The 62,132-nt window shown below is 32.4% G+C and overlaps 1 protein-coding gene across 1 annotated transcript; it reads left to right on the top strand.

Annotated features, from left to right (window-relative positions):
• Nucleotides 1-3,509: 3,509 nt before the first annotated feature.
• On the top strand, nt 3,510-54,808 carry LOC143064411 (von Willebrand factor D and EGF domain-containing protein-like). The gene is made up of 22 exons (XM_076237226.1): nt 3,510-3,638; nt 5,657-5,825; nt 9,986-10,213; nt 16,312-16,421; nt 27,782-28,033; nt 31,908-32,111; nt 36,767-36,928; nt 39,055-39,120; nt 40,634-40,914; nt 41,104-41,190; nt 41,814-42,197; nt 42,792-42,941; nt 43,389-43,601; nt 45,150-45,361; nt 46,575-46,971; nt 48,523-48,672; nt 49,504-49,690; nt 50,654-50,838; nt 51,702-51,953; nt 52,462-52,501; nt 53,510-53,618; nt 54,414-54,808. Exons 1-22 carry the CDS (start codon nt 3,560-3,562, stop codon nt 54,604-54,606), a joined length of 4,110 nt encoding a protein of 1,369 aa, XP_076093341.1. The 5' UTR covers nt 3,510-3,559; the 3' UTR covers nt 54,607-54,808.
• The last annotated feature ends 7,324 nt before the right edge of the window (nt 54,809-62,132 follow it).

The raw sequence follows: 62,132 nt of genomic DNA, 5'->3' as shown, positions 1-62,132 counted from the left end.
GTTGGCCAGGTCACTGGACACATTTTTTAAACTAGATACCCCAATGATAATTGTGGCCAAGTTTGGTTAAATTTGGCCCAGTAGTTTCAGAGGAGAAGATTTTTGTATAAGTTAACGACGACGGACGACAGACGCCAAGTGATGAGAAAAGCTCACTTGGCCCTATGGGCCAGGTGTCCTAAAAACACAAAAATACGCACAGTTAAGCTTAATTTTACCCTACCTTAATAACATAGACTGTACTAAAAGAGATCCGAATTAGTTTTGACGTGTATATCGTATACCCAGTGGTGTTGATACCTGTATATAGATGCTAAGGTGTGAAGAATATATAATTTCGATATCAAAATCGTTTCTTTTGTCAGAGATTCTGGTACTGAGATGCTCGCGTATGTCAAATTCGAGGTTTAAGTCTAAAACTGAGGTTGAGGAAGCCATGTCTGATGTTTGATTATTTTCTAGTCCTGGAGGATATATTATGTAAGCTAATAAAAAAAAATTAAAAAATGTTTGTATTTTTCATGGAAAGAACATCATCAATATGTCAGAATGTAAATTTAAATGATCTTGCTACTTTGACCTTTTTGTATGTTGACAAGTGTCTAAAGGAACTCCGATACATATGGAAATAGTAAGAGATCAAAAGAAGAGACGTCGAGTTCGTTCCAATAGGAATGTTGACAATTTGTTGTAAAAGGTAACCTCCAAATTCAATAAATATGTTTTCAATAAAAAAACTCATCACTTGTTCCTCAGTGTAGCATGTTTTACCTTTGTGTTTACTTTGAAGAAATCATGCCATATGGCTTTAGAAAGCAATAAATGTATAGCCAATGCTATAGTTTTTATGTAGATGATTTCTTTTAAGATTTTCTAATTTCATATTTGGAAACGAAGCCATGAAAGTAAAATAGCACACGAGTAAAATTTATGCCATTGTGCTTATGAAAGATTGTTGAATTGGGGATTTTTTTTTATGTGTCATTTTCATGAATAGGGTATTTAGTTTGTTCGTATTGCTCTTTCTCGTGTATACTCAAGACATATATCTGGCTTACTGGTGAAACCTCCATTTTAAATGTTGCAAACTTTTAATTCTAGTTTAACTTCTACTTTAAAAATATAAATTATCATACGAGGAATCAAGATAAAAAGTACAAAACAGAGACTCATACTCTGTTTTATCTGCTTGATTGCTGTTTGAAATTGGCAATTATACCACACCTTCATATCTATATATTTTCATCATTTTTAGAATCTTTTTTGCTACAGTCTATGTTATTAAGGTAGGGTAAAACTGAGTTTAACTGTGTGTATTGTTGTGTTTTTGTTTTTGTTGTGTGTATTGCTGTGTGTTTATTTTTCTACATTAGCTAGAGGTATAGGGGAGGGTTGAGATCTCCAAAACATGTTTAACCATTTTTGCGCCTATCCCTAGTCAGGAGCCTCTGGCCTTTGTTAGTCATGTAGGATTTTTAATTTTAGTTTCTTGTGTATAATTCGTAGTTTAGTATGACGTCTATTATGGCGTACTGTACTTTTGACGACATTGAAAAAATCAATGTATAGGTATTGATATGTTAATTAGTCCTTTAAATTAAATCTCATCATGTCAACTGTAAATTTGAATAGTATATTGTAAACCACCTTGATTATAATCGTACTGGAATGTCCCCATTTATATATTTATATTTATAATTATAAATAAGTTAAAGCAGAACTTCCTTGTTTGTTCTCGCCATGTTGAAGCCATGTTAAACATTGTATATATCGAATTGCTTTGTCCTGCAATTCTCTTACTAACACGTTTAACGATTGGGTGTTCATATCGTAAAAAATAATGGTTTTAATATCATTTGTAAAACGTAAAACTCGAAAAATACTGCTATTGAAAATATGATCCCATTAAAGTGTGATTTATAATACACATATCAGTATTTACGAAATATGTGTTTTTGCATATATTTGCATAACTGCGTATCAAATTAGTTTTGTATGCAGTATTTTTTATCTACCAAAAAATATTTTATTAATTTTGACATGTGAATTGAATATCATTGTACTAATTTTTATTAAATCCTACTTTGGGAAATAATAAAAAGAATTTAGGTTGTAAAATAAAATTATTTGTATTAGGGTATTGTGCTGATCATTTGAATAAACTCATCATAGATACCAGGACTAATTTTTTATATACGCCAGACGCGCGTTTCGTCTACAAAAGACTCATCAGTGACGCTCGAATCCAAAAAAGTTAAAAAGGCCAAATAAAATACGAAGTTGAAGAGCATTGAGTACCAAAATTCCTAAATGTTTTGCCAAATACAGCTAAGGTAATCTATGCCTGGGGTAGAAAAGCCTTAGTATTTCAAAAATTCAAAATTTGTTAACAGTTAATTTATAAATATAACAATATCAATGATAATTCATGTCAGCACAAACAGTGCTGACTACTGGGCTTGTGATACCCTCGGGGAAATAAATATCCACCAGCAGTGGCATCGACCCAGTGGTTGTAAATAAACTCATCATAGATACCAGGACTAAATTTTATATGTACGCCAGACGCGCGTTTCGTCTACAAAAGACTCATCAGTGACGCTCGAATCCAAAAAAGTTAAAAAGGCCAAATAAAATACAAAGTTGAAGAGCATTGAGTACCAAAATTCCTAAAAGTTTTGCCAAATACAGCTAAGGTAATCAAAGCTTGAGGTAGAAAAACCTTAGTATTTCAAAAATTCAAAATTAAGTAAACAGTTAATTTATAAATATAACAATATCAATGATAATTCATGTCAGCACAAAAGACTCATCAGTGACGCTCGAATCCAAAAAAGTTAAAAAGGCCAAATAAAATACGAAGTTGAAGAGCATTGTGTACCAAAATTCCTAAAAGTTGAATATTTATGTTTCCAATGTTTTTAAATATGATTTTAAGATTTTAATGGAATAAATCATTTTGTTTATATTCGTTGTATTTTCATTCCAGGTACTATCCTGGCATATTTTGTAATGATAATGCATCGTGTCTGAAACTTTTAGCGATTATATATTTTCACTACATTTATTTGTTTTCTAAATTAATCATTCTAAATACTGTTGGTATATGTGGGTTATTTTTATATAAAGTTCATATTTGGAACACCAGTATTTGGCAGTATAACGCATTCTTTTGTGTTTTAATTTTGTCTATTTATTTTTTTTAATTTGATAATTTTACAGCATAATTTTGCAAGTCATTTTGTTGTTGTTTCTAATTGTAAAGAAGTTAAATGGAATGATTTTTATTACTGATTATTTAATCTGTAATCAATTGTTAATTGTTCTAAGAACACATATTGCATTATTGTGTTTGTAGATTGTGAATATATTTATTTACAAAATGTATAGGTTTAAGACACAAGTTTATGTTAATAACATGTATGTATACAATTCATTAAATTCTTTTGATCTATATTGGTACTTTAATTGTCATCGTACTGAAAATTTCCAAATTTTCATTTAAAAGTGTCTAGTTACAATAGAACTTCCTGGTTACCCATTATGACACGGTGTAGAGATGGAAAATGTTGGTTGTGTCAATTGGCTTTATCCTACGATCATTTTGCTATTTCGTTTAACAACTGTGTTTTCAAACGGTAGGAAAAAGTTTTCTTTTTGTAATTGAAATAATTATTTTTGAACCTACAGCTAAAATACCATATTTAAAATCATGTTCAAACAGACGGTCAATAGGAAAATGTTTCAAAAAACTAAGATTTTATGATTTTAAACAGTTTAATTTAGATGAAAAATCGATAAAGATATATAATACATATATTTACACAATTTCTAACACAATTCTATATAATATTATTGTAAGGGTTAGAAAATATATCAAAAAACACCATTACAAACTTAATTCAATTTTGTTTTATACATTTCCATCACTTTTTGTGGCATTAATACATTCGTGTGACGCAGGGTTTCTATTGGAATAGAGTTCTACTGTGCGTATTGGTGTGTGTGTTAGTTTATCTTTACATTGGCTAGAGGTTATGAGGAGGGTTGAGATCTCACCAAACACATTAAACCACGCCGCATTTTGGGGCTTTTCAAAAGTCACAAGCAACTGGTGTTTGTTAGCCTTGTATGTGTTTTTTTTTTTATTTCGAACATTTATATGTTTTGGAGTTAAGCGTCACGTCCATTTTTATTGAACTAGTACACATTTTGTTCAGGGGCTTACTTAAAGCTCGGCTCCAGTGCATGTATTGAAGACCCATTGAAAGACTTCGGCTGCTTTCTGCTCCTTGATCGGGTTGTTGTCTTTTTGACACATTCTCTATTTCCATTCTCAATTTTATCTTTAGGTGTTCGTTGTTATTCTATGGGTTGAAATGTACTATTATACTATTGGTTATGCATTTCTCTGTCCTCAGTGTTCTTGCATTAATTTGAACGATATTCCTGTCACGTAATGTTGTCATTAAATGGTACTTTTAACATTGCCATATAAGCGGGAAGTTTGGTAACCTATACAACAACTGCTATATTCTACACTTGGGGCAGGACATGCTATGAAAAGGGGGGGTTGAACCTGGTTTTATGACTAACCTAACTTCCGTTTCTACGTATTTCGGTGTTTGTTTTTTGTAGCAATTCAGAATGTATGTTGTTCAGTTCTTTCTTCATATATTTGATGTGTTTCCCTCAGTTTTGGTTTGTGACCCGTATTGTTTCTATTAAATACACTACTATTACCTTTATTTATTGTTAATTATGACAATAAATAAAGTATGAATGCAACTTCACCTTCGACTTTACATGAAGTTTAATATATGATGCTTTTGAAAAAAAATACCACATATTCCCCTTTTTTGTATTTTATTTTATCATAAATAAATTTAATGTTAGGTAATACATGAATATATAATTATGACAAAATCATCATTATGTATATTATAATATGTATATAGTTTTTTAAATGATCTTGATTTTTACCGTACTTGAAATATTTCTACCTATACTTTAAAATAATTGGAGACATCACAACATCCTGGTGTATTATGTCTATTTCGGTATATTACAGCAATGGAAAAAATGTCTTATGTGAATAGATTTGTGCAACACAGTCAGAATTTTACTTCATCAAAATAATCTTCCCATTACGCCAGTTATTTTTTTTAGCAATCGTAAAAATGATAGCCATTGTATGGATTGCGACCTGCCAATTTTGCTCTTAATATGTGATAAATTTATTCACATAGCACCATCAAATATAAAAAGGTACACTCAACTTCTCTTTTTGAAGAAATTATTGCCCATTTTTCTAGATTTTTCAAACTATCGCCCGGGAAGGGGGCCAGGCATGCAAATTAAAAACGATCAATCTTTTATCTGTCGGTGTAATATCTGTCTATGATTTAAAATTGAAATATATCTCGAAATTCACCCGATACAACGTGTAAGTTCCATCCAGAAATTTCAGGATTTACCTTCATATTTAGGAGGAATCACATTATATTAAAATCACCTATATTGACCTTTTTTATCACCTTTATTTATCACACTTTATCATACTTTTGCATTAGGTGTAGAGGAAAATAAAATTTGGATTAATCTAGTTTTTTTCTTCTGCGTGCTTCAAATTTGTAACAAATATCATTACTTGTAGAACCTATAATGGCTGTTGCCAAAGTTAAAGAAGTTCATATTGTTGATTTGAACAACGAAGATGACATTATCATGCTTGCTGATAACTTGCCATGGGCCTATATGATCGATTACCATAAAGCAAGCGGCTTCATTTATTGGACTGATACTACAGCCAATACTATCTCAAGGTAGGTATATAACCGATGAAAACACAAATGTTAGAACACATCTATGAACATAGACAAACACAATGTTAAGAAATAGTTCAGAAGTTTAGTATGCGTAAACGAGTCATTTGTGAACAATTGCTCTATTCCATTTTCGATAAGAGTTAATGTAATTGAATGTAAGTGATAAATAATTTCCTGCATACGATATAAAAAGTAAAATTACAAAAATACTGTATTCAGAGGAAAATCCAATCGGAAAGTCCCTAATCACATGGCAAAATCAAATGACAAAACACATCAAAAACGAATAAACAAGAACTGTCACATTCCTGATTAATATAGAAAATTGTGGATTAAACCTGGTTTTATAGCGCTAAACCTCTCACTTTATTGACAGTCTCATCAACTTTCGTTATATTTACAATGATGCGTGAACTAAAATGACATAATAAATAAAATAGTGAAAAATATGGGTACAGCAGTCATCATCGTGTAACAATTTTAAAAGGAACAATTTTACACAACACAAAACATCCATCTACAAACACATTCATTGCTTCGCGTGTCTGACGTCAGAAAATTTTATACGTCACATATTTTTGTCGGTCAATGTTTATACCAACACTTTTCACATGGGCAATGTTAGCAAACAGGATAAAAAAATCAAAAGTATGTAAGAATTAATTTCAGAAAAAGACCGAGATTTAAAATAGTCCAAATGTTACTATAGAATTTATAAGAATCCACAAATAAGATAGAGAACTAGAGGCTCTCAAGAGCCTGTATCGCTCACCTGACTCTACTTGGGTTTTTGAAATCAAATAAAAAAAGAGATAAATTTTGGCTACAAAATTACAAAAATTGGTCAGCACCTCATAAGGAACATTTATGTTATACAGGGTTTCATTCCATTCAGTTGTTCTCTTAAAGAAGAAATTTGAATGTGTTTCCAATAGGGTCCTATGTTAAACTAAGTCCCCTACTGGCGGCCATCTTGGATGATGGATCGGCTACAAAGTAACAACACTTGGTCAGCACCTCATCAGGAATATTCATGCCATGTTTGGTTTCATTCGATTCAGTAGTTCTCTAAAAGAAGTCATTTGTATGCCTTTCCCAAAGGGTCCTATGTTAAACTAAGTCCCCCGCTGACGCCCATCTTGGATGATGGATCGGCTACAAAGTAATAACACTTGGTCAGCACCTCATAAGGAATAATCATTCCATGTTTGGTTTCATTCCTTTCATTGGTTCTCTAAAAGAAGTCATTTGTATGCATTTCCCATAGGGTCCTATGTTAAACTAAGTCCCCCGCTGACGGCCATCTTAGATGAAGGATCGGCTACAAAGTAACAACACTTGGTCAGCACCTCATAAGGAATATTCATGCCATGTTTAGTTTCATTCCATTCATTGGTTCTCTAAAAGAAGTCATTTGTATGCATTTCCCATAGTGTCCTATGTTAAACTAAGTCCCCCGCTGACGGCCATCTTGGATGATGGATCGGATTCAAAGTAACAACACTTGATCAACACCTCATAACGAATATTCATGCCATGTTTGGTTTCATTCCATTCATTGGTTCTCTAAAAGAAGTCATTTGTATGCATTTCCCATAGTGTCCTATGTTAAACTAAGTCCCCCGCTGACAGTCATCTTGGATGATGGATCGGATAGAAAGTAACAAAACTTGGTCAGCACCTCATAAGGAACATTCATGCCATGTTTAGTTTCATTCCATTCGTTGGTTTTCTAAAAGAAGTCATTTGTATGCATTTCCCGTAGGATTCTATGTTAAATTCAGTCCCCCGCTGGCGGCCATCCTGGATGATGGATCGGCTACAAAGTAATAACACTTGGTCAGCGCCTCATAAGGAACATTCATGTCATGTTTGGTTTCATTCCTTTCATTGGTTCTCTAATAGAAGTCATTTGTATGCATTTAACAAAGGGTCCTATGTTAAACTAAGTCCCCCGCTGACGGTCATTTTGGATGATGGATTGGCTACAAAGTAACAACACTTGGTCAGCACCTCATAAGAAATATTCATGCCATGTTTGGTTTCATTCAATTCATTGGTTTTCTAAGAGAAGTCATTTCTATGCATTTCCCGTAGGATTCTATGTTAAATTAAGTCCCCCGCTGGCGGCCATCTTGGATGATGGATCGGCTACAAAGTAACAACACTTGGTTAGCACCTCATAAGGAATAATCATTCCATGTTTGGTTTCATTCCTTTCATTGGTTCTCTAAAAGAAGTCATTTGTATGCATTTCCCATAGTGTCCTATGTTAAATTAAGTCCCCCGCTGACGGCCATTTGGATGATGGATCGGCTACAAAGTAACAACACTTGGTCAGCACCTCATAAAGAATAATCATTCTATGTTTGGTTTCATTCCTTTCATTGGTTTTCTAAAAGAAGTCATTTGTATGCATTTAACAAAGGGTCCTATGTTAAACTAAGTCCCCCGCTGACGGTCATCTTGGATGATGGATCGGCTACAAAGTAACAACGCTTGGTCAGCACCTCATAAGGAATATTCATGCCATGTTTGGTTTCATTCCATTCATTGGTTCCCTCAAAGAAGTCATTTGTATGCATTTCCCATAGTGTCCTATGTTAAACTAAGTCACCCGCTGACGGCCATCTTGGATGATGGATCGGCTACAAAGTAACAAAACTTGGTCAGCACCTCATAAAGAACATTCATGTCATGTTTAGTTTCATTCCATTCATTGGTTTTCTAAAAGAAGTCATTTGTATGCATTTCCTGTAGGATTTTATGTTAAATTAAGTCCCCCGCTGGCGGCCATCTTGGATGATGGATCGGCTACAAAGTAACAACACTTGGTCAGCGCCTCATAAGGAACATTCATGACATGTTTGGTTTCATTCCATTCAATAGTTCTCTAAAAGAAGTCATTTGTACCATTTTTACATAGGGTCCTATGTTAAACTAGGTCTCCTGCTGGCGGCCATCTTGGATGATGGATCGGCTACAAAGTAACAACACTTGGTCAGCACCTCATGAGGAACATTCATGCCATGTTTGGTTTCATTCCATTTAGTGGTTCTCTAAAAGAAGTCATTTGTATGCATTTACCGTAGGGTCCAATGTTACACTAAGTTCCCCGCTGGCGGCCATCTTTGATGATGGATCGGCGAGAAAGTAACAACACTTGATTAGCACCTCATAAGGAACATTCATGTCATGTTTGGTTTCAATCCATTCATTGGTTCTCTAGAAGAATTGCAAAATGTAAAATGTTAACGAAGACGACGGACGACGGACGACGGACGCCAAGTGATGAGAAAAGCTCACTCGGCCCTTCGGGCCAGGTGAGCTAAAAATGTAAATAGCAGAATGTTCAGCTAAAACATACCCACAAATGCGTCAAATATTCCCAAAATATTCAGTTAACACCTTTAAGAAAAGAATTATTTGCCCATTATCTAGAATAATTAAATAAATAAAAATTTAAAAACTGTCAGTTAAGCAAAAATTAAAAAAAGGTTTGAAAATAGTTAAAATTTTATCTCTATGATTAATTTTCAACCATGTATGCCATGTTTGTTGGCAAGCGGGGTCATCTGTAATACCTTTACAATAGACACCCCAATGATTGTTGTTGAAAAGTTTAATTTAACTTGGTCCTTTAGATTCAGAGAAGATATTTGCAAAAACAAACGGACGAAAGACGTCAAACTCCAAGAGATGTGAAAAGCTAACTCTTCTCAGCACTTTGGCAAATTTAAAACCAACTACAAATAGTTTCTCTGCTTTACATTGTAGAATGTAATCATACTTCAAACGATACCTTTCACTCCTTCATAAAAACTTACAAATTTTGGTTTTAAACAAATGAATAAATCAAATCTTAAATCCAAAACTGAAAAAAATATGACTTTTTTTTAAAAGAAACATAAATACTTTTTCGTATTTTATATCGCAACTAAAAAGTTAAACATCCTTTTTTTTTGTTTTATCTTCTTATTTTATTTACATGATTTGCTTGTGTATTTTAATGTTTATTTAGAAGTGCAATATCCTGTTAATATGTTATGGTAAATCAAAAGCCAGTATACACAAATATGAACGTGTTCATTTTCTGCTTTCTTGATATACAATTTGTCACTGTCGACTATCACTAGTTATGATTATATTCCTTTCAGAATAAATTACCAAGAAAAAAATACCAACTCCACTGTTGAAACTGTAATACATTCTGCAAAGCATCCTTTTGGAATTGCTGTTGACAATTTAAACAGTAAAATATATTGGTCTGATTCAGTAGACAAATCTCTATCAAGATCAGAACTTAATGGTTCAAATCTAGAAGTTCTATTAAAAGATGAAAATTTTGGAAGTCTTGGAGGTATTTCCTTAGATACAGTTAACAGGTTTGTCAGTAATTATATACTTAATTATTTTAATAATTTTGATTTGGAATGCACGGTAACAATGTTATATTTCATCACTAATATAGAGCTTTACAATTGGTAAAAGATTACTTCTGAAGATACCGACTTTTTGTCTGCCTAATTACCTGGATCTTTCCATATTAACCCCATTTTTTCCTGCTGTGCGACTCTATAAAGTCGAAGGATGATCCCTAAGGGGTAGATCATAAACAAAAAGTCAAATATAAACAAATACAGGCAATCAACAAACAGCAGTCTGGCCACAGATACGAAGAAAAAGGACACTTGCAAACCGAAAACGGATTTAACTTAGGTTCTCAGGAAGGATCACCATTTCTAGCTCGACTGTTATTTCATTATCAACCTTGTTTTAATCAAAATGCCTTTGGGGATGTGTGATAAAATTATAACAGTGTCACTATAAAAATAATTAGATGTGGTATGATTGGTTATGAAACAACTTTCAACCAAAGTTCAAAGTAAGTAAATGTAAGCAATCATAATCAACCATACGGCCTTCAACAATGTGAAACACCCATACCATATAGTTGGTATTAAAGAACCCGACATGACAAATATGAAACAATTCATTTTAGAAAACAAACGCAAAAAGTCACAAAAACCATACATGACAGACAGGACAAACGACAACCACTGAACAACAGACTATTGACAGTCACATAAAGAATATGCAGGGGTTAAACAGTGGTGTAACAGCACGTCATAAGAGCAAACTATAAAAAATCGAATAAAAAACTCATCAGAACGATACGAAGAAAAACAAAAACACAGAAAGGATGTGGTAGGATATACGTGCCTATTATTAACAACAAAAATACACTTAGTACAGATCTGAGAGTAATAACAGTGACTGACAGACAGTCCTTATTCAACAAACATTAATAAACTAATCTGTCAGTACACATCCGACGTGCAATGGATTTAGTGTTAAGACGTCATGAACAAAACATAAAAATGACCTTGTGTAATGCCAAATATAGGTATCGACATATTTCAGAAGATAAGTGAATAAGTGTGCACTTTGTGTTAAATGCCTGAAATTTGATGGAAACCTTTTTTGAACCATTCTCGACAAAATAAGATAAGGAGGCAAGCTTGATTTTATCAACTTCCGGGGTTATCATCAATTTCGCGGACATGTATTTGATAACTGAATATGGTTATTTATTGCTCACAGTTGGTAGCCTTTTTCTTTTGTTATATTCCTTATAAACGTGTTTTAGGTTTTTATACATTCCGCCTTGATGTATTTTGCTATAGTCTTTTTTTGTATTCTTGTCTTTTAATTTGACGATTTACTTTGTCTATATAGTGTCTAAATGAGTTTTTTTCTTTGTAGTCATAGTTGTTTGTTTTTATAGTAATTAAGATTTTTACACAGTTGACTGCTATTCCCCAATATTTGAGATTTTTTTCCTATTATGTCTGTTTGTTTCGCTCACACATTGTTGTGATTTTAAATATCAATAATCAATATTTAATAATCAATAGTACCGGAATCACATATTTAAAGTGAAATCACAAAATACTGAACTCCCAGGAAAATTAAAAATGGAAAATTCCTAACCAAATGGCAAAATCAAATGATAAATGATGGGTCTTTTTGTTGTTGGATAAAGTCTGTGTTTTGGTGTAACATTTAAAGGAAAATTTGATATGCAATGGTTTTGATGTGTTTTAGTATGAACGAATAAAGTTAAATCCAGGTCCACGTTCACAAAGATGGCCTTGCGGGTCATGTAACAAAGCTGCCACGTGGAAACACAACGCACTTTGTTGTGATACATGTGAAGTATGGTATCATATAGATTGTCAAGGAATCAAATCTGACATGTACTCTTGTATGGACTCATCAAACATTTCTTTGGATTTCATCCAATGTGGAATGCCCAATTTCTCATCACCTCTATTTAATATGTCATCAATAGAAACAAGTAATCGATTCTCAAGTTTAGTGAACTTTCATGTGTAAGCCCTGGAGAACCAAAAGCAACTTCATCTCCGAAAAAGAGAAGTTATAAACCAGGTAGAAAAGCACCCAAACATACACCACTTAGAGAACTTAACATAAATTTTCAATCAATAAAAATCGAAAAACCCGAGCTAGAAGAGTTTTGAAACTCTGTTAAACCAAATATAATATTTCGAACTGAAACTTGGATAGATAAAGAAACACCCTCCTATGATTACTTTCCAATATCAGACTACAATGTATACAGGAAAGATCGTCGACCAAATGAAAAAATCAAAGTCATGGTGGTGTCCTTACTGCCATATCAAAAGACATCATGATGAAATCTCAGAACTACAAACAAACTGTGAGAATATATGGGCTGAAGTGAATATTGCTAACTCCAGAAAATTAATTCTTGGTTGCTACTACAGACCACCTTCAGACACAGGTTCTTCACTTGAAGAACTTAATACATCACTAAGCCGTACAAATGGGAACACAGAAGCTACTATAATCTTAGGAGGGATTTCAACATTGTTCATATAGACTGGCAAATACCATCAGTACCTCCTGGAAAGCCAGATTACAAACAACACCAAATTTTTATTGACATAATAAATGACCACTCTCTTTAGAAAATAGTAGACAAACCAACAAGAGGTGAAAGAAAACTCGATCTAATCTTAACAAATGCACCAAACATAAAAAATAAACTGGAATTAATGCCACGTATTGGGAATGCTAAATGATAATACAGCTGTAGCTGCACTAAAAAAGGATGGGTTGCTCATAACAAACACCAAAGATAAGGCGAACATCCTGAACCAGCAATTTCAAAAAAGCTTTCACTACTGAATCATCTGCAGTTCCAATACCAGTAACACAGACTTATCATCACATCCACAAATGAATGAAATTAAAATATCAGAAAAGGGCGTCAATATACTACTTCATAACAGCAATCCGAATAAAGCCACAGGCCCTGATGAACTATGTGGAAAGGTATTAAAGGAAATGAAAGAACATCCTAGTCCTATCAACATACTTATCTTTCAAAAGTCAATTAACACTCATAAAATACCTACAGACTGAAAACATGCAAATTTCTGCCCTGCATTCAAAATAGGTGACAAAAACAATGCCATAAATTACAGGCAAATTTCACTAACTTGTATACTTTGCATAATTATGGAGCATATCATAGCTAGTCAAGAAATGGAACATCTCGAAAAAACAATATTTTATGTGATTTACAACATGGTTTCCGATCAAAACGCTCTTGTGAGACACAATAACTATATTTCATACAGGACCTTGCAAAAGACAACAATAACAACATACAAACTGAAGTCGCTGTAATGGACTTTGCCAAAGCTTTTGACAAAATGCCTCACAAAAGGTTATTTTACAAGTTAAAATACTAAGGCATAGACAATAATACCTTGGAATGGATTGATGATTTTTTTAAACCAATTAAAAAAATCTTATTCCTCATTTACATAAATAAAGGCAACAGTAGTATACCGCTGTTCAAAATCATAAATCAATAGAGAAAAACAAATCCGGGTTACAAACTAACACTGAGGGAAACGTATCATAAATGATTTCCCAGAATATTTACAACACAGGACCTTAATGTTATTTGCTGATGACAGCATCATCTATAGAAACATCAAAAACATAGATGATGCATCCAAACCACAACAGTATTGAAATTCAGCAGCACAATAGGAAAAAGACTAGTTAATGTCATTTCACCCAGACAAATGCTCCATACTTAGAATTACACCAACAAAAAAATGAACCAGTCAATCATGACTACATCCTTCATGGTCACATTCTCCAAACTGAAACAGCTACAAAATATTTAGACATAACCATCCAATCTGATCTCAACTGGAATAAACACATAAATAATATAACAGCTAATGCAAATCGACAACTTAATTGTCTAAAACGTAACCTTAAAGTTTCATCCAAACAAATTAAAGAAAGGGCATACATGTCATTAAAAGAGGGACGCAAGATACCAAAGGGACAGTCAAACTCATAAATCTTAAACAAACTGACAACGCCATGGCTAAAAATGAAAAAGACAAACAAACAAACAATAGAACACATGACACAACATAGAACACTAAAGAATAAACAACACGAACCCCACCAAAAATCTAGGGGTGATCTCAGGTGCTCCGGAAGGGTAAGCAGATCCTGCTCCACATATGGCACCCGTCGTGTTGCTTATGCGATAACTAATCCGGTAAATAGTCTGATTCGGTAGGTCACATTCATGAAAGGGAAGGGGATTATAATTACGACGTAAGGAACATATCCGATATCATTTGTGAAACGGTTATTCCATAACGGTCAACCAACTCGTGATGGCGTCCGTAAAATTTACGAAGGGATGATTTCAACTTCACCATTTGGAACTCTTGGTTTAATAGCTCCCTTGTGAGCAGCAACTCTCTATCAAGAAAATCATGATAGGAAATGCAAGCACAGGAATATCGTGTCAATTGGGAGATATATACCCCGTATGCAGGTGCTGCTGGAATGTTGCTACTTAGAAATGAAAAGTTCACAATTAGAAAGCTGAAATCATCTCTTTTGTCGTAAAGTTTTGTTTTCAACCGACCCTCGTTGTCAATATCTAGATGTAAGTCAAGATATGAGGCCGACTTAACTATACCTGTAGTATCGTTTATCTCTAGCTCGATGGGATAGATGCGTTCCACATAGTCACCAATATTTGAATTATTTAGTGAAAGAACATCATCTATATAGCGGAAAGTAGAGTTAAAGGACATATCTAACTTCTTATCTTTCTTCCTAAGAAGTTCCTGCATGAAGTCAGCCTCATAATAATAAAGAAACAAGTCGGCAAGTAGAGGGGCACAGTTTGTTCCCATTTAAATGCCGACAGTCTGTTGAAATACACGTCCTCCGAACGAAACAAATTTGTTCTCAATCATGAAATCAAGCATTAGTTAGACATAAGCTTGAGTACAGCTCTTGCGTCTGGGATCCTCACAACAAAAACCAAATCACCCAAATTGAGATGATCCAACGAAGAGCTGCTCGATATACATGTAATATATATCACAATACCAGCTTGGTCTCAAATATGCTTGATCACTTACAGTGGCCTACATTAGAGATGATACGTATACAAACTAGACTAGTGGTATTCTATAAGATCATCAACACATAGCAATCTACCCTAAAAATCTTCTCGTTAAGTCAAACAGTAGAACAAGACATAAACATACCAACCACTTTAAACAAATTCAAACAAATAAAGGTTCTTACAAGTTCTCATTTTATCCACATACAATAGTACAATGGAACCTACTTCCTACATTTTTCTTTTTTTTTTATGTGTTTGAGCTTTTCATTTAGCCATTTTATAAAGGACTTCCGTTTTGAACTGTCCTTGGAGTTTGTTAGTTATTATTTTGTCTATTGACTGACTGATTCTGGGTAATGCGTGTATAGCAGGTCACGCTTACTCCAACAACAACCAGGGTCTCGCTCCTTTAGAGTTTATGCAATTCACCCAAGTTTCGTTTTTGTAGTTTGTAGTTGTAACTTTTCAAAGGTCTATGAAATTCGAATTTCAATAAACTTATTTTTCTCTTTTGAATTGTTTTTATATTGTGTGAAGTTTTTATTATTATCTTCATTGTTGAAGCCCATAGTGTTACACATGGTTGCTTGCCTCCAAGACTTTTGGATTAAGGTAGATACGTATTTCGTTGACAATCATACTTGATCTCCTGAACTTTAATATTCAGTTATTAAAACAGTCAATACTAGAAGATATCGGTTTTTTTTTAATCTATCACAAATCTTATACAGACTACGCTGAATTAGGTAGTTTCACTTTTTAATTAGAAGTATAAAGACCATTTAATATTTCCCAAATTGCTTTAACGAGCGTCTATTATGTATCATGAAATAAGAAAAGAACCTTGATTGTGTGTTTTTTTTTAAATGGGTAGATTCATTGAGACTAATCTGTAAATCTGACTTTTTTACAAATACTTAAGTTTCGATATAAAACATGATATATCTTGCATTCGATTGATTATCATTTCAGTTGGATATTTTTCACAAATGAACCCGGAAACATTGAAAAATGCAAGTTAGATGGCAGTATGAGGCAGCTTATTATAACATCAGCTGATTATCCGCTCAATATAGCCCTAGGTATTGTAGTATTAAGACTAATCATGGTATAGTGTTTTAAGAAAGTAGTTAATCACAGGCCCTGATGACAAATTTAAAAACAATTTCCTTTGTATAGAAAAATTCAAATTTCAATTATATTTTATTTCTAATCAAAGCGCCCACAAGGAGCAGAACAGTCAACATTAATTACATACAAATGATTACAAGTGATTCAATATGATTAAGACACAATGTTATACAAAAAAAAACCAAACCAAAAAATATTTATTAAGACAACTAAAAGAATACAACAAGCACAGTGTTTAATAATATAAGGGGGGTAAATGGGCATTTCTATATCTATATATCATTTAAGGAAACTTTCCTATATGAGGATAAATTTTCCAATAATTCTCCGGGTTTCTGGAGTATGAAAGTATCTTCAGAGGACATTAGCCAAATAAATTGTGATTTAATATCTAAACCACTAAAATTGTTAAACCGTTGTTTTATTCCATTTAAAAAGTTGAAACGAATATTTGAAAGTTTGTGGCACTGAAGAAGAAAATGAATTTCATCCTCAACCTCAGTACCGCACAATTTACAGATACGTTCTGACACTGTCAGATTTTTGTACCTTCCCCTCTCAATCTCTAAATCGTGAGCACTGATACGGAATTTTGTTAAATAATGTCTATATCTAAAATTTTCCTGCAAAAGGTAATTTTCTAAGCAAAATCTGCTTTTAAAAAGTCTATAAGTTCTGAGCTTGTTACCATATAGTTTATTGCCTCTGAAATCATTATTAAGCTCAGTTTGCCATATTAAATAATATTTTGATTGCATCTTTTTGCATAAATAGTTTTTTAACTTCGTCTTTAAATTAAGTGCATAATTTTCATTGATGCTAAAGTATTTAAATGAAGTTTGAATACTGGTATACCAGCTCTTTTTCTGCTCATCATGTAGAGATTTTGAGAGGTTGAAAGCCTCTTTTAATAATAAGTCATCAGATTTTTTTAAACGTATATAATATTTAAACATATTTAACAAAACCTCCAAAAATAGATGTCTATATCTAAAATTTTCCTGCAAAAGGTAATTTTCTAAGCAAAATCTGCTTTTAAAAAGTCTATAAGTTCTGAGCTTGTTACCATATAGTTTATTGCCTCTGAAATCATTATTAAGCTCAGTTTGCCATATTAAATAATATTTTGATTGCATCTTTTTGCATAAATAGTTTTTTAACTTCGTCTTTAAATTAAGTGCATAATTTTCATTGATGCTAAAGTATTTAAATGAAGTTTGAATACTGGTATACCAGTATTCAAGTTTGAATACTGGTATACCAGCTCTTTTTCTGCTCATCATGTAGAGATTTTGAGAGGTTGAAAGCCTCTTTTAATAATAAGTCATCAGATTTTTTTAAACGTATATAATATTTAAACATATTTAACAAAACCTCCAAAAATAGATGTCTATATCTAAAATTTTCCTGCAAAAGGTAATTTTCTAAGCAAAATCTGCTTTTAAAAAGTCTATAAGTTCTGAGCTTGTTACCATATAGTTTATTGCCTCTGAAATCATTATTAAGCTCAGTTTGCCATATTAAATAATAGAGATTATAAAAATTTCATATTTTCAATAATCTGGTTTAATTCAATCAAATATTTGTGTGGGTGTGTGGGTGTTGCAGCCTGTAGCTCATTGCCATATTCGGCATGGCCATAGAGGGCGCTCGCAGCTTGAATCAGAATTTTGGAATTCCCGTATCAGCTTGAATTAGAATTTTGGAATTCCCGAATCGGGCACTTGTTAATTTGCTGTCGACTAGAAAGCAGGTCAACGAGGTCAGAAAACTGGGCCACCTATGACGAGCAATTTAGGCTAAAAATAGAGAAGAATCCAAATTTATCTTGGGGAAATATACACGGTGAATATTGGCTATTACACATCACATCTCCCATAGTACAAAACAGCGTGTCAGTGCAATCACAGGGTTAAAGGACAAATACACAACATCCGCTAATCTGATGATTATAAATTCCTAACTGTCAGTATTAATTATAAGCCGATTCAACTATAAATTAGTGATAACGTATAATGTAAACATAACCAGACAAGGTCGTTAAACACTTCCATTTGTTTGTTGTTAACATAACAATCCTCCCCCTTTTAATTAAGATGATCAAGATAAACAAGATTAATCTCCAGTGAATGAAAGCAATAAATTCAATTTGCACTCAATTGAACTAAATAGCTACAAGTTTTAATGTTCAATTATGAAATCCTAAACCTACAGTTATATCACTGCACTAACTTAATTAACCACAATTATTTACAGTCATATATGTTTTCAATAAGTCTCTCTCAGTCTGGTGCCTTTCTTACTCTTTATGTGCGGTGCATAACTATAGTATCATTAGCATCTTCAATTGTTCTATTTTCGGTTATTTCAGTTTGTTCGGATTCATTGTTATTTTCAGATTTTTTCGGTATCGCAAGTGAATTACATGTTGGTTAGGTTATTAATTCAGTGTAAATATCAGATATGGTAATTTCAAGTATGTTTGGTATGTTTTTATTTTCCTGCGGTATGAAGTTACGAATCTGAAAAATATGTCACTTCTAGATAAGTTACTGTTCCGAGTTTATGAACGATAGCTCCTTGTTTCCACTTGTTATTGTCTCTCTAGTCTCTTTAAGATTTGAACTCCCTACTGGATGCAAAAAGAATATTTGTTTTTACCATCTCCCCATTTTATTATTATTCTCTGTGGAGCTATTGATTTGACACATTTAGAATTGACATCAAATGGTTTAATTGAAAATGAAAAAATGGTCTACCCTACGTAACCAGGCTTTATTTAAAAAGGTTATTATAATATGGCCTTTATTGCTATAGTACGTCTGGCATGTTGCACCCTTGAATGTGGGTGCAATAATAGAACAGAACAGAAAAAGAGTGATTTAGTGGCCAAAACTCTTTGTTACGGAAAAGAGGGGTAAAGCTATATTACATGAGAACATTAGGGCAAGTGAAGTGTCTTTATACAAAACAAATGGAACTTATTTGTCACAAACTGGAAATCAGGTTTTCTTGAATAATATACAAGGGTTTGTGTAGGGGGGAGTCGGTCCTACGCACAACATAATCAACTTTTCCTTAGAGTCAATAAAGAAAATTTTGTGGAGGTGAGAACCCATGTCAGATTTGGAAGCTGACTTGGGCTCTCATGTGGCGGTCCAGGGAGACTGGTAGTGATTGGGGGATTATTTCACTCGGCCCTTGCTCTGGGCCTGACAAGTTATAAAATTTGCAGGTTTGGAAAATGTGGTTAGTGGTAACGGTGTGGTCTACAGATGGGTGACTCTGGGACCTCCTCCACCTCATCTCATAGAGGGGAGGCCTACACCTGCCAACAGGTGGGGCGCTAACTGGAGCATTGGTAATACGAGTGTTTTCCCCGGTCACTCCCCATGGTAGGTGGTGGTGTAACCGTGTTTAACTACCAGGGGTTTTATGACACTATGTCAACATAGGTCAGCTGATAGCCATTGTGTGTAGGTAATCAGTAGTCACCCTGGCGCCTCAACAAAATATCATAGAATACTCTGTAGCCAAAGTATTGCCAAAAAGTAAAAAATGTATATTCTAGTCATGAAAATGTAAATACAAGTTGGTGTAATAAAATGTATGTTTAATTCAAAGGATTGTTTTTGTATAAGTTGTTTATGAATTACAGAGGATGGAACCTCTACACAAATGAGTATAATATACAGAAAGTCTTGAGTTAGTATTTGGTATTTGTGAATTATAATTCACAACAGAAAAAGGGAGACAACTCTTGATTAAGTTTTAATATGTTTAGAAAATACGTCAACAACTCTGGATCGTTGTTTTTCATCTCATTGTTATTCGTTCAGTATTGAAATAGGGTCTTCATATATGAGTATTGCAATTAATAGAGATTATAAAAATTTCATATTTTCAATAATCTGGTTTAATTCAATCAAATATTTGTGTGGGTGTGTGGGTGTTGCAGCCTGTAGCTCATTGCCATATTCGGCATGGCCATAGAGGGCGCTCGCAGCTTGAATCAGAATTTTGGAATTCCCGTATCAGCTTGAATTAGAATTTTGGAATTCCCGAATCGGGCACTTGTTAATTTGCTGTCGACTAGAAAGCAGGTGTTACACAAATTAGTTAAACTTTTAAAACCCGCCCGCCCTCCCTATGAGAATAGTTGCTGCTGTTTTTGTTTTATATTTTCAGGCATCTGTTTGCTGTATTTGATTGGCATATTATGGTTACCAGTATCCAAGCAGGACCTTCATAGTATTGGACCAATACAGGATAATTTCGAATAAACTTGCGTTTCTATGAATTGGACATTTCTGTTATTAAGCACTTTATTAACATATTATGGACTATTGTGATTTGAGCATCCAGCATTAATTTTAGTTTTTATTAATTAACAATTATATTAATTGGAACGAAAACAAGACATTTTTAAAAAATCAATTATCTTCTTTTATCCTAAGGCGCAGAGTCAATTTTGAATGGGGGGAGGTCCAGGGAGACTGGTAGTGATTGGGGGATTATTTCACTCGGCCCTTGCTCTGGGCCTGACAAGTTATAAAATTTGCAGGTTTGGAAAATGTGGTTAGTGGTAACGGTGTGGTCTACAGATGGGTGACTCTGGGACCTCCTCCACCTCATCTCATAGAGGGGAGGCCTACACCTGCCAACAGGTGGGGCGCTAACTGGAGCATTGGTAATACGAGTGTTTTCCCCGGTCACTCCCCATGGTAGGTGGTGGTGTAACCGTGTTTAACTACCAGGGGTTTTATGACACTATGTCAACATAGGTCAGCTGATAGCCATTGTGTGTAGGTAATCAGTAGTCACCCTGGCGCCTCAACAAAATATCATAGAATACTCTGTAGCCAAAGTATTGCCAAAAAGTAAAAAATGTATATTCTAGTCATGAAAATGTAAATACAAGTTGGTGTAATAAAATGTATGTTTAATTCAAAGGATTGTTTTTGTATAAGTTGTTTATGAATTACAGAGGATGGAACCTCTACACAAATGAGTATAATATACAGAAAGTCTTGAGTTAGTATTTGGTATTTGTGAATTATAATTCACAACAGAAAAAGGGAGACAACTCTTGATTAAGTTTTAATATGTTTAGAAAATACGTCAACAACTCTGGATCGTTGTTTTTCATCTCATTGTTATTCGTTCAGTATTGAAATAGGGTCTTCATATATGAGTATTGCAATTAATATTTTGATTGCATCTTTTTGCATAAATAGTTTTTTAACTTCGTCTTTAAATTAAGTGCATAATTTTCATTGATGCTAAAGTATTTAAATGAAGTTTGAATACTGGTATACCAGCTCTTTTTCTGCTCATCATGTAGAGATTTTGAGAGGTTGAAAGCCTCTTTTAATAATAAGTCATCAGATTTTTTTAAACGTATATAATATTTAAACATATTTAACAAAACCTCCAAAAATAGAGGATATCTGCCCAGTTCACCCATAACTGCAATATTTGTAGCTTTTTTACTTACTCCAAGTATAAATTTACAAAAGCTTAAATGAGCCTTCTCTACTGCCAGGTCTCTACATATTTTTTTGAAATAGTTATCCCCTTGAGTGTTTAGTTTGTGAAAGTTAATGTCATTCCATATTTCACTGCCATACATTAAGACGGATTTAACTGTATGGTCAAAAACATGAATGAGAGTTTTTATTTTTGGTTTATGACCTGAGAAACATTTTTTTAGTTTAAATAAGGCCTTTAACCCTTTATTATACATTTCATGTTGGGCATCTGTAAATTTGCCATTAATACTAAATTTGACACCCAAGTAGGTACAATTTTTTGTGTTCGTTAGGGGGGTATTATTTAAATGAAATTGAGTAGAAAGAAGTCTACCAGAATTGCTAAAAATCATGATTCTGGATTTAGTAATATTAACTTCCAGTCCCCAATAATTGCAATAGATCTGTAGTTTATCAAGACATTCTTGTAGCCCCTAGGAGTTTCAGAAAGCAAAATTAGATCATCTGCATACATCAGACAATTAAGTTTTGTATTATTTAGTTTAACTGGAAAGCAATCCTCATCAAATATTTCTGGAATATCATTAACAAAAATGTTGTATACAGTTACATGATTAGGGTCAATTTTCACTGACAATAAGTTTTACTATATATATCTTTAACAACATTATAAAATAGATCACTAACACCAAGTTTTCTTAATTTATAAAATAAGCCTTCATGCCAAACTTTATCAAAGGCTTTTTTGAAATCAATAAAGCAGGTATACAAATGTTTTAAACCTGTTTGAGTATATTTATCAATAAGACATTTCATGACAAACATATGATCTGAAGTACGCTTGTCTTTGCAGAAACCAATTTGCTCAGGACAAATGATATTTCTTTTAATACAAAAGTTTTCTAATCTTTTAGTAAGAATTTTTGTAAAAACTTTACTGAGACAACTAGTCACAGTTAGTCCACGATAATTTGATGGATCATCCTTTGAACCATTTTTAAATAAGGCAGTTATAAAACCATTAGCCCATATCTGAAGATAGTTTCCAGTTGAAAGTATTTTATTAAAAACATGATTTAAACTTTTAATTAGAAAACTTTGACTGTTTTTTATCATTTCATTTGAAATAATGTCTGGGCCACATGATTTTTTATTCTTTAAAGTATGAATTGCATCAGAAATTTCTTTATCTGTGATAAGGATGTCTAATTCAGTAAAAACTTTAGCATTTTCTAAATTACGTAAAAATTCTATTATATTAGGAGAAGGAGTTACTGGTTTTTTGTTAAGATCTTTAAAGTATTCAGCCCACTCCGTGCTTGTTATATTTGATGATTTTTCTGTTTTTTGTCTAAATTTTTAAGGGATTCTAATAAAGTCCAATAACTTTTTGGGTTTTTCTCACGCAAATTATCAAGTTGATCTATAAGATCAGCACGGAATTCTCTATATTTAGTTTTTCTTGCTTTTCTGTATTTTTTCAGTAAAGCAAAGAATGAGGATCTAATATAAGGATCTTTGTTACATTTTTTAAAAAGCTTTTCTTTATCGCATAACTGTTTTTTCATATTTATGAGGGGTAGGTCAAACCATTTTGACTGTTGACTATTCTTCACCTTAGCAGTACTATTTACCTTTTTTATAATCTTTTTCTAAATAGAAATATTAGATGCCTCATAAAGGATATTATTCAGATCTTGTATCATAATATTTGAGTCACCAGTATAATTTGTATTATTAAATGTTTTAATTTTTTCTTGAATCAATGGTGATACTAGAGCATTTTGGAATTTCTCTGCAGAATTTTCTTCCCATATATATTGGTTTGGTATAGAGTAAACATCTGTTTGCACTACATTTAATATATAGTTAATTTTTAACATAGTGGATACCTGGCAGTGATCAGAGAGGTCGGCTTTAAAATCATGAACCTTAACAAATAGTATATTACTTAAAAGACTTTCGGAGGATAAAAAATAGTCTACCACACTACTACCCATAGGGGTGTGGCAAGTAAGCTGACCTATATAATCACCAGGGGTTCTACCATTTAAGATACGGATCCCTGTCTGCACACACAAGTCGTTAAGTGTCTTGCCCCTTGTGGATAAAATGCTATCTTGGCTATGACGGACTGGTATATCAAAATCAGGGTTATATTCTTCAAATAAAGATGAGACATGAGTATCTAAAATATCGTTTTGAATAAAGTCTAATTGTTTGGACCCTGTTCTAGCATTTACATCACCAGCAATTAAAATCTTTCTCAGTTTGGAATAACTTACTATATCATTTTCCACATATTCCAGAATATCATAGGTTAGAGATTGAGAATATGTCGAATTTGCAGGGGGGTTATATAAAAAACATAGATATAAATCTTCAGGTAAGCCAAAAAATTGCTTACAAAGTTTAAGCCGAATGTAGTCATTTGTTTTGCGTTTTCTTGTGCGTGCAGACATGGGCCAAATAAGATGCACAGCTTTAAAATCTGGTATTTCCAATGCATCTTCCAGAGAGCAATGGGTTTCAAGTAAACAAAAAATATCATTTTTGTTGAATTCACTAATAAAATCTGAATCACTGTACTTGTTGTATCCTTTTAGTTTAAAACCATTAATATTCCAACAGCTTATATGTGAACTGTTTTTGATAACCATTATACAGAAGGAAAAAATAATCAGACATAAAAAAAGACGAAAAAACTGAGATACCCATAGATATAAATTTGTTGTACAGTAATGTAACAAATTGTACAGTAAATAGTGTAAAAAAAAGTTATTAGATGACATTAATATGATCAAGGAGAGATAACTCAATGACTCCAATGATTTTATAGTATTAGCATTCATACAGGAACAGAAAATTAATTTCTGAAAGCTTTTTAAATTATTGAGACATTTTGTATGATTGCATTTGTTACATACTGTACTGTTTCACCATGTTTACAAAATGTGTATACAAAAATACAAAAAAATTGGTCTATTGTAAATTGTACAAAAGGATCAATATATGCATGTTTATAATATACATGTATGCAAAGTTTATAATTATTGTACATGGGACAACATATTTATCTTAAAAAACAACACAAACAAAAGACAACAAATGCTAAATTATATCTTTTATTATATACAAGATAATAAATTCAAAATGTTAACATGGAAATTTTTGCACTACATTTTACCTACCAAACAATTACTTTTCTCTAGGAAAATAACTAAAACTCCGCTATGTAATATTTGTGATGTCATCGAAGATTATGAGCACTACTTTTTAACATGCAAATTTCTGAAATCATTTTGGGATCAAATAAAACTATTACTTGATAAACTTAAAATAGGACATCATATCATATCAATTAAATCATTTTTGAACGGATACAAAATAAACGATACAAGTTATTACAGTATTAATGATTTAATTACAATTATTCTTTTTACTGTATACAAAGGATACTATATATCCGAACAAAAAACAAAACAAATTAATATGTTTGAAATTTTCAAAAAAGAATTTCTTCAATATCACGAAATATTGATAAATAAAGAAGGAAAATATGAAAAATTCCATAATCTGGTTGCAGCAAAAATTAAATTAATTTCATAAATTAGAATTTATAATAAATCATTGTATATATCATCATAATACATTATCATATTTCTATTCCGTTACATACATGTCATTATTACTATATATATATATTGTGCACTAACAAGTACTAACTTATCAATGAAATGCTATATACAAACGTTAACGAGGCCGGGATAAGGTACCGGTACTTCGTGTATCTCTAACAAATGTAAAATTCAAATAAAACATTATAATTTCAAACAAAAAAAAAAAAAACAAAAAAAAAATAATATTGTACATGTATAAATGAAGGCCTCTTTGGCCAATAAAAGCTAAAAAACACAAATATTGACTCTTGACTTAAATAAGAATATATGTATACATGTATAATAGAGGATTAAAATATTCTTGTGCCACATACATGTACATAAAACAAAAATTATTTATAATTATCATAAGCAAATAATACTTGCAATAATAGCTTTGAAAAAATAAAGTTGGTTTATAAGTACATATTAAATGTAGTTACCACTGAGTAATAAGTTTGGTTTTTTTTTGTTGTTGTTTTTTATCTTCTACCAGTTTGTTGTGACACACTTGGCATATAGCCAAACATACTAGAATTGAAACCTGTGTACATAGGATACATAAAAGGGGGTTATGGGGAATGTTGTTCTAAATGTTGTTCTGTTTTGTTAGAGTTAAATTTCATATTACCTGTACCATGCCAGGAATTCTGGTTTTCAAAATCAGTACCTTGTGTACCTATTTGGTGTTTGTTCCTTTTTTGGTAGTTATTTCCCCTTTTTTGTTGATTGTGAGGTTGGACTTTTTCCAAGCCCATTTGCTTTCTTAATTGATATTTTATGTTTGATCCAAATACATTCATACCTTGTTTATTCAAGTGAAGGCCATCATTGGCTAGGAACTTTTTAACAGTTCCTCTACTACCTAAATTAGGATTGTCACAAATTAAGATATCTAAACTGTTTAGATATGTATACTGTAAAAGTACATTACATTTCATAATCTTATCATTAAGAGTTTGATCTTTGAGACAAGCAAATGGCAAGGAGATTGTAATTTTAGCAAAGGTACAATGAGACTTTATCACATCAATTAAATCTGAACAAAGTTGTATACAATCTTCAGGTGTATTATTGCGCAAATCATTTGTAAAGAAATGAATATGTAGAGAACCGTTCTCAACTCTCATAAGATCTGCCAGAATAATTTGCTTTGAAACTTTTCTTATGTACAACTGTCAGAATTGTTCTAGGGTCGAAATCTAAATGATGCGAGAAAGATTAAACGATTACATTATAAACAAATAGTAACTCTGTACATAACTGCTACTGTTCTGTGTTTAGAAATAATTCTTAATGAAACATATTTCTATTTGTATGTAATAATATATAAGTTTTTTATAACTTGTGAGATAAAAACCATGGGAAATCGGCTTAATCCGTTGGGTCTCTAAACCCATTAAGGTGCAGATACAAATTCAAATACGATTTTCACACATGATTATTTGCACTAATAATGGATAAAGGAGAGGATTCACGCAGCCTTAAAAGTGGCCCTAAATTATTTATTTTTTTTATTTGACCCTAAAAATACAGAATAAAGATAGTTGCGATATTACTGTTATCACAAAAAAAACCTTCATTTTGGTACGTCACATTAAAAATGATAAAGTATTGACTCCTTAAGTGTGTAATATTTGTGTTGTTAATAAAATTGAGAATGGAAATGTGCAATGTGTCAAGGAGACAAAAACCAGACCATAAAGCATACAACAGCTGAAGTCCACCAACGGGTCTTCAATGAAGCAAACAACTCCCGCACCCGGATGCGTCCATCAGCTGGCCCCTTAACAAATATGTTATCTAGTTCAGTGATAATGGACGTCATACTAAAGTCAGTTTTGTTCAAATTTTCAATAATTGTTAACAGTTGTTAACAGTTTTCCCTATAATTCACTTTGGCTGCCAACCGAATTAAAGCAAATGTGAAATTTTATGATAAAGTTAAAATGCAAGGCCATATTTGGCCTAAAGTGAACCTTGTCCTCTTTTTTACGTTTAATCTATTCAATGTCTAATAAACTTATTAAAAACCGCCATCCATGATGAAGATGATGGGGATCGGGGTTCATCGGTTGAATTAACGTTATTGTACATGTTTGGCATGACTTCTCTAATATACGTAACAATAATACTGTCATATTTATATTTTCGTTGCAGATGTTAAAACGGAAACGTTATTTTGGACAGATGTTGGATTACATCAAATAAAATCTGCCACCTTCGATGGAAATAATATCAAAACTATAGTTGATGCTCAGTCTCCACTTGGAATAGATATTTATAATGATTTTATTTATTACTCTCAATGGAAAGATAAAGAAATATATAAAATAAACAAAGATGGAACTAATAAACTTCTTCTATATACGTCTGCTTCTTATGTACGAGACATAGTTATTTTGCAGGACGGTGAGTAGCAATTGGTGTAATCTTTTTTTTCTATGAGTTTAAAGTTAAATTGCATATAGTTAAAAAAAAAACATACTTGCTAAATGGTCACATATATTGAACTTGACTTACATCTAGAAATTGACAATTAGGGTTGGTTGAAAATTGAACTTTGTAAATACAGAAAAAAGTAGTGCATATCAACTTTGCTTTCAATGATACAATTTTTTACGAAACTTCATAGTAAAAGTGGCAATGCTTTAGATGTAGAGGGAGTGCATAACATGGGAATTTACATCGTCTATAATTACAGAAGTGCAACCTATATTGGGGGGAAAGGAGAACATGTAGAATTTCACCAAATCTTTTTTATATAAAATATAAGGTTTTATAAATATTTCTTTGCTTACCCTTCAGTTTATTGAAAATAACTCAAATATAAGGTTTTATAAATATTTCTTTGCTTACCCGTCCGGATCACCTTATTTCACTCCCGGTTTTTAGTGGAGTTCGTGTTGTTTCTTATTTATTATTTGTAACTGTTGATGTAAATGTCTTTTGGTGTTATGAGTCTTTGTTTACTCCTTGGTTTTGATTGTTATTGTCTTCGTGTAGATTGACTAAATTCCAGGGCCTTAAATATGATGATTTAGTATAAATTCACAGTTTACAGTACGCAGTGTTTTCTTAAAGTCCTGAATGCAAAATAGATTCGTAATACTGCTTCATACCTTGATCTTTTCCTCAATATGTGCACAGATGGACGACTTCACACGAAAATCTGTGATAAACGGGACGATTTTAACTTCCCAATTATCAATTTCCCATTTCTCAGCAGTACCCTCTACACCTTCGTATGGTGTAAACATATCTCAATTGATACGATATGCGCGTGTATGTTCACACTATACGGACTTCATATACAGGGGTGTGCTCCTAACACAGAAACTGCTCCAACAAAGTTATGAGGAGGACAGATTAAAAATGAAACTCCGTAAATTTTACGGACACCATCACCAATTGGTTGATTCATACGATGTGTCTTTGTCTAAACTAACTAAGGACATTTTTACCTCGCGTGTTAGTTTGTGGTTTGTCTTTACGTCGTCGGATCTTTTAATTACCAAACGTGAATGATTACCAATTGTGACTGTTTTGCTGAGTGTGAATTTGCTAAGACGTGTCACGGTACTTTTCTATCCGTAATTCATGTATTTAGTTTTGATGTTTTATTTGTTATTCTCATCGGATTTTGTCGTCTGTAGTTGTAAATCTTATTTTTTTCTGTCGAATTCGTGTGTTATGATCAAGATAACTAATCATCCAGTTCATTTATTATATTTCAGTTTGGTTCAACTAAATTTATACGATGTATATGGTTTCAAGTTTGATTTAGAAGAAACACCCACATAGCTAGATAATAGATATTAATTAGAATTGTAATTTCCATTGTTATTAATAAATGTTATATCAGCATTACAAACCTAATTTTGAATTCTATCCTAATTCTATCCTATCTTTGGGAAAATTTTTGAAATTCAAATGTGACGTCACTTTGTGCGTTTATCGATTTGTCTAACGCGGCTGTGAATTTTTATGTGCTGGTTTGGGTTGTTTTATCTATCCGTTTTTATTCTTTAGTTAATCACCAGTTTTATCATTTATATCTATTACATAGTAATTTTATACAGATTTACTGTTTACAAAAGTTATTCTAAATAATAAGGTTGTTCCTATCCCAGACAGAAAACCCTAGCTGTATTGGGCAGAACGTTTTTGGAGCTTTTGGTCCTCAATGCTCTTCAACTTTGTACTTGTTTTAGCTTTCGAACATCAGAGCGTCACTGGTTAGTCTTGTGTGGACGAAACGTGCGTCTGGCGTATTGAATTTTAAACCTGGTACCTTTTAATGGCTATTATTCGTTTGTTTCTCTGTCCTATATGTTTTCCAATTCATTTGTATTATAGTCCTATCATATAATGTTGTCATTTTAATGTTATATTTAACATTGCCTTAAAATCGGGAGATTTGTCATGCCAGTAAACCAGGTTCAACCCATCATATATTTTTTTAAATGTCCCGTACCAAGTCAGGAAAATGGCCATTGTAATATTATAGTTCGTTTCTGAGTTTGTTACATTTTAATGTTGTGTTTCAGTTGTGTCGTAGTTCTCTTCTTATATTTGATGTGTTTCCCTCAGTTTTAGTTTGGAACCCGGATTTGTTTTTTTGAATCGATTTATGAATTCTGAACAGCGGTATACTACTGTTGCCTTTATTTATATGCATATTGGTAATTTAAATTGTTTAGAAGTGCTTATTGTTTCTGTTCGCGCGCAGTCATAGAAACCTATAGATCTTTGATTTATATTTTTTGCTTGGGTGTTTTTGTCCTGTCGATAACCCAGGGGACCAAGTCATCACTTGCCGTCCGTCGTTCCGTCGTCCGTCGTCGTTAACTTTTACAAAAATCTACTCCTCTGAAACTACTGGGCCAAATTTAACCATACTTGGCCACAATCATCATTAGGGTATCTAGTTGAAAATTGTGTCCGGTGACCCGCCAAGCCAACAAACATGTCCCCAATGGCTAAAAATAAATCAAAAGGGGTAAAATGTATATTTTGGCTTATAACTCCGAAACCAAAGCATTTAGAGCAAATCTGAAATGGGTAAAACTGTTTGTTGAGTCAAGATCTATCTGCCCTGAAATTTTCAGATGAATCGGACAACCGGTTGTTGGGTTGCTGCCCCTGAATTGGTAATTTTAAGGAAATTTTGCCGTTTTGGGTTATTATCTTGAATATTATTATAGATAGAGTTAAACTGTAAACATCAATAATGTTTAGCAAAGTAAGATCTACAAACATGTCAACATGATCAAAATGTTCAGATGACCCCTTAAGGAGTTATTGCCCTTTATAGTAATTTTTACGAATTTTATTGTAAATTTGTGTAATCTTTTACAAAAATCTTCTCCTCTGAAACTACTGGGCCAAATTAAACCACATTTAGCCACAATCATTATTAGGGTATTTAGTTTAAAATGTGTGCGGTGACCCAGCCAACTAACCAAGATGGCTGCCATGGCCAAAAATAAAACATAGGGGTAAAATGTAGATTTTGACTTATAACTCTGAAACCAAAGCCTTTACTGAAAATCTTAAAAGGGGTTAAAATGTTTATCAAGTCAATATATATCTGCCCTGCAATTTTCAGATAAATTGGACAACTGGTTGTTGGAGGAAATTTTGTCTTTTTGGTTATTATCTTGAATACTATTATAGATAGAGATAAACTGTAAGCAGCAATAATGTTCAGCAAAGTAAGATCAACAAAAAGGTCAACATCACCAAAATGGTCAGTTGACCCCTTAATGAGTTATTGCCTTTATAGTCAATTTTTAACAATTTTCATCAATTTGGTAAATTTTGGTAAGTTTTTACAAAATATTTTCCTCTGTAACTAAAGGGCCAAGTTCATTACAGATAGAGAAAATTGTAAGTATCAAGAATGTTCAGTAAAGTAAGATCTACAAATTAAACATATCACCATCACCAAAACACAATTTATTTTGTCATGAATCTATCTGTGTCCGTTGTTTGATATGCACATAGACCAAGGTGAGCGACACAGGCTCTTAAGAACCTCTAGTTTTACAAAATGATAATTATTTTTTTTGTGTGGTCGAGGCAATAGCCTTCAAGCTAGAAATACAAAAAAACTCAATAAAACTAACATTAATGATTTCTATCATATAAATGTACTACAAATTCCATATTCAAAGAAATATCAGACAAATTTAGCAAATCTGAGGCTCCAGTGGCAAAAATAAACGAAAAAAATGCCTATTATATGGCATGAACATATTGATTCATTTAAATCATATTTTAGGAATGTGTGGTAGTTATAACAGCCTGCAGGTTTCAAACAAAAGATCCATAGATTACATCACTGATCTGTCATTAGATGTTCCAATAAGTGATCATGCTTTAGAAATGGGCTGGTACAGAATGATCAATGATAATGGAGACCAAATTCCAACGTCTCCACCAGGATTATTGCACTGTGGAACTATAAATCCTATCTGGCTGAATGGTATAATATTTTTAATTACAGTTAATTAATATCCAGGAAGAAAATTTAGTTCATACATTGTGTATGTCGGCGATAGCTGTACGAGTAATATGTCCCAAGTTGAAATACATAACGGATATATGTAAATTCCCATTTCGGCAGAACACACTGTCTTTATTTTTATTCCATTTGCATAAATATCGCATAAAATAGAATACTCTGTAAATTTTATGGATACGAGACATATTATAGATTCCACCACTGCTACAAGCGTGATGCGATTTTCTCTAACCGGAAAAGTAGTGTTTCAATATTAAAAGTACAAGGCTTGCCAAGTATTTCAAATTCTTAAAATGTATCCGTATATTGGTAAAATCTGTTTCCCTAATGATTTTTTATCCTTCCGTTTAAAAAATTGGCAGAAAGGTTTGTGTTTTTTTATGTAACAGACATTGTCGCCTTTTGCCATACGTCACAATAGGAAATTCAGAAAATTATCATCAACACTTAATTTCGAGCAATCATTTGCCGAGAACAGATATTCACTAGTGAGTAGAACAATATGTTTTAACAATCGGATTGGAAAATAGTGAAAAAAAAGTAAAAGCACAAAAATACTTGAAATAAGGCAACATGTAGCCTACCGCTGTTCGAAATTCATAAATCGATTGAGAAGAAAAGAAATCCTGGTTACAAACTTAAACAGAGGGAAACACATCAAGTATAAGAGGAGAACTACGACACAACAGAAACACAACATTAAGATGTAACAAATACAGAAACGAACTATAATATAACATTGGCCATTTTCCTGACTTGGTACAGGACATTTTAAGAAGAAGAAAAAAAGCATCTTCGAGGAAAATATAAAAAGTGAAGTCCCTTTTTAAATTTCAATTAGAGATAAAAATTGTTTGATTCTCAACCATTTTTTGGTATGTGTCGATTGTAGATTATTAAGGTGGTACCCAACACTTTCACTAAAATTAATTTGGCTCGTTTAATTTTCATAAAATTTTGACAAAGTATATACTTTGACCCTTTAACAAAAATATAAAAAATTCAAAAAATTTGAACCAAGCGTTTTATCAGAAAAATTACACTGGTTATATAGCAGTTTGACAAACACTAATTTTGATCATTGAGAAGCTTTATATTGCCTTCACAACGCAACGTAATTAAAATGTTTAGCTGATTTTACAGAGTTATCTCCCTGTAGTGTTAGGTACCACCTTAAGACACCCGTAGAAAATGTGTAATTATTTGTTAATTACATGTAAAAGGGCTTTATAATTATAAACTATTAAAAGTAAAAATAACAAAAACAACGAAATCCGTGGAAAATTCTAAACGGAAATTTCATAAGCAAATGTCAAAATCAAAAGCTCATGCACTTTATTATAGGGAACTCAGTTTAGAAAAAAGAAGTGATTACATATTTAAGCTAATGTTAACACAATACACATATATCCAGGATACGAAACAATAATCATTTATCTAATGAAAGGGGGTTAAAAAATGGCTCATATCTATACTGAAATCCAGTATATCTAACTGGACAATTATTCTTAAAAATTAATTTACAAAAGAATGGAAATTATATATATTAGTAAACCAGGTTGAATTCACCATTTGTACATAAGGAAATGCCTGTTCAAAGTCAGGTATATAGCAGTTGTTTTCTATTCCGCTCACAATGGATCTTTTTTTCAACATCAGCAATCCTCTGTACAACAGTTGACGGCTTCAAGGAACAGATTTATATATCTGCTCTTTCACTTAATGTTAAACACTGTAAAGCGTGTACATTGTTTTACCAAAACAACTATGGATAACAAGCCACTAAAAAAATAATAAAAAATAAATAACTGTAATATATTTTATTATTTCTGTTCATAAAGCATAACATTACTAAAAAATGTATTTCTTTTAAATTGTACACAAGCCTCGCATGCAAAGGAGCATAATAGTAAAAGTTGTAACTGAGTGCGGAAATACGAAGATAGATAGTATAAGCCTTTGATTTACATTTTTTATATTTCTTTTATTTGTCGATATCAATTGTTTGACTTTAAATACTGATTTGGATTGGTACACTTCGCTGACTTAAAAAGTGTCCCTGATGAAATCTTTATCGCTAACTTTGATTGAATTTCGACATAATTCTATTCACTTTTATATATCTGAATCAATAGCACAGGCCATACACAATTCTTTAAAACACACATTTAAGGTAATTGTTTTATGAACTTGACAATGCTTAAAAAAAAACGTACAACACAAAAATGCTGAACTCCGAAGAAAATTCAATCGGAAAGTCCATTATCACATGGCAAAATCGAATGACAAAACAAATCAAACGAATGGACAACTGTCATATTCTTGACTTGGTACAGGCTAACATTCAGGAACACCACAGATACAGTCCTTTTATTTTTTTCAAAATTAAAAAGAATATACATGTATATTCTTATAGTTGCAATGGTTATTAAATTTCCGAAAAGTAAGACTTAACATCTGAAAAAGTATAGATATTAACTTTTTCAAGACAACAACGTATTGTCATATGTGTATCGGTTTGGAAGAACATTTTGGGATGCGTAAATAAAGTCAACAGTAGTATACCGATGTTCAAACTCATAAATCCATGGACAAAAAACAAAATCGGGGTAAAAAACTAAAACTGATGGGAACGCATTAAATATAAAAGGAGAACAACGACACAACACTACAATGTAACACACATAGAAACGGACCAAGCGACAGACAAAATCCCACGAGAATAACAAATATAACATCAAAACCAAATACATGAATTTGGGATAGACAAGTACCGTGACACGTCTTATCGCAATGTGAATTTACACTCAAAAATAAGAGAAAACAAACGACGCAACGTTAAAATGTAACACATACAGAAACGAACTATAATATAACAATGGCCATATTCCTGACTTGGTACAGGACATTTTTAAAGAAAAAAATAGCGGGTTGAACCTGGTTTAGTGGCATGCCAAACCTCCCTTTTTATATCCATGTGAAATATAACATTAAGACTACAGGACTACAATATAAATAACTTGGAGAATACAATTGACAAAGAAACACACGAACAACAGCCAACAAGTTGAAAATTTTAATACGCCAGAAGTGCATTTTATCCACACAAGATCTACAAGTGATGCCCAGATACAAAAGTTTGAAAGCCAAAACAAGCACAAAGTCGAACAGCATCGAGGACCAAAAGATCAAAAAAGTTGTGCCAAAAACGGCCAGGGTTTTCTGTTAGTTACCAGAACATCCTTATCATTTAGAATAATTTATACTTTTGCAAACAGTAAATTTATAAAATTAATAAACAAAAGCTGTACATGATAGAACTGAAATATTAACTAATTACAGGAAACAACTGAAATACATTACATAACCAGACATTTGCAACACAATATGTAGACACATCCGAATATGTTTAAACCTCAACGTCAAGTGACGTCATATTTGAAATTGTAAAAAATGACAAAAAATGATGACGTCATAAGAATTTGTAAAACAGATCATCAAAAAATGAAAAATGACGTCATTTGAATGAATAAGATAGAACTAGGACTGACCCAAGATTACATTTGAACTAAATACTGATATTGCACTTAATAACAATGCACATTACAATATTTATTAATAGCAAACTAAGGCAGCAATAATTAACTATATTAATAAGTTACTAGTATTTTCATTATTCTTTTGAGTCTCTAACACTTATAGAACATTTTCGATACCCCTCTTTAAGCAAGAACATTAAACAACCGTAATATTACTTCTACGTTATAACCATTACACTTTGTCATGGTCAGGATCATGGCAATAATTTTAGATTAAGGTTAGGTGTGGATAGTTAATTTGGAATTGTCTTTGAAATTTTTCACGGATTTTCTAAATTCGAAATGATTTACAGCGTGGCATAAGGTACAGACACTTTCTATTGTTGATAACTGCTTGTAATCCTCTTGATGTCTTTTCTGTGTGATTACTGCCTCAATCAATTTCATCAATTTACTCATTGTTAAGGATGTTTGCTTGTCATGTTATAGAATTTTTGTCAGATTTTCAGAATCCTCTGGTTTTATCCATTTGAATGCCTTACAAAATTTTGCCCATTGACCCCCATTTTTCTTTTTATAGATCTTTTACGTGTATAATTAAACGCTATCTGTTATAGTATTATAAAACCGTGCGATTATTTTTAACAGTTTTTGAGATCTTAAACTTGTCAATGATAAAGTATGAAAATTCAAGAGGGAACATTTTCCCGTCAATATTTCGTTGGCTAATATCTCAAAAACAAGCACACTGACCTATATATATAATTTTTGTTTTAGCTTTTGATAATTACCTATCAATATATACTAGTGTTATGAAAACTGAGTAGCGAACCTCCTTAAGGTACATCATTTGTACATAATGAATATGAGTAAGTTTAGAAAATAAAACGTTTTAGGTATGCGCTATTCTTAATTTCAACAATATAACTTTTTTTATAGCTTTTAAGGTAATAATACACATTTGTTGTTAAATCCCAGTTAATAATATGGTTGTAAGTAGAATAAAATAGTGATCGGTCATCAACACGAATAAGTTCGTATAACACTAAACAGTATATGTATAACTTCTCATTCTAGGAACACTGCCTGTGTCTGAAGAAGGAAATGTTTCGAGACAAGTATGTGTTCAGTCCTCATCAGATATATGTGAATATACAATAACTATAGAAATAAATAACTGTGGAGGATATTTTTTGTATTACCTAGAGAATACACCAGCAAATTCTTCATTTTGTTTTGGTATGTAAATATTTGTCGTTTTCATAATTTGTGTTGTTGGTATGTAAGGTAAAGGAACAGTGCATGGATTAAGTCACAGATTTTTGTAAAGTTTGTATACAACTGTGAATTGTAAAACTATGCCTTAACTTCAAAAAAATATAATTATCTCTGTAATATTCTCTGATTAATTACTGATTGAAATCTTTCAAAATATGTGAGCATCAGCATAGAGTGCACATCAAATCGACGAAAAACGTTGGTTAATTTGTCTTAAAACTATCAAATTTCAAATTTATCGATTTTAAGGTTTTATTGGTACAAAACAATCATGATTATTGTCATCAACTATTGGTTTTCTTGTGTATTAACCACGCTGATACTTGGTTTGTAATGCAAAACTTGAAAAAAAAAATTAGGTATTACAGCCAACAACGCTTATTTCAACATTTTATTTATTTTTTTACATAAAACACCACTTTGAGTGAAGTATACTATTAGCTACTTTGTGGCAGTCGACGTCTATTTGAGTAGGGAGTAGCCATGCTCAAACAGACCCCAAACGTTTGGTGGGAAAACTGACAATCCTAATCAATAAACATCGACCACCACAGCTGTAAATAATGGAAAAAAATACAAATTTGGTCGCTGTCTCATTCATATGTACTCACCATTTTATCTAATTATATTTTATAGATATTGTGTCTTCTTTCTTTTTCCGTAGTTATTTTTCATTTTTGTTTTCGTGCTTTTCTTGATTTGAGATTTTATTTTTTATCGTTATTTTTTAAAACAAAACAAAGAACTATTATTTCATTTTAGTGTGACAATTAAAGATAACAATAGAAAAGTATGGAAAAAAATGTACATTAAGAATTGGAAACCCATAAAATCTGACAAGTTCAAACGCTCAATTATATTAACTTTAGATAAGATATCTTTAGATATTGCCGTATTCCTGACATAGTATAGGCAATAGAACAGCAACGCTGACGATACTTCTTCTTATTAAATTTATGACAAAAAAGAAGAATATAAGAGAAATTATTTTAAAAGCTGTGTATACAAACATGTATGAAAATTATGAGATATATTATGATTTTCAATTAGAAAACTATCCATTAATGCTCATCGAAACATCCTTCAACAATGAGAAAAATGTATACCGTATAGTCGGTTATAAAAGGTTCCGACATGAATAATATGAACATTCAATTGCTGGAAATTAAGACTATTTTATAACATACAATTTATGAGAACCCAATACGACAGATATGAACTAAACACAACCACTGAAAAACAGGTTCCTGCGTTGGAACAGGGAGTATGGACAGGCCATCAAAAGTGTGACGGGATTATACATGTTTGTGAGCGCTCAAATATCCCCCTAATCTGGGACAGTGGTGTTACATTGAAACATTTGATAAAATGTTAGTTGCACTTGGTACGAGGCACAAAATAACTTACACACAAACATAAACAAAGAGCACTGACATGAAGAGTTCTTGTATTACCGAAAGCCAATTCAAAGTCAATTACAACTAAGGAATACATTATGTTCTCCCAAACTAATGTACCAATCATTAAACATCAATTGGATAGAGGGTACAGAAGTTTTTGCTCGATAGAGAGCTGTCTACTTTAACTCCAGTTCTTCCGGACCTACATCACAATGGATGTCTAAAATTACCAACAACCCATCGAACCTATATCTGCCATAAAAAAGAAAATAGCACTTTTAGATATGTTGATGATATTTTGGCTGTCAATTATGACAACTACAGTATGTAGACTTTATAAGAGATGTATCCTGTTGAACAAACTATACAAAAAGATTATTCATTTTAATACAAACTTGTTGAGAGAAAATAATAAAAAAATAAAGTACATAAACAAAGAGTTAGGACATCTAAATAATGAAAAGGTTACATCCGATCATGGTTTATTTCTATTCAAACGGATGTTGTCAGAAATATTTTTCAAAGATAGAGATATCTATCCTTGATATACAAAAGCAATACAAACAAATATTAGTATAAAGAATTCGCGTTATATATTGCCAGAATAGTGGCACTTCACCGCAATTAAGACAAAGAACTTTAAAAATGGGTATAGAGCCTACAAAATATAGTTTTAATATATTCCAGGTGCTGGCGCAGTTTTTTGTCCCGATGGAATGTCCTCTGATACAGGGTACTATCCAGGATGCACATGTAAGTATGTTGTCCTCCTACATAGATTGTTGCCTAAGATGTATTTGAAATATACATTAAATGAAATACATTGAACACGTTTAAGAATGTTTCTTAAAAAATAACTGATGTTATGTATTTGATTACTTGAGTAAAAAGGCATTTGGTGTGTAAGGGAAGATTGGTACATTCTTAAGAAAAGAACGCATGGACATATCTATCTATATTTGCACCTAAAGGCTTATAACAAGAAGCATATCAGAGTAAAACTGCTCCATTAAGAGAGAGACGACAGATATCAGAGGGACATGCAAACTCATAGATCGAAAATAAACTGACAACGCCATGGTCAGAAAAAGAAAGAAGAAAGAAAAAAGACAGGATAAATTGTCCTACATTTAAAAACTTAATACTACTTATCGTATTTGTCTAAAACATAGCATTTCGGTTAAGGAAAACATTTTACAGCGAGTTTCTATCAAGATCATGTATATACCTGAGATCAACCCCAGTTTTTGATGGGGTTCGTGTTGCTCAGTCTTCAGTTTTCTGTGTTCTTTCTTGTGTTTTATTATTTTTCTGTTATTTTTTTTCAATTTTAGCCATGGCGATTTCAGTTTATTTTCGATTAATGAGTTTGACTGTTCCTGGTATCTCTCTCCCCTCTTTAAGTAAAATTCAAAAAAGGGAAGTCCATAAAAAGTGACAAACGCTATTAATCAGCAGAACAAATGAAACTAAGAAGATGACACAATGTTGACTGTTGTACATTTATTTTTAACACTTTTAGCTATTGTGTCTGTTTGTTTTGTTAACGCGTCGCTTTCAATATAATGGAATTGGATGTGACTGTCATACAAGTGAGAGGTAATGCTAGTTATATAACCAGGTTCAATCCACTATTTTCTACATAAGAAAATTCCTGTACCAAGTCAGGAATATGACAGTTGTTATTCATTCGTTTAATGTGTTTGACCTTTTGATTACAATATACGATTTTGCAAGTTGTTTTTACTCTAACGGAATACCAATATTAAAATGAGATTAATTTTTAAAAAGTCCATGAACATTAAAAAAAAAAATACAGTGACGAGGAATAACGACAACAACTATACTATATATTAGGACACCGATAATGTATATTCTCAACAAATATCCCTAAACCTGGTGTCATTTTTTTCTAAAACAATATACAAGGGTAGATGAGGGAGGATGGTAAATATAAAACAGTACGTGGCCTTGAAAAAGTGTCAAAGCATAGAATAAGATGTATATATACATGTGTATTCATAAAAAAAACACCATACTGGTAGGAGTCGTACGATTTTTCTAGGTTATGTAAAATCCAACATTTTTAAAGATTCAACCTGCATTTGTATTATAGTAAAGTCGCTTTTTAATATTACAACCTTCTTATATAAATTTGTATAACGATTTAATTAAGTATGTCACTGATGAATTTAAGATAAAATGCAAACAAGCAAATGTTTTTTTTTTCCTATCAATTTAAAACACAAATTATTTTTTTCAAAAGCAAACTTTCCGAAAGAGATTGTACCAGTAAATGTTGCCGCTGTGTTAATAGAAGGACAGAGCTTTTCTATACCCATACACGGTAACCAGTATTATCCTAGCTTATTACCGGTATTCCGATGTAACTTTACTGACGCTTCAGAAGGCAGCTACGTTTATGACGTTCTCTGGTACATAAATGGAGTTCATGTTATCAGCCATTTTAATGTTCCGTTTTCAAATATTAATACTACGGACTTGAGAGATACAGATTGGATCAATCAATTTAAGATGAACATGGAGGTAATTGCTTAAAAGTGATATATAAATATGTGAAAGTAATATTAAAGTTTATCTTTCTTTTCATTTTGTAAAAACATTTAAGCCAAAAATTCAAAGCATTACTTGCAATGATTTTTTATCTGTACGATAATGATAATGTTTGTATAGATCGACAATAATTTACAACGGGGTTCAATCCTTTTTATCTAGGTGAAATGTGCAATTCGTATTAGATATGCAACAAATTCAGTACCAGGACTGCATCTGTACAGTCAACCTTATCAAGCAGGAGTTTATGTAAGTAACAGCTATTTCGTACACATTTTGGCTATATACAAATACTAACTAAAAATACTATCAGTAATATTCATACATGTATTTTTACAAACACTCCGTCTAAATGTACTGCCTAAAACAAATCAAGCATCATGATGCTATCAGTTATGAAAATATTCCATTTAAATCGGAGTTATTTCTTTGACAAAGTATGATTTGTACATTTCGAAACGAGATATGTATGTCGGCAATTTGTGTTAAATAAAAGTTATATTTATTCTTTCGATCGGTCTTTGAATTTTCAATGTGTAATGTATTGTTTAATTAAATGTTGATTTATTCAAAACACGAAGGTTTTTCTATGCTCACTCGTAGGAGACGAATTCGGAGCAATCTTTTGGAAAATTGGGTTTTCATTTTTCTTCAAATTTGTATTCGATTTGTCTTTCTATCTGTTTGTATTCGAGCACCATTTATTAGTCTAACTTAGACAAAAATCCTTTCTGTCATTCCAAAGAAATAAGACTGGTATATCTGATGAGTCTTTGAAAAATTATTCAAGCATCTTAAACTGAGACTTAATAATTTCTGCTTGTTCTGCATATTTGATAACAATAACTTATTTTCATATGTTTCCTTTACAGCCAGACAAATATGAATATACTGTAATTGAAGGTGAATCAATCGACATAACCTTTACTTCGACTGTACCTGTTGGATGTATCTCATCACATGAGGCCATCAGAACACACTGTGATCAGAACTTCTACATTTTCCAACCGAAGAATGACCAAACTTCAGTATCATGTAGGAACAACATTGCTAAAAAAGATGTAGTTTTTCAAGCTCAATTTTGTGGTATCAACATTAAAAGTCTCCATTGGAATAATGAGAACAAACTGCGTGTGTATGGGTTTAGTGACTCAATGTATAACTTTCAAGACAGATCAACAATTCTCAAGATATCTACGTCAGCAGTATCGGAACTAAATGATATTTGGAAGGGTATACAAGTTCCAGATATAAAGGTAAATATTGCCAACTTTTTCAGCCATTTCCTTTTTGGTTGAATAACACAATTGTTGTCAGTAATATTTCTTTACAACAAGAAACATGCTTATGCAATCAAAATTAAAAATTAAGAGTGAATAAAGAGTTTATGTAGACGAAACGTGCGTCTGGCGTAATCCTGGTACTTTTGATAACAATTTACACCACTGGATCGATGCCACTGCTGGTGGACGTTTCGTTCCCGATGGTATCACCAGCCCAAAAGTCATCACTTCGGTGTTGACATGAATATCAATTATATGGTCATTTTTTGTAAATTTCCGGTTACAAGACTTTGAATTTTTCGAAAAAAATAAGGATTTTCTTATTACAGGAACAGATTACCATAGCCGTATTTGGCACAACGTTTTGGGAATTTTGGGTCCTCAATGCTCTTCAACTTTGTACTTGTTGGCTTTTTAAATGTTTTGATCTGAGCGTCACTATTGAGTCTTATGTAGACGAAACGCGCGTCTGGCGTACTAAATTATAATCCTGGTACTTTTGATAACTATTTAACATTACAAAATTCCATTTATATGCTTGCTTAGATTTATGGTTTATTATTTCAGGTCACAGTTATAGACAAGGATGCTGTACTTATTAACAGGCAATGTCGATCCTACAACGACCCACATATAACCACTTTTGACGGGAGATTGTATCATTATATGGATGTTGGCGAATTTGTGATGTACAAAAATGATAAGGGTCCTTATTCGGTAAGTCTGAAAACATGTAAGTGGGATATGCATCAGCCATTAATATAAGATGGGAGCATTGTTTTTCTTTGTTGTTCTTATGAAATCATAGTTAGTGCTATTGAATTTTGAATCACATGTATACTAGTATAAGTTTTCAGTAAAAACTATAGAAACACTAATATTATTATCTTAGTATAAAAGGTTGGTTTTTATTAGTTGTAATTAGTTATTAAAGGTACCAGGATTATAATCTAGTACGCCAGACGCGCGTTTCGTCTCCATAAGACTCATCAGTGACGCTCATATCAAAATATTTATTAATCCAAACAAGTACAAAGTTGAAGAGCATTGAGGATCCAACATTCAAAAAAATTGTGCCAAATACGGCTAAGGTAATTTATACCTGGGATAAGTTAATCCTTAGTTTGTAAAACTGATAATGTTTTCTTTATTATTTTTTCCCAGGTGCATGCTTTATTTACCAACTGTGGGTTTGGCTGGGTTGGGTCATCTTGTCATTGTGGTATAGCTGTAAGAAGTCGTAATTCCTTGTTTGTTTTACGGACATGTCAGACCATATCAAGAACAGAGAAGCATTTACTACAAGAACCTATTACTCAACTTAGAAGTTGTGATGAAAATGATTTAGTTATAGAACATGATACAAATAATTACAAGGTTTGTTAAAACATTAAAATTATATTTATATATTTAAAAGGTACACACTTCATATAAAACATTACAAAACAATTCATTCACCTGTTAGCACAAAATTCGTGATAACACTTACGAAAACCATATATCGAAATATCCCAAAATCTATATATATATACGGCGATACTAATTTTCAAAAAAAAACTGAAGGATGCAATTATTACATTGGTTGCAATGAATTACATTGATTTCCCAGTTAACCGATAATTTCACATGTGAAATAAGCGTGGTTATTTCACTCTCTGACGTCATACAACAATAGGCGTTGTCAAGAAGTCGAGAACGTCGGATCAAAACAAATTGTCAATGCGTAGGAAAAAGATATAGTTCCTTACATTTTCTACATTAATTTCATAAAAAAAAGCCATTTGCCAATGTAATAAAAAGAATAACTAATCGCTGCGCACTCGTTTAATCCATGCGTCGTTCGGTCACGCGTTGTCTTATTTTTGATATTCAAATACGGCGATTAGTTATACTATAAAAAAATAATGGTTTAGTAGCTTTCACCCTTTTTACCTTACAAAGCTGACCGAAACCTTATCGATAAAGTGGTCGTTGTGTCGGTTCATTTGTATATATGTTCCAGACCGTATGAGTATTTGGACCGTACGCGTACGGTCTGTGCCGTATGCGTACTTTTTCAGAATACGCATACGGTCGGACCGTACACGTACGGTCTGACTATTATTAAGAAATAGGTCAAGTTTATTAGATACAAATGTATATAACAGATCAACATAACCTGTATCTCAAATTAATATAAAAAGTTCAAAAGTAATTGAAATAAAAACTCAATAGTTTAACTATTTAAAAAAATCATGCTTATTTAATCTGTTAATCTCCTGTATTTAGCATGTCAGTATAATTTATTATAATAATTGCTGCCCAGTATACTAATTGAAATTGAAGTTGTCGGACGTAAACATAATGTGGGAGGACAATCGTTTTAGAATATCTAGGAACTTTACAAAAAAAATGCATATGCAAAGGAACATGCATGAACAAAACGTGTTTTAATGTAAAAAAAGATGACTTTCCTTGTCGAAGCAAGTGTCACCTTGGGCCAGAGTAATTTCAATTGTTCGCCTATTCACTTTATCTATCTAATTGTAATAATATCAATTTGTATAATCAAAAATAAAGATTTTGATAAATATTTGTTTAAATTTAACCCATATGATCCCGGCCAAAACATGTATGATCAGCTGAACCGTACGCGTATACTCATATGGTCCGACCGTACGCGTATGGTCCAAATACTCATATGGTCTGGAACATATATATTTCCATACTCAAGTCTATATTTAACCAATAATTTCAAATAAACTTCTATGACATGAACTTTTAGACAGCAACATTTATTTCACTGAAAAGCAGAGTGCTTGAAAAAAATTTGCACATTAATGTATAAAATTTCATATCAAGTATTTGAATAACACCCTGTAATTATTTTTTCTATAATACTGCTGATCGAATGCTAAAATTACTGTGTTTATTTCTACTTTGTAGATAACATTACCTATCGGAACAGAAATTAAATTTGCGACATCAAGATGGTCAAAGTTTATTACAATGATTGCAATAAAGCCATCTGTATTTGATATTAACGAGGCAAGAGGTCTATGTGGTATTCCAAGTACAACAAAGGACCAGTCGGACGATTTTACTCATCGTCAAAATGGACCTGTCGACAATGACCAAGATTTTGCAGATTCCTGGAGGTACAATTCAGCTATGCATTCATAGAAACACGAGTAAACACCCCGCTTTCTTAGTAACTTCTATTATTTTATTTAAAATATAATGCGATATTTTAAGATATATTGTTCATCAAACTTTATTCGATCCCGCAATCAGAGATTTGAACGGGATGTTCCCTAATAAAAAAATGCTAAGAAAATAAGCTATTTCAAAAGTCGGTTATTTCATATTTCCGAATATATATCTATACCACTTTCTGAATTCACATCTGAGTAATCCTAATATTTTTCTTTTACGATTTACATCAATTTGGTAAATAACGTAAACATGTCAACCAGTGGGTCAAATCTATAGAAGAATTTAAAATAAATCGTCCTAGGTCGGAAGCTTTTGTTAGTCTTGAATGAGTTTCAATAGTTCATTTATATGTTTTGGAGTTTAGTATGACGGCCATTTTTTCTGAACTAATACACATTCCTATTTAGGGGTCAACTGGGACCAGATGAGGCCCACTTCCTGGTGCGGGATTTTCTCGATGTGTTGAAGACACATTGGTTTCCTTCGGCTGTTATCTGCTCTCCGTCGGGTTGTTGTCTCTTTGACATATTCCCCATTTCCATCCTCAATCTATTTTATGTTCAGCTGAAATCAATTAAAAAATTGTCGTTACAGAAAGGATATCTTTTGTGGTAGATTTGAAATGTTACACAGGAAAAGCCAAAGCTTTTGTTCAATTACATTCTATTTCTTTGTTATCATTATACACCAAATATTATTACCAATAATCAGGCCGATAATGACATAATTTCCACAAAATTGTTCGGAATCAAATAATTTAAAACAAATTTTTTATAAGACTTTTCAAAAAAATTGAAAAAATAGCAAAAAAACCGAGCTCCAAGGAAATTTTGAAAACGGAAAGTCTTTTATCAAATGGCAAAATCAAGAGCTCAAACACATCAAACTAATGGAAAACAAACAACTGTTATATTCTTTACTTTGTACAGGCTTTTCCTTATGTAGAAAAGAGTGAATTAAACCTGGTTTTATATCTCATTAAATGCTAGTTTAATGCGATGCTTCATTCAACTGCCAGATTAGTCCAAATAATTTAATATCAATTTACTGACCAATTTTAAGACGATGAGTATTAATCTTGGGTGTGGAAGATCTGTTTCCTCATAGTTTATTGTACATTATGCAACATTATGCAGTTGTTTCCTTTTCTTGTAGAATAACTCCATCAATGCTGGAGGAGCAATTGTTCAGCAATGAACCAGCTTTTCTTAGTTACTCAGATGAAGAGAATGACAACAGTGTTACAGAGGAAAATTCTTCACATTACTGTACTTGTGAGCGACAAGCTGGCAGCACAGACAAACTAGAGGATTTTAATACTGTGCACTGCAATTTAACCGAAAGTACAGAATTTTGTTCAGAATCCTTCAAAACTGAAGAAGACACTGTTTCTTCCTTTTATACTTCATGTTCAATATCGAAAAGAAAAAAGCGATCTGTAAACTCGTCGGACAAAATTACACGCCGCAGCATAGGTGATGACGCTGACGATGACGTAATTGATGCTCCTCCATTAATATACGACGAGAGTGTATACAGTTCAGAAGTTACGGTATGTTTTCGTTTGTCGAACAAGACACTATCAAAATGTATATTGAAAACCGTATGTCTTATATATCGGACGCACAAAATTATAAGTGTGTTTTCAATTATCTGGTACTGGGTAGATATCACTGCTTGTTTGCTGTATGTTTGTTACGATATCATCTGCTTAGTAGTCAGTGGTCACATACTCACTAAGTATTTTCTGAATCCCCTATAGTAAAAATCAAAATCTAACTAAATAATACTGAGGTTCCATTTTGCCCAGGCAAAGTTTACCTAAGACGAATTTGACTACAAGGAATCTATTTAAGAAAATGTTTGACATTAAAACATTAACAAAGCTCACAATTCGAACATAAACGATAACGCCATGGCAAAATACAAAAGAGACAAACAAACAAAAAACGATAAAAATCCACCAAGACCTAGGGGTTGAACTCCAGTGCTCAAAAGGGGTATGTTTGTCCTGCTCTATATGTGGGAGCCGTCGTGTTGCTTATGCAAGTTCACGTCTTGTGACAAGTATCATTCGGCGATGTCAAAATCGAAAAAAAAAAGAACACGGGATTGTAGCTACAGCAATTGGAACATATATTCGATCATCTGTGACAAAGATATTCAATAACGGTCAACCAACACCTGATGACTTCTGTTTGTTAACTTTGCGATAGAGGGACATTTAATTCATTTCTTGGAACACTTGCGTCAAAAGCTTATGTACTTATGTTGTACTGTTACACCACTGTCCCAGGTATGGGGAGGGTTAGGGTTCCGCTATCATGATGAAGCCCGCCACATTATCTATGAATTGGTATGTTGCTGTGTTACATATTTATTTTTCGTTCATTTTTTTTTTTTTTTTTGTACATTAATTATGCTGTTAGTTTTCCCGTTTGAATTGTTTTACATTTGTGATTTTATGGTCTTTTATAGCTGATTATGCAGCATGGGCTTTGCTCATTGTTGAATGTCGTTCGGTGACTAATAGCTGTTTTTTTCTTTGTCATTTTGTCTCTTGAGAAGAGTTATCTCATTGACAATCTTACCACATCTTCTTTTTATATTGTAAGCATTAACCCTCCATTAAGGAAATCATGATATAAAAAAGCTAACACATTTATATAAATATTTTGCGTATAAAATTATACTCAATACGCAGGAGCTGCTGGAATGTTGAATATTGCGACGAAACGACGGTTCTATATAATGTTTTCCTTTTTAAGTCTTTAAAATTTGATTGATAGCTAAATGTTAAAAGATCAGTATAACATAAATTTCCTGTTACAAAACTTTGAATTTTTCGAAAAACTAAGGATTACCAATCCCAAGAATAGATTACCTTAGCCGTATTTGGAATTTTGGTCCTCAACGCTCTTCAACTTTGTACTTGTTTGGCTTCATAACTATTTTGATCCGAGCGTCACTGATGAGTCTTATTTATACGAAACGCGCGTCTGGCGTATTAAATTATAATCTTTGATAACTATATAAGTAGTATTTACAGACAGTAAAATAATATATGCATGTCAAATACTTATCTCTGTCATTTAATTTGCAGGTCCCTGAAACATTTAAAAATGGTTGGACGGAGGAGACAGCATTGCAGACGTGCATGGAAAATATAAACAATGCTCTTCCATCAGAGTTGACCAATTTGGTAGATGTATCGGAAACGGAATTTGTTGAATCATGTGTATTGGATATAAAGGTAATCATGATTCATAAAAACGGAGTTATGAATACGTACTTATATATGACATGATATTTGATAGACCATTTTAAAATGTTCTTATAGTTCTTCTCCACGCATTTCAACTATACCATTTCCTTTGATATGTAGCTTTTTTAATTATAAGCCAGTGACGAAACCGCTTTATTTATTAAAGAGGGTGTTTTCAACTTCACCATTTATCAATATGTAATACATCTTTGTGTCGGTCTTTTGGTATTATTATATGTTTTTGAAATTTTCCTTCAAAAGGCTAATTATTAACTCAAAAACATCAAAGTTTTGAGAGTCTATGACTTCCGATGACATGATCCAAACCATAATTCATAGATGAAATCTCTAGCACAAATTAATTATGAAATTGGACGCAACAAATTATAAAATTGTTTTTTTTTACAAACTTCAAATTGGCTGAACATTCTGAATGTTTACCCTTCCGGAGCACCTGATTTCACTCCCGGTTTTTAGTGGAGTTCGTGTTTCTTATTTATTATTTATACTTGTTGATGTGAATGTCCTTTGGTTTTGTGAGTCTTTGTTAACTCCTTGGTTTTAATTGTTATTGTCTTCTATTTACAAGGTTTAACTTAAAGTAAACTTCTTCAAATATGTAACACCATTATAACATTTTTGGAGCATCATTAACAACAGAATGTGTTCAGGACTTGTATTTGTTGTTTAATATGACATTTGACTACTAGTATTTGGAAATACATAACTGAGGTTTTTAATAGAGCACAAAATATGATCAACCAAACTTATAAATAGTTGGATATCTTTAATGGACGAATTTAATTTTATTTTTTATAGCTTGTCGGAGATACCACTTTCCTCCCTGATACTATTGGTACAATGCTGACCTACATCATGACAGAAGTGCTGAGGAATGAATCCTTGTACATACTTAATACAACAGACGGATCACAGACTTTAGTAGAATATTTCACCAGCTTGATGTGTCCTAACAACTGTAGTGATAATGGAAACTGTACAATGGGTAATTTTTGTTCTTTCTATCGCTTATTTGATTGAATATTTTTATAAACAATTGGTCTCAAACTGAGATGGAGCTTCGTAGGCAGCACATGTAGTGTGTGTCCGCACTTGTTTCACATATTTTACACGTACATAAGAGGTAGCAAATATTTTACAACATGAATAGCCGGACATATCGATACTTCAATATATCCATTTCTTCAGAAAATGCCTGTATACTTTTTCACTTCTTCCGTTGATCGATAACGATTTTGTATGTTGTTAAGGACTTGCCCTTTTTGAATTTACCTTTGAGCTCTGTATTTTTGTTATAATTTTTTTACAGCAACCCTAAAAAACAAGGAAATATATAATAAACACGAAGACTAAGATTAAAAACGGCAAACACGAGTTTCTAGATTTTCGCATAGAACATTCAATCTCTTAGTACCAAATACACCCCATTGGAAACAAAAAGAAAATCAAAGTTCGGGAAGACAATTCGGGTATCATATACGACAAACGCATGGGTAAAAGTAAAACAATATTTACAGTACAATATGATAGATTGCTAGCTTTTGCTGAATGCTAGCTCATGTCGTTTCTTAACCTGTTGAAACAGAAATCATGCTTTCGAGCTCTTGAAAATCCTGTCATTCTTTGAAGTAGATTGTAAACCGAACGGTAAAAAGACAAAATCGTTTGCGAATCGAGTATCAATAGATGTACTGAATTTACAGACCGACAAATACGTTACTAAAACATACAAGTCAGGTTTTAAGTTGTTAATAAACGAATATACGTTTGATAACTTGATAATAACCTACTACACTATAATTACACAAATTATCAACTCGTCCTATGAGGCAAGATGGAAAGATTTAATTGTCATACTTTTGATAACATTTTGAAAGTGGAAATTACTTATCTTTAACAATAAATTCCTTGAAATGTAATTATAGAGAAAATCATATTTTTCATTTAGGTGTTTGTCTGTGTAATGGAAAATACGTTGGAGATGACTGCTCTCAGTCAATTTCAATCCCACCATCAAATACCAGTCTTCCCTTTGACGGGCTTTGTACACTTGGAACACGTAACTGCAGGAGCACAAATGTGTATGGTAATTTTATCTCCAAGATTGTCTGGTACAAACTAAAATATTTTCAGGTAAAATCAAGTTTTTGTATATCAAAAAAAAAACGGTGTTGTTGTTGCAAACATTTGTTTTATATTTCCGCGGTATTTAAGATTTAAGAACAAGGGTTTCCTGAAAGATTGTCAATATTTGAATGCGTTTGAATGTTGTATTTTTTTATCTTCATTATTATCATTGGTTAAAGAACTGGACTGTTAATCTCCCACAGATATTTTGCTTCAAGAAAACACTGACTACAATATTTTGATACATGCATTGTAGTTATAAATTATCAGTTTATCTAACTGTTATAGTTTAATGGTAAGTCTGGGAAGAGAGTTTCGAACACAGTTGTAGAAAGACGGGAGATAAGTATTTGATAACTAAACTCAAGGAAGTCGAGGATCAGCCGACAAAGTCATGTAAAAAAACACGAAAAAAACGAAAAAAAGCAGTTTACAAAACATAACATATTAAACTAAAGAGTGAGCAATACGTACCTATTAAAAAAAACTTGGCGATCTATTGTGCTTTGGAGTGTAGAGTGTACGCAAATCCTGCTCGTCATGTGGCATTCGTCGTGTTGCTCGTGAAGGGTAAATTCGGTAGTCTATGTTTGTGTCAAATTCATTGTGTGAGAGGACGAAATCATGTTAACGAATTTAGAAATATGCTTCATGTGCATTTTCATTTTTAAAATATTTCATTGAATTCTATTTGATTATGTATTGTTGACTGGTGTTCTTCAGCATAAAAGTAGTCAGGATCAGCTTGGTGTAAACTAATTAACTAACTTATATCAAAAATTCATTCTATGCATCTTCAACTTGTTATACTCTAAAATATTTAATCAGTTTGTAATACATTTCACATTTTAACTTTCAACTGATTGCAGATTGTCCCAGATTCCGTTACATATATATCGGAAGACGCTGTCTTCGAGGCAAATTTTAGGAATATGTTCATGGTATCCGTAGATTTTGAGTCCTCCAGGAGAAAGAGAGAAGCATCCGAAACATTTATGGCGGAAGGATATGAAATCAGTCTTTCATATGATGGTACAAGTTTCGGAGAATCTACCAGAATAATTATTTATGAAGAAACTTGTTATTCATGTAATTCCACATCTATCGAATGTGTTGAACTGGTATGTTTAAATTTGTATTTGAAGTTAATCAAAAAGCTGGTTCTAGTTTTCCCTCAATTTTGATTATTCGTTATCTGATCGTTTCTTCTAATGTTCGTTGTCTTTTTCGTAATGTAAGCCTCTTTTGCTGATTTTTGGAATTTATGTATTTGTAGAAGTTTGAATTCACTGTGGTATAAGAATCTGGGATGAATCCAAATTCCCAATACAATAGCAGTTTTCTAATTGACATTCTTAATGTTATTGTGTTGAGCTTATTCGTTAAATCTGTATTTTCTAAACGAGTAACTGTATTATTTTTCTAGTCATAGCCAATGTTAGTTTAATAAACATAACAATTATTTGTGCATACCGTATGAATATATAATGTACACGCGCTTGGTTGTATATCCTTGTTTAAAAACACTGTACCAATAACAATCAAAATGTGCCCACACTCGTTCTCACAGAAAGCCTATGTTTATTATTTCTTAATGATTCAATCAGATGCTTAACTTTGCTCTTACAGGATACGTGCAATCCAACTGTAGTTCCTATAACAGAGAATGGTAAGACTTATACTAGATTCAATATTGATAAAACTTATTCATTTGGTATGACAAAGATGGGTTTCGTCTACGTTTAATTTATCTGTGTCATTTGAATCAAAACTGTTACAAGGTCAAATTAATTATGAAGTTGGAGAGCACTTAAAAAACAAAGTTTCATAGGTCTGTGCCAAATTATGTGAAAGCTATTTATACCTGAGGTTGAAACCCCATAAGATTTCGATGAATTTTGATATCTAACGAACAGCAAGTTCACAAATGATTTCCGCTATTTGGTGGAATGTTAGACAAGTTTAGTTAAAGAATTGTGTACACGCTTGTGGTATTATGACGTTAATATCACGTTAAATTGGTTATGTAAAATGCCTGTAGACACTGATTTCGTCCCCAGACTTGCCCCTGTATTGTCATTAATTACAGTCCTGTATAAAATCAACAATACTATAAATATACTGTATGTTGTCTTTTGGTCCATATTTTTTGTGCGGTATTTGGTATGGCCTTGTCAATTTGTTTTCCACTTATAAGTGTAAATATATTTTTGGTATCTTCGACCTTTCTTGTAAAACAACATTTGTTTATCGATGTTCATATCATCTCATAAATATCACGAAAGCGCCGGAAATGAATCTATTCGTTTTAAATTATTTTTTTCTCGAAAAACAAACCCATTTCTGGTTTAATTATATACAATTTATATTGGGCCATATGATAAAGGCAACAGTATAGTATACCGCCGTTCGAAATTTATAAATCGATTGAGAAAAAAAAATCCGGGTCACAAACTAAAACTGAGGGAAACGCATCAAATATAGACACAACAGAAGCACAACATTAAAATGTAACACACACAGAAACGAACTATAATAAATCAATGGCCATTTTCTTGACTTGGCACAGGACATTTTAAGAAAAAAAATGGTGGGTTGAACCTGGTTTTGTGGCATGACAAACCTCAAGCTGTAATATAATATTATGTATTGATTTTATTTATCATGTTTATTTCAGATGACAAGAAATCATTTGTGGTGATGGCTGCTGCTTTAGGAAGTTTTTTTCTCGTCATAATTCTGGTCATTGGATTTATATATTACAAAGTCAAATCAAACAACACAAGGTTAGTAACTTCAAGAATGATACTAATAGTAAAATTGGGAATGGTATGGGGAATGTGTCAAAGAGATAACAATCCGACCAAAGAGCAGAAAACAGTCCAAGGCTACTAATGGTTCTTCAACACGACGAGAAAGTACCGCACACGGAGGCAGGTTTAAGCTGACCTCTTAAACAAAAATGTGTACTATTCATAAGAAGATGTGGTATGAGTGCCAATGAGACAAGTCAAAATGAACAACAAGTAAACAATTTTAGGTCAAAGTACGGCCTTCAACACAGAGCCTAGCATCATACCGAACAGCAAGCTTTAAAGGGCCCCACAATGATAACTGTAAAACATTACAAACAGGAAACCAACGGTCTAATCTATATAAAAAAACGAGTAACGGCGGAAATGCTTGTGTACCATGCACCAGTCAGGTACCTGATGTTATTTTTTAAATACTAAGGCTTTTCTACCTCAGGAATAGATTACCTTAGGTGTATTTCGCAAAACTTTTTTGAATTTTGGTCATCAATGCTCTTCGTACTTTATTTGGTCTCTTCAACATTTTTTTTTATTCGAGCGTCATTGATGAGTTTTTTGTAGACGAAACGCGCGTCTGGCGTAGGTGCAAAATTTAAATCCTGGTATCTATGATGACCCCTGAGTTTATTTAGTGGTTGCCGTTTGTTAATGTGATGGTTCATAAGTGTTCCTCATTTCTGGAACATAAGAAGGACGACATGCTAAAGATACATTTTTATGTAAGGAAATGAAGGCACAAACGTGTATTAATATTGTGTCTGCTTGTAGAACAAAAATCATTCCAGATCAACAAGAACGAAACCTTCATCTTGAACATAGCACCGGAAGCCATATTTGGATGTCAACCGATAAATCTATCAGCGATCTGGAACTTGAATTCGGTGACAGTAGAGGTGAAACACCTTTTGAGATGTTTGAAAAACAGTTGCCGCCACTGAGTCACTACAAACACAACATATAGAATAGATCATGTTAGGAAGAATATTGCAGTCGGAAGATTTCTTTAATTTTGTTATAGTTTGTGTGTACAAAAAGAGTAAAAATTTGTAAATCACACATGTAAAATATATCAGTTAATAAAGTGAAGGTTGTTGTTTTAATTTACATGTATTGTCACTAAAAAATATTAAAAGCTTAAAGAATTTTGAGCACCAGAAAACTAGTGTTGCCTCGAACTTACTTTGACTTTGTACCTGCGATTTCATTATTTTATTTGGGGTGTGTGTTGTTGTTTCTTTTAATAGATTCTGCATTCTTCAGATACTGTTTACTTGTCTTTGTTTTTGTTTTCGTTTTTTTTTTGTCTGTCCATACTTAGATAAAACCGATTTAATGTATACTATTCATAACTGTTAAACTGTTATTGTCGTTAATGATATTTTAGAACTTGTCTCATAACAATGTTCATAACGGAAGATTTGATAGAAGCCATTGGTTCCTTATATAGCAAAAACAGTAAAGTAAAATTGTTATAACCTTTAAAACCATAAATATATGTTTATTTTTATGTCGAAATTAGGATATTTCATCTAAAATCTGCATTTTCTACATACATTTGATTATTCAGATACATTTTAGTAAAATATGTGTTTGCTTAAAGTACAGGGTGCCGAATGGGACTCTTGTGGTTTTGTACTCGAAATACAGTTTTGTACGGACAAAAGTGACTTTTGTTCAACAAAAATGAGTTCAGTTTAACAACTTTTGTAGCATAATACAAATTTAAAATTTTGTCATACAAAATGATCTTTCAGTGGACAAAAGTCACTTTTGTCATGACAAAATTCATTTTTGTTACACAGACTTGACTTTTGTTACCTAATTTGAAAATTGGGCGACAAAAGTCAATTTTGTATGCCAATTATTTTAGTTTGGATTCTGTGAACAAATTTGCATACAAAATTGACTTTTGTGAGACAAAATTGATTTTTGTGAGACAAAATTGGATTTTGTGAGACAAAATTGACTTTTGTGAGACAAAATTGACAAAATTGACTTTTGTGAGACAAAATTGACAAAATTGAATTTTGTCTCACAAAATTGACAAAATAAATATTGAATTTTGTGTCTCACAAAAGTCAATTTGGTCTCACAAATGTCAATTCTGTCTCACAAAAGTCAATTTTGTCGTCACAAAAGTCAATTTTGTCGTCACAAAATTGACTTTTGTGAAACAATATTGACAAAATTGAATTCTGTCTCACAAAATTGAATTCTGTCTCACAAAAATTGAATTCTGTCCCACAAAAGTCAATTTTATCTCACAAAATTGAATTCTGTATCACAAAATTGAATTCTGTCTCACAAAATTGAATTTTGTCTCACAAAAGTCAATTTTGTCTCACAAAATTGAATCTTGTCTCACACAATTGACTTTTGTGTTTTAATTTCCATATCAGGTAACAAAAGTCAATTTTCATACCTTTTTGACAAAATTGACTTTTGTCATGACAAAAATGAATTTGATCTACAAAAATGAATTTTGTCTACAAAAATGAATTTTGTCATGACAAAAATGAATTTTGTTATGACAAAAAGGAATTCTGTCTACATAAATGAATTTTGTCATCACAAAATTGAAGTTCTCATAAAACAAGTCTGTATCACATAGTTTTGTAAGACAAAAATGATTTTGTTATGACAGAATTGAATTTTGTACAAAACCACAAGAGTCCCGTTCGGCGCCCCGTATAAAGCTCATATCTATGTTATATAAATATCATAAATAAAACGATGTGTGCTATTTGCAGTTTTTCAGTTTAAATTTAATGCAAGAAGTATAAAACCACAATTTAAGATTTTAAAATTCAAAACTATAATTACTGATATTTTACAAACCAACTTCTTGTGGCCATCTGAAGGATTTTATCGCTGTATTGAAGACTCATTAGTAGGATTGAGCTGTTGTCTGCTCTTTAGTAGGGTTGTTGACTCTTTGACACATTCCCCATCTCTATTGCCAATTCTATGGTAATTTTCATAAAGAACAAGGAACGATAAGGCCTGTTTTCTCATTTTCAAAGTTTGTTTTGGAAAGCTACTTTTCATGTTAAAATATTCCCCGAGGTTTGAAGTTAGTTAAAACATATTTATTTATAGTGGATTGGGAAACAAGTTTTGCAACTTATATTAATCCTTTTCCACTTTGCGGGTGCGAGTGCTGCCTTGTAGTGGCATTAGCCTGCTCTTTTTCGAAATCTACAAGGGGTGTCTTTAACGTGCAAGAGATATGGCTCTCTCTTAACACGGGTCAATTATCGTCCTCTTCGGAAGTTCCGACGGACTATTATCGTTTCCTCAAGACCATACTCGCATATGGCGTCAAGGGAGAGCCGAAAATTCAGTCCCTGAAATTTTCATCCCGGAACGGGAATCGAACCAGGAACCTTTGTGTTAGTAGTCCAATGCACTAACCACTACACCACGGCTCTCAGGTTTGAAGATTGCTTGGATGAACTTCAAAACCATTTATTTTAGCAACTGGGTGAGGTGAGAGAGGTAAACTCTCAGTTATTATTCAAATATTGTAATTATTATTCACTCTGCAGGTGTTCCGTACAACGATTTTTTTTTAAGTGCCTGCGCCAACGTGACCCGAGAATTTTTTTACTCCAATGTTATAAGCACTGTGTTTGCTGTCTCAATCGTCATAATTTTCGCCGGGTCACGTAGGCGCACGCTATTTTATTTTAAGAAACAATGGTCAAAAATCTTAATTTTTCCTTCTTTTGGCGTTTTTGATGCATCCCAAACAAATTTCAAACTTATGGGAATATTTTAACATGACAAGTAGCTTTCCAAAACAAAATTTGTAAAATGAGAAAACAGAGAGCCAAAACGGATGCTTATCGAACCTTGTCCTTTCGATTTAAAGAAGACAAAAGGAATCCTGATCATGTAGGTTGACTGTTCTACTTCATTCTATCTAACTGCATACTAAATATACCATCTACTTTTAAGTTGCAGTGATACTGGTAATTTAATTAACAATGTGTCTCTTTCAAAAATCAGTTGGGTATTATTGGTATGTGTGAATGTGTTTTATATTGTGTATACCTTGTTTATTGTTATTGTGTATATCTTGTTTTCTGTGTGTCCGTCCATAATTTAATCAAAACTGTTTCCTTTTTGATATTTTACTTATTGATATTGTACAATTCAGAAAACTTCATAGAAGACCTATTTGTGGCATATTTGATTTTTTACCTCTTATATATTTTGATTTTTTCATTTATCTAATTAATAATCTTTTTTTTCGATGTTTGTGATTTATTTTTACTTATAAATATATATATTTGTACATTATAATCAAAGTATTCGAAATAGAACAGAGGACAATTTATTGTGATTAAAAAAATGCTTCCATCTGTTAATCAACCAGTTATTTCGCTTTTCATTTAGAATAGTTCATGCAATTCAGTGAATAAAGGCCGATGCTTTTACCTAAAAAAATCCTCATGACATACTTTGCATAAATTTACTGCAGACTTCGAACGAAAATGTACCACTTCAATTCCAGCAAGCTTACAGAAAATGTCAGATTTTCCAATGAGTCCAACTATATATCATCGTACAGACTTCAACAAATACTTATACCGTATAGAAAGCGATAAAAGGCAACTTCATGACACAAAGTAAAACCGTTCAAACAAACAACCAACATCCGAAAAACAAATATATCAATACTGAGAAACGACTACAACAACTAAATGTAATTCCTCACTTGGATCAAATGTATACAGAATGTTTCAATGTTAAAACATGTTTAGGGGCACCTAACCCTTGCTAAAGCCTCGGTCACACATTACCGGATAGCTCGAACGGACGCCTAACGAATAACTTTTTTTCAATCCGTTCATGTCCGTTAGACGTCCGTTCTTATCCGTTAGACGTCCGTCCATATCCGTTGCATGTCCGTTAAGCGTACGTTTTATCCGTCGGCGTCCGTTCTGTCCGGTGGAAAATTTTGAGCATGTTCAAAACTTTGAACGGACGTCCAACGGATAAAAAGTCCGTTGAACGTCCGTTAGGCGTCCGTTTCGTTTCCGTTTTGTATCCGTTACGTGTCCGTTATACATCCGTTGGAGGTCTGGAAGATAAATTCACCAACGGACTTCTACCGGACGTTTAACGGATAAAACGGATGTTGAACGGATGAGAAACGGACTTCTACCGGACGTATAACGGATAAAACGGATGATGAACGGATCTGAAACGGATAAATGTCAATTGAAAAATTCGCGTCAGAAATGCCAATTATTGGTATGTCAGATTTCTTAAGGTTCATGAATTCTTATTATTCATAATCGATCTTAGAGTATAGGCAGGTCTTCACAACACAATCAAGCAGTTCTGATTCAAGCCAGACACTGCCTTATGGCGGAATTTTGAAGAACAAACCAAAACCAGTTACACAGAAACATTTTGAATATATATGCGATTTTCATGTATTATTATTGTCGCCTTTGATTTTTCCGTATATCTTGTTCATCCGTTTTATCCGGTATGCTTCCGTTAGGTGTCCGTTTGATGCGGTACTCGTCCGTTAGATGTACGTTCGACATCCGTTCTGTCCGGTACGTGTCCGTTTCTCGTACGTTGCATATCCGGTGTGTGTCCGTTATGCATCCGTTACACGTCCGTTTTATTCGGTCAGTACATCAACGGACTCCCAACTGATAACAATTCTGTCAACGGACAACTTTTATTTTCATCCGTTAGGCGTCCGTTCGTGCTATCCGGTAAGGTGTGACCGAGGCTTTAACAAAAGACAGCGGTGTAACAGCACAATATTAGAACAACTAAAAAAATGGTTTGAATGTTGACATATCTGATCGACAAGAAACACAAAGACAACTAACACTATGAAAGACAAGAAACACAAAGACAACTAACAATATGAAAGACAAGAAATACAAAGACAACTAACACTATGAAACGAAAGAAACACAAAGACAACTAACAATATGAAAGGAAAGAAACACAAAGACAACTAACAATATGAAAGACAAGAAACACAACGACAACTAACAATATGAAAGGAAAGAAACACAGAGACAACTAACACTATGAAAGGAAAGAAACACAAAGACAACTAACAATATGAAAGGAAAGAAACACAAAGACAACTAACAATATGAAAGACATGAAATACAAAGACAACGAACAATATGAAAGACAAGAAACAACGACAACTAACAATATGAAAGACAAGAAACACAAAGACAATTAACAATATGAAAGGAAAGACACACACAAAGACAACTAACAATATGAAAGGAAAGAAGCACAAAGACAACTAACACTATGAAAGACAAGAAACACAAAGACAACTAACAATATGAAAGACAAGAAATACAAAGACAACTAACACTATGAAAGGAAAGAAACACAAAGACAACTAACAATATGAAAGGAAAGAAACACAAAGACAACTAACAATATGAAAGACATGAAATACAAAGACAACGAACAATATGAAAGACAAGAAACACAACGACAACTAACAATATGAAAGACAAGAAACACAACGACAACTAACAATATGAAAGGAAAGACACACAAAGACAACTAACAATATGAAAGGAAAGAAACACAAAGACAACTAACACTATGAAAGACAAGAAACACAAAGACAACTAACAATATGAAAGACAAGAAATACAAAGACAACTAACACTATGAAAGGAAAGAAACACAAAGACAACTAACAATATGAAAGGAAAGAAACACAAAGACAACTAACACTATGAAAGGAAAGAAACACAAAGACAACTAACACTATGAAAGGAAAGAAACACAAAGACAACTAACACTATGAAAGGAAAGAAACACAAAGACAACTAACACTATGAAAGGAAAGAAACACAAAGACAACTAACACTATGAAAGGAAAGAAACACAAAGACAACTAACAATATGAAAGGAAAGAAACACAAAGACAACTAACAATATGAAAGACAAGAAATACAAAGACAACTAACACTATGAAAGACAAGAAACACAACGACAACTAACAATATGAAAGGAAAGAAACACAAAGACAACTAACAATATGAAAGACAAGAAACACAAAGACAACTAACAATATGAAAGGAAAGAAACACAAAGACAACTAACAATATGAAAGACAAGAAATACAAAGACAACTAACAATATGAAAGGAAAGAAACACAAAGACAACTAACAATATGAAAGACAAGAAACACAAAGACAACTAACAATATGAAAGACAAGAAATACAAAGACAACTAACAATATGAAAGACAAGAAACACAAAGACAACTAACGATATGAAAGACAAGAAACACAACGACAACTAACAATATGAAAGACAAGAAACACAAAGACAACTAACAATATGAAAGACAAGAAACACAAAGACAACTAACAATATGAAAGACAAGAAACACAAAGACAACTAACAATATGAAACACAAGAAACACAAAGACAACTAACAATATGAAAGACAAGAAATACAACGACAACTAACAATATGAAAGACAAGAAATACAAAGACAACTAACAATATGAAAGACAAGAAATACAAAGACAACTAACAATATGAAAGACAAGAAACACAAAGGCTACAAACAATATGAAAGACAAGACACACAACGACAACTAACAATATGAAAGACAAGAAATACAAAGACAACTAACTATATGAAAGACAAGAAACACAAAGACAACTAACAATATGAAAGGAAAAAACACAACGACAACTAACAATATGAAAGACAAGAAACACAAAGACAACTAACAATATGAAAGACAAGAAATACAAAGACAACTAACAATACGAAAGACAAGAAACACAACGACAACTAACAATATGAAAGACAAGAAACACAAAGACAACTAACAATATGAAAGACAAGAAACACAAAGACAAATAACAATATGAAAGACAAGAAACACAAAGACAACTAACAATATGGAAGACAAGAAATACAAAGACAACTAACAATATGAAAGACAAGAAACACAACGACAACTAACAATATGAAAGACAAGAAACACAAAGACAACTAACAATATGAAAGATAAGAAACACAACGACAACTAATAATATGAAAGACAAGAAACACAAAGACAACTAACAATATGAAAGACAAGAAACACAAAGACAACTAACAATATGAAAGACAAGAAACACAACGACAACCAACAATATGAAAGACAAGAAACACAACGACAACTAACAATATGAAAGACAAGAAATACAAAGACAACTAACAATATGAAAGACAAGAAACACAACGACAACTAACAATATGAAAGACAAGAAATACAAAGACAACTATAAATATGAAAGACAAGAAACACAACGACAACTAACAATATGAAAGACAAGAAACACAAAGACAACTAACAATATGAAAGACAAGAAACACAAAGACAAATAACAATATGAAAGACAAGAAACACAAAGACAACTAACAATATGGAAGACAAGAAATACAAAGACAACTAACAATATGAAA

This window comes from Mytilus galloprovincialis, chromosome 1 (genome assembly GCF_965363235.1).
Source record: "Mytilus galloprovincialis chromosome 1, xbMytGall1.hap1.1, whole genome shotgun sequence".
NCBI classification, from domain to species: Eukaryota; Metazoa; Mollusca; class Bivalvia; order Mytilida; family Mytilidae; genus Mytilus; species Mytilus galloprovincialis.
The sequence above is the reverse complement of the archived record's forward strand: the minus strand, read 5'-3'. Positions and strand labels throughout refer to the sequence as shown.

Coding starts and splice junctions, on each gene's coding strand:
- LOC143064411 (XM_076237226.1), top strand. CDS start 3,560: ATGGAAAATGTTGGTTGTGTCAATTGGCTTTATCCTACGATCATTTTG. Junction 16,422..27,781: donor TCCGCTCAATATAGCCCTAG/GTATTGTAGTAT, acceptor TTTTCGTTGCAG/ATGTTAAAACGGAAACGTTA. Junction 49,691..50,653: donor TAATGGAAACTGTACAATGG/GTAATTTTTGTT, acceptor TTTTTCATTTAG/GTGTTTGTCTGTGTAATGGA.